Here is a 72,089-nt window from a genome sequence, read left to right on the forward strand (position 1 = left end):
CAGCAGACTATGAGGACGAAGTCTGACTCTAGCGGGGGAGAATTGTAACACCCGGGTCTTGAAGGTAGTTATTTATTGAATTATAGATTTTGGATGAGGGTCACGAAGTGAGGCATAGCGGTCACGTCGAGAGTAACAATTGACCAGTCGATCTGTGTTTTTGAGGCTCACGACTTGAGACTTTGAATGCTCACAACATGATAACGGGATGATGACCAAAATGCTAATATTTCGGGTATTTAATGGATTGAGAGGGTTAGGGTTGTGCATTGTTATCCTTGCTCACTCTTTTGCCTCCTGGAAACCCTAATCTCGACCCACTTGAAGTCCTTAGCCTTTTTTGTGATCTTTGAAGCATTCTTTGGTGGTTTTTGACCCTTTGAAGGGGAAGAAGACCTTATTGGAGCAACCTTCTGGCATCCCAGCTTCTACCTTACCTTCTTATTGAGCTTTTAGACCATTTTAAATCATAAAGCTCTAACCTTTTACCTCTTACATGCTAGATCTATGTTTTAAGCTCCTTTTTTCATGATTGTGATGGATTGCATGCATGGGATCCATAAAGTTTGCAACTTTATGGATCATTGAGTCATTCTCTGAGATATAGTCTTTGGATCTGATTTTTGGTATAGTTTGAGACACCAAGCATGAGTTTAGATCTTGTTGTTCCCTCTTTTGACCTAGTGAGTGTTTGAGTCATCCATTGGACATGCATGACTAAAAAGATATGATTTTTTATCATCCTTTGGGTGAAGTAAAACCCTCTACAAAGTCCCAAGTTATGGCTGTAAGGAATCAGAGCTCAATGCTTAAAGGTGGTCAATGCAGTGCTCACGACGTGAGATTGATCATGTCACGTCATGAGGATGCTTTCCGTCCCGAATGTTTTGTCCAGATTAGGTCACGACGTCTGGATGGGAAGTGGAGTCCTTTGAGATGGATACGTATAATGCAGGATTGCATGAATGGCTTGGCACTAAGGTTTCACAAATCTTACTGGAAGAGTTGACTGGTACCATTGGTCGGAGCACTAATAAAATGATTGCTAAGTTCGAGGAGCGAATCACAATCTTGTGTTCTACAAGAGAAGTGGGTGAGGCTGCTAGTGAAGGGAATCTGGATGTGGAGGCACGACACGGAAATAGAAGGCGGACACACGATTCCGGACGATTAGAGGGACATGGAGAGTTCGATACAGCTGACCCATGTACTGGAAGTCAAGAGAACAATGAGATATGTGGCAAGTGTGGGGGAACTCACGGGTTTGATTGTTACAAGTTTAGGTGTTTCAAGTATGGAGAAAGAGGTAAAGTGCATCGAGATTGTAAGAAGGATCATATATGTTTTCATCGTCACAGCCAGGTCATTTAAAGTCCAGTTGTCTTGCATGGGTAGCAGAGGGGGTGCAGGCCCCACACTCATCGTCCCTCAGAGGGTCAAGGTCGAGCTGCAAGAAATCACTGTTATGTATTTTGAGCCCCAATTCTATAATGATATTTATATCTCGAATAAGTATTTTCTTGGCCAATGTTGTATCACCGAATCAGAAATCTTATTTATGGTAGGATTGTAAGAACCATATTGGAATTTCTATAATTATAACGAATTAGGGTTCAATCCTCATGATGCTTCATATTTTAGAGGTGTGTAGATCGTTCTTGCTGGATTTGAAGTCGTGACGTTGGAAATCTTCCAATAACCCCATATAAGGTTCAGGTTCCTCTATTATTGACTAAGTCATTGTTCAAAAAAATCTCGCATGGCATTATGCATATCAAGAATCATGTTGAAAGGTAGTTGGATGAGCATCAAGAGGAGACAATTGGTGTTAGCGTGACCCCTGGGTGAGAATGAGATGAGTGCTTCTCTTGGAGGGTCAGCATCTGGATTGATTGTGTTGGTTTTAGCACCACAGGTCGAGAGGAGTTGCAAAGTAAGTTCATGAGATTATTGAAGCTCGAGCTGGTGAAGATTTGCCACGATTGATAGGTGTAAAGGATTATGCAGAACAGAGGTGCTAGAGGAGTAACTTCCAAATTCATGTCTTCAGGAATGCAAGTGTGATACTCGCATCAAGACATTTTAGGAAAGGATCTTGTGGAAGTTGGTTGTCCCCATTTAGGACAACAAAGTAAGAATTCAGGAAAGCTTGTATCACTTGTAAGGGAGTTCAGCATATTGTTGGCAGGCTTTGAAATGATTACTACTATTGCTAGGGCAAGAGCATAAGAGAACCATCACTCTAGAGTATCAGTGACAAGTTAATTGCATGAGTTGTCCTGATGATTGGATAGTTGAGAGGATTTAAATGGACTTGATAGAGATGTATAAAATGCATCAATTTTTGTGATAAGTGGGTAATGGGATTGGTGATCTGTCCGTTCTCGTCAAGGGATATAGTTCCTTGTCACAAGCTGGAGTGGCTTAAGGATTTAGAGTTGTATCAGGGGAAGTACTTGGTATTATTGAGTTCATTGGGATTTCGGGAAGTATTCATCTGGTTTTGGAATGTGTGGGATCACTAAGATTGGCTAGTAATGGAATGCTTGCTCTTGTAAGCTCAGATTGTCGACAGTTCAAAGTAAAAGATTATAAGATGGACTGCAAATCCATCAATTTTTATGGACTGGAAGAGCGTGGCTGAATCCAAGTGGGGAAGAATCATTTGGAAAAAGAGTTGCATGAGAATGGATATTCAGGTTTCATTGCATAGTGATGCATGGTGGGTATGTGATCAGAAATAGGTTCAGGGTTGTGTTAGAGCCTCTCTACCTATTCTTGTATGATTAAGGCTTTGGGGTTTGAAGCATGATCCGAATACTTGATTTAGGATACAGTCAAGGTGATGATCGTGTTCGATCGTGGGTTAATATGGTAGATGGAGAGCAAGTCCATGAGTCATCCCCATTGCTGTTATGGAAGTGTTGTAAGATTGCAGGGTAGCCGTAGCATATTCAAGGATGGTAAGCTATCAAACAATTGTTGTAAGTCTGCAATGTAATCGTAGAATTCATAAGAATGAGGTAGGCCATGGCAAGAATGGCCATGGAGCTGAGAAAGGATCAGCACATGCCTGGTCTAAGGCAGACAGTATTGTCGGAGGACTTCTCTTTGTTTGGGGTAAAAGGATCGATGGATCTGAGGCGAGTTAGGCTTGTATAGCACTTGATGAGATGAGACGTGTGGGTATGGCCCATCCGATTGTGCAAACTGGGTGACACACGTGGGCAAGGCACGTATGGTTGTGATGAGGGTGGGTGAGACCCAGTGGAAATTACTTAGAGCAAGGTATTGGGTCATGTATAGAATAGGATGACTCTATGTTCAGTGATTGGTATCAGTGTGATGTATAGGGTAGGGTATACTTTATCAGTTAGACTCTAAGTAGGAGCCTGGTAGTGGGACCAGGTGTGAGACTGTCAGCCCCAACGATGGATTCGGGAGTTGCATATTAGTACATTGGGATGTCAACATGGATATAGGAGATCTTAGATAGATAGAATTTGAGAAATTTTCTTTTGGTTATCAGGATGTGAGATTTTTTTTTAGATTGGTCTAGCACTTAGGGGTGAGACTTGTGTTGGAGTCACCCTTGATCTCAATTGATGGATTTAACAGTGATAACTGGTTGGTTATGTTATCCTTGGCTGGACTAGGAGGGTTGTTGGAGCCATTATGGCAAGCAAGCTTGGATAGATCTTGCTATATAGACCCTCGTCCAGGAGTCACGTAGTATGATTGTGTGAGGCTGTCAGCCTCAACAACTGTTTGGCGATTCAGTGTATCAGTTAATTGGTAGGTAAGTATGAGATTTGGGAGGTCTCATTTTCACTAGAATTATAGTCATGGTACGACAAGGTGAGCCTGAAATGGTACTAATGTTGGAAAATCGTGTTAGGAGCTGCCTTGTTATCAAGTGAAAAGTTTTTGGAAGAAATGAATGATCATGGATTCTATTTTCTACTGGAAACAACAATATAGCCAATTGTTTGAAGTGTTTATGCTCAATCGGATTACGAAGTGGAGCCGAATTGGAAGTGATTAAGAATGGTATGTATGTTTGTTCGTTTCTAGGGTACGAGAGCCCTACTAGGGTTGGGTTTGGTTATAGTTTTGAAAGGCCATTGTATGTATTAGTCAACTTCTCCATCTGTACCGAGGTTGTGAGAGTACCATCTAGATTTCCTAACGTATGTGGAAGGTAGTAAGAGGTGATTTCGAGGAAGAAATCTAATTTAAGTGGTGGAGAGTTGTAACACCCGTCTTCTAGGATGAATCGAATTAGGGTTTTGAGGAGTTAAAAGTTTGGATTTTGGAAGAATACAAACATCACACCATGATTTTGGAGGCTCTCGATGTGAGGTGGGTTAAGATGAATTGTTATGCGAGACATGTCTCATGATGTCAGACATAGAGTGTTCACGACGTGAGAACTACTGCAGCCCAAGCCCATGATCTTTTAGGGTTTCCTTCGTATTTCAGCATCTCTAAACTCATTTTAGTGTTTGTTATCAATCCCAAACCCTCTTTCCCTTTAGAAAGAATTTAGTCCTCATCCTTGCTTGATCTTTGATAATTTTGGAGCTTTTCTTGGTTTGGAAGAAAGATAAAAGAAGAAGAAGTACATGATCTTGAGTTGAGGCTTGAAAGGAATCTTCATCATCATCATCATCTTACATTTTTTATGGATCATTGTAATTATCAAAGATTCCCCCTTTATTGTTCTATGAGGCTAGATCTAGGTTTTGTCCCACTTTTCCCTCATGGTTGTTCAAGTTTGATGAATAAAAACCATAAAGTTGGCAACTTTATGTGTTCATTTGGTCTTAAGAGTAATATTGAGTTCAGATCTAGGGAATGGTTGAGTTTTGGAACCTTGCATGAAAGATGGATGTCTTTTCTTCATCTTTTGACCCAAATGAGATCAAGACATGTATTGGACATATATGTGTTAAAAGCATCAACTTTCCAAGGCATTATTGAGTTATAAGACCTTCTAGAAAGTTAGTGTTCAAGGCTTAATAGATTAAGGGCATAAAGGTTATACTTTTGGCTTTAGACTGCTCTTACAACGTGAGACATGGAGCTCACGATGTGAGGGTTGAATTACTACATTTTGATAGCTTCTTCTAGCTCATGACATGGGAGGATCCTCTCACGACATAAGGTTAGCTCCGGTGACTTTTCATGTCTGAGTTAACTGAGTTGCTTCAGGATGAGTTGGAATCGGATAGAGTGAGATCTCATGACCTGACCAAGGACTGGTCACGACATGAGGATGGATAGTTGACATGTTGGGCTTTTGGTTGGGCTTTATGGAATTGGGCCTGTATTAGACCTTGGGTGTCTTTTGGATTTGGGTCGGTTATTGGGTTTTTAGTGCCATTGAGTTTCGGCCTTAGTCTTTGGACCAGTTGAAGGGAAGGGTAAAATAGCCTTTTAACCTAGGAGTCGGGATAAGTGAATTAAGTCCCTATTATGGTTATAATCTGATTATTGATCATGATTGTATTTCATTGGTTAGCACGAGGATTCTCCAGTCCAGTGGCATGAGCATCAGTCGGATTGAAAGTGGAATGAGGTGAGTTTCCTTCATTATACCTGTGGGTGGAAGGCACTAATGTTGGACCACTAGATTATGTTTGTAGGATGATCATGACAATTACTTGTTATGGATGTATATGCTTCATGTCTCTATGACTCATACTGTTTTGATTGCATGCTAGTTGTAAGGAGTGAAATAGACCGGATACCAGTTTAAAGAGATCGAAAGGGTTGAAATATACCCAGTACCGGCTGAAAGAGACCGAAGGGATTGAAATATATCCAGTACTAGTTGAAAGAGACTGAAAGGGGTGAAATAGACCAAGTACTGGTTGAAAGAGACCAAAGGGCTTGAAAAATACCCAGTAACGGTTGAAAGAGAGCGAAATGGTTGAAATACACTCAGTACCGGTTGAAAGAGACTAAAGGGGTTGAAATATAATCATATATGTTTGACTATTATGTATGTATCGTATGAGGTATTTTGGGGGAACTTACTAAGCTTTATGCTTATAGTGCATGTTTATGGTTTCAGGTACTTCCGGTTTCAAAGGGAAGGGCTCAGCATGATCGCAACGCATCCACCCATGTTTCTGCAACTTTATGATTTTTGGATTGTACTATAATAACTATTTTTACTTTGATATACTCTTGAACTATTAAAAAAAGGATAAATGGAGTTTATGGTTGAATTAAAAATGACATCTTTACCTTATAATTTTTGGTTGTTAAATAAGGATTGAACCCTTTAACTGATTTGAGTAACTAAAGATACTATATGCATAAGTAAAACACAATATCTAATGTTTCGTACTTGACTCTATTATAACCATGTGTCCAATCCATTTATGAGTGTATAATAGCCTAGCCCAAGCTTTTTGAAGCGACATTAGTTCACACTCACATAGGTAGGCCTTCTATATCATGCACCTGTTAATGCACTTTTTCAAAAGAACTATTAAGAACCTAATCAACATACTTTAACTCTACAGTTTATAAGTACATACCTTGGGATGTAGTAATTTAAATGTGCTCCAATCTCCATAAGTAAGCTTTCCACATTGAATTCAACTTCTAACATTGTATTATAAGGGAATTATGTACCTTACCTATAGAGATATCAAGTAAGACTTAAACCCATCCCTATAACTGACTTCTTAACCAAGTCTCTAGTTAATACCTTAGTCAAGTGATCAACTAAATTTTGTTGAGACCGAACAAACACAACAAAAATGATACCATGAATAATGAGCTGACACACCATTTGGCAAGCAGAGAGCAGTTCAATTGTATTATAAGAACATTTCACAAGTAATTCTTCTAATCATCATTTGGCAGTATTTCCTGATTGAAGCCCTAGATACAAACACAGATTAATGTAATAGTATCAATCTTTTTAAAGTTCTTTTCCCTAGATTTTTCTTAATATAAAAAATTATAAATCGTCACTTTCAAGTTACGCCCTTAAACTTGTTTCTTCAATTGTTGACTTTTAATTAACATATAAGAAAGGGTACCATTTTCTTGAATTACTTACTTGTAATGTACATAAACATTTAGTTAATGTGTGTTAGATAACTGATCATATGATATCGTAGAAAAATAACATTACTCATCGTCTTTCAGGGATTAGGTTATAGATACTTTCATTTTCCAAAACATGTTTTCACTTGCTTAGTATTTTGTTGTATAAAATATCAGTTCCTTAATATGTAAATCTGTTAAATTTATGTTATTTGGTTTTGTAGACAATGGATGTTGGGTTGCAGATTCGTTTAGAATTGCATCATTGGGCTCGGTTAATAGTCCAATTATTTTGTACTCCGGTTTGGGCCTGTCCAACCGTGAGCCTGTTAGGTTTACTATATAATAATATGCTTGCATGCAAATTAGGTTAACGATCTAGAGTACGATTGATAGAAGAAGATAGCATTACAAAGTTCTTTCTTTATCGTTCCTGTAAACCTTCTAACTCTCTACAGTTGATGTTCTTTATCGAGCTCTTCTGAGGGTTGTTTTATAATCATTCGACTCGTTTGATTCATTCTTGAGTTGTTTACTGCTTTCGTATTCTTGCTGTTTGTTCTTTATATTACCTGTTTAAGATCTAATCGATCTTCAAGTTTGGTTTTAAACTTATCAATTGGTATCAGAGTAGGAGGTTGTGTAATCGATACACTTCTTTTCTGTGAAAAAGGTTTCAATTAGGGTTTTCCGCAATTGTTGATATTTATTGAGCCGTCATCTCATTATTGACGTATCTTGATATTTATTACTTTGCCCTAATCTGATTTATTACAAGTCTGATCATTAAACAGGTTATTAGATCATTATGGACGAGTCGCAATCGAATCCCATCAATATCTCTAACAGCATTGGATCTACCACGAAGATTCCCATCCTGTACACTCATGATTATGAAGTCTGGGCGCATCACTTTGAAGATTATGTTATAGGATCTGAGGATAATGGATACCTCATCTGGGAAGCAATTGTTAATGGACCGTTTTCTCACTGTGCAACTTCAAGGATTATTAAAACTCAAAAGGAGTATAATGATCTCCTGAAGGATGTTAAAGATATTGCGCAAGATGAAAAAGATAAATTTCAGTGCAATATCAAGGCGTTAAGATTGATCAGATTCGCCCTTCAGTCCGACACTTTTAGGCTGGTGAGTTCATGCACGACGGCAAAAGAGATTTGGGACAGGCTATGTGAATTGTACTCTACAGACGAGGATCTTGAACACTCCATCCAAACCTTGCTCTTGTCTGAGTTTGGAGAATTCAGGCAAGGAGCCGAAGAAACTGTGACCCAAACGTTCGACCGCTTCAATCATCTTCTTAGCAAGATGATCAAACATGACATTGAAAGGAAGCTTATTGACCAGAAGGTTACGTTCTTAAATGGTCTCAGATCAGAGTGGAGAGCAGTTGTGTCCACAGTAAAAGCCCACGAGCAATTTAAATCATATTCCTTGGCGAAACTGCTGGGCATTCTCAAATCTCAGGAGAAGATTGTGTTGCAGGAGAAGAATGTGGTCTCAAGCTTAGGTTCGTTGGCCCTCTTGTCAAAAAGTAAAGCTGTGATGGAGGACGAAGACCTCAACTTGGAGGAGTATGACCTCACGTCTGAGGATTATGCTATGATGGTGTCTAACCCCAAGAGGTTCATCAAGAAGAGATTCCCCAACAACAAAAACCGAAACTGGCAGGGGAGTTATAGTTCAGAAAAGGTTAAAGATGAACTGAAGGTTGAAGAGTCTAAGAAGGAACCAAAGGCAGAAGGTGATTCTGGAGTAAGTTGTTACTACTGTGGAGGGAAAAACCACTATGCAAAGGATTGTGTTCTCAAAAGGATGGCTGAAAAGGATGAGGATAAGGATGAAGAAGCTTTGTTGCAGAAAAAGCTTGATGAGATCAGGAAGAAGAAATCTACCGCTAACCCTTCTATGAATGCTCTAATTGTGCAGGGTTCGGTTGCTGATGACGAGTTCGGTGGCGTGGAGGTTTGGTCAACCGACTCTGAAGATGATGAAGTGAGGACGCCTTCTCGTGGAAAGGCTTGTGTGGCAAAAGAGGAAAGCAGTGGAGGAAGGTGCTTGATGGTGTCTGACGTATCTCAGCTGAGGGATACAACACTGATGGTGGGAGCAATGAACCGAAGGAGCAACAGGATATGTGCTTTACAGCCAAACCGCTCAGCGTACAGTTCAACGAGCTGGATGAACTGATCAAGAAGGTACAAACAGTTTTTGTCTCATTTAAAGTTCCACATTGCTCATATGAAAAAGAACTAAAAAGTGTTAATTCACGAATCTCTCATCTAGATAGTAGTTTAACTCAAACTCGAGTCACCAATTCTAACCTAACTAATCAATTAAGCATGGTGTCTTCGAAGAGTGAGGAACGGCGCATGTGGATCGAATTGAAGGAGTCAGAATTAGTCAAAATAAAAGTTGAAAACATTTATTTACAAAGAGACAATTTAAAGCTTTTAAAACAGCGAAATGTTTTTTGTTTGATTGCAAAACGTCTTTACACTAATATTACTCAGCTTCATTTGGATTGTGAAATAGGACAAAAGATTCATCGCATGATCTTGCCCTTCCTTGAGTTTAAGGAGGATGAAATTGATGCCGAAGCACATAATTGTGAAAGTGTGATATCATCTGAGGACGTTAATCCGACCTATATGTATGGACTGGACAAAATAGAATCTTTCATTAAATCCAAGGACCATAAGGGCATGCTCAAAAACCTTTTGGATGAAAATGATAGACTGAAACTGAGAACCGAAACCATACAAAATTTGACTCTTTAAACGCCAACTTAAGCTCAGAAAACAAAATTGATGTTGAAAATGCATCTGAGCTCAATGAGGATGACAATATGAGTGAAATTTCTGTAGAGGACACGGTTGACTGCTCAGAATTTGTGAAAAGCGAACCTGAAAACCACAAGAATCTAATTTCAGAAAATTCAGTGGAGTTCGCTCGGTTGTCCCAACAAAAGTCCCTGATCCTTGCAGAGAAGGCTGTTGTATATCAAAAGGTTAGGACCACTCCAAATCAAGTGTACAAGGTCACAGGAGTAACCGAACATCAGACTGCTGAACTCACAGCAATTGTAAACGAAGACAATGCTGATGGTTGCGACGAGTTCTTCTGGTCAGCTCCAATCGATAATGCAGATGAAATGGTAGGCTTATCTGAAAGGACCTCATGGAAAAGTAAAGGTAGATACGTGCCAGAACCCTTGAACAAGCCAGATAATTTTGATGTGCCAAGTACTAGTGGTACGAAAGACATTCCTCAAGAAAATGGAAGTTCGGCAAAAGAAGACATTCCCTCTAGTGAAACTTCCTCAGTTCAAAGTGAACCAGCCAAAGAAAAACCGAAACCAAAAGCCAACATCCATCATCAACCGAAGCAGATGAGAAATCAGAAACGTCAAAGGAATCAGAGATACAGGAAGAATCTCTCTGAAAGAAAACAATTCTGGCAATCCCAGAATGCTTATTTCTCACATCAAGACAAGAACCTAAAGTATGAGAAAAATTCTGTCGAAACGCATGAGAACCACAACAACCGAAAGCAGAGGTTCGGTTCAGAAAAGAATATCAACCGAAAGCAAACGTTCGGTTCTGAGAATGACTCCAACCGAAAACAAAGGTTCGGTTCTGAAATCAAAAGAGATCAAAACTCTAAGGTCAGTCCCACCAATGATCAAAAGCAAAAGGGTCACCTAGAGTCTCCAGCCAAGAAGTCATCTCAATCTAAACTCTCGTATTCTCACTCATCTAATTCTTCTAATTCTTCCAATTCATCTCCACCTCGCTCTAAATTCCATTCTGTTCCTTCTCAAAAATCTCAATTATCAGCTGAACAAAAAGGTAAACAGAAGGTTTCAGAATCCAAACTAGAGTCTAAACCGAACGCACCTAATCCTAATAAAATCAAAGTTTTTACCATCAAAAAGAAAGATGAACCAACACTACTAAAACGAACATACCTTGTTGACATCTCTCTTACGATTCCTGTACCTATGAAAGGCTCACGTGGACCCAAGAAACTCTGGGTTCCTAAATCTGCTTAAATTTTGCAGGTTATCAGTGACGAGCAGTTTGATGAAGAATGGTACATCGATAGTGGCTGCTCGCGTCACATGACAGGGAGGAAAGAAGAGCTAAGGGAATACAGGTCTCTTTCAAATGGTGGAAACGTCAAGTTTGGAAACAACTCCTTTGGCACCATAAAGGGATACGGAATGATTACTAACGGTGATTTCACGATAAGAAAGGTTGCATACGTGGAAGGACTACAACACAACCTCATCAGTGTATCTCAGGTTGTTGGAGGTACCGGTCTAAAAGTCTCATTCGACGATGAGGGTTCTGAAATTATTGAGAAGAAGACAAAGAAAGTTATTCTCAAATCGGAGCGTAAGGGTGAAATGTTTCCTCTAAACCTCAAACCCATCAAAGGAAACCCAGCTATATGCCTGTTATCAAAAGCACAATCTGACGAAAGCTGGTTGTGGCACCGAAGGCTCTCTCATCTCAACTTTAAAGACATCAACAAACTTGTCACTGGAGGTCACGTTCGAGGTCTTCCACTGCTCAAGTTCGACAGAGATCATTTGTGTGCTGCATGCGAAATGGGGAAGCAGAGTCGTCAAAGTCATCCATCTATAATAAACACTAAAGTTGTTGAACCACTTGAATTACTTCATATTGATTTATGTGGTCCATCATCTATCGAAAGCATTGGTGGTAGCAAGTATATTCTTGTTATTATTGATGACTTTTCGCAGTTTACATGGGTGTTCTTTCTAAAGCTTAAATCTGAAGCGACTCATAAGCTGAAAGTGTTCATCAAGCAGATTGAAGTACAGCTGAAGAAGGTCGTTCGCAACATCAGGAGCGACAATGGTCTGGAATTCAAAAATAGAGAATTCGAAGAATTCCTGGCAGAAAAGGGAATAAGTCACAACTTCTCAGCTCCCTACACACCTCAACAGAACGGAATTGTCGAAAGAAGAAACCGATCTTTGTGTGAAGCTGCCCGAACCATGCTAAGTTTCGCTTCCTTACCTCTTTACTTTTGGGCTGATGCTATTTCTGCTGCTTGTTTTACACAGAATAGGTCTTATCTCAACAAGCGATTCACGCTCACACCTTATAAGATTCTCAACAACAGGAAGCCCAATGTGAAATTTTTCCATGTGTTTGGCTCACGGTGTTTCATCTTTAACTCTAAAGAACACCGCAACAAGTTCGATGTCAAAGCCGACGAGGGAATCTTTCTGGGCTACTCTCTCACTTCTAAAGCGTACATAGTGTTAAACAAGCGTTCGAGGAAAATCGAAGAGACTTACTACGTGACTTTTGATGATAGCTATGTCAAAAAGCTAAAGGCCAATGAAGACACCACTGGGGAAATCTTTCCACAAACTGGCCAAGTCACGGTCTCGATCGCTAATCTATTCGAGAAGTTTATGGAACTATTTGACGAACCAGAGAAAGCCACTCTCTCAGAAGCAGGTGCAGCAGACAATAAGGTAGATCACATGAAACAAATTGTTGAAGATGCTGCAAGGAGAATGAATGAAGGAGGATCAAGTTCTGACGAACCTCCATCAAACAATGCTTCAGTCGAGGGGGAGGATCAACCGTCATCAACTCAGCCGACCTCACATGTCGAGGGGGAGCCAAGGTCTCCAACTGCTCCCGAAAGCACTTTACCAACCGAAAGTGCTTCACCATCCAAAGGTGCATCAACGCCTGAAAGCTCAGCACCACAAGAAACCTCTGAAGCTCAAGTTTCACAAAGTATTCCTGAAAGCTCATTTATCGAGGGGGAGCATGCTGATATGTCTTACGACTATGAAAGCCAGTCCGAACCAGAAGAAATGATAAATGCTAAACTGGATCCAACCTTTGATCCAAACTACCCTCCTCTCACCAAATGGACCAGAGATCATCCTGTCTCTCAAGTTGTTGGTGATGTCTCTGAAAAAGTTCTGACCCGATCACAACTCAAGGCAAAACAAACATCCTTATTTTCCAAAGTTGAATTCTGCATGTTTAACTCATTCGTATCAAAAGTTGAACCGAAGACAGTTAATACTGCTCTTGATCACTCCAATTGGGTTCAAGCCATGCAAGATGAACTGAACGAATTCGAGAGGAACAAAGTCTGGCGCCTCATTCCAACTCCTCCAGATGCCTCGGTTGTTGGTCTCAAATGGGTCTTTAGGAATAAAATGGACAAGGAAGGGAACGTTATAACGAACAAAGCTCGTTTGGTGGTGAAAGGATATTGTCAGGAGGAAGGGATTGATTATGAAGAGACTTTCGCTCCTGTAGCTAGGCTGGAATCTGTAAGAATATTTCTAGCTTATGATGCGCACAAAACTTTGAGGTTTTCCTAATGGACGTCAAGTGTGCATTTCTCAATGGAGAACTCGAAGAAACTGTGTATGTGGAGCAACCTCCTGGATTAGTGAACGAGAAGTATCCTAATCATTGCTACATTCTGGATAAAGCTGTGTATGGACTCAAACAAGCTCCGAGAGCCTGGTATGAAATGCTAACTAAATTCTTAAAGATGTCCAAATTCAAACAAGGTTCAGTTGACCCAACCTTCTTTCGTAAAAAGGAAGGTAACCACCTTATGATCGTTCAAATTTATGTCGATGATATCATCTTTGGCTCAACAAATCCTAGCCTAACAGCTGAATTCAGAAAACTGATGGAGACTAAATTTGAAATGAGCTCAATGGGTCCTATTAATTTTTTCCTTGGTTTAGATATTAGAAAGGGACCCGAAGGCATCTTTATTAATTAGGAAGCTTACACGAAGACTCTCCTAGCAAAATTTGGCATGATGGGGGATTCCAAAGTCAAAGTTCCAATGGCGTTCGGCACCAAGCTCACCCCATCCCTGGACAAACCGGCTGTTGATATTACGCTCTATCGTCAAATGATAGGCTCTCTGATGTATCTTACTGCTAGCAGGCCTGACATCATGTTTTCTGTGTGTTACTGTGCTAGATTTCAGGCAAATCCACGAGACCCTCACATGCTTGCAGTGAAGAATATTCTAAGATATCTCAAGCGAACCGCTTCCTTAGGTCTATGGTATCCCTCTAACTCAGGCTTCTTCGTTCAAGCCTATTCTGATGCAGACCTTGGAGGATGTGGACTCGACAGAAAAAGCACCACTGGTGGCTGCCAATTCCTTGACGGGAAGCTGGTTAGCTGGCAATCAAAGAAACAAACATGCGTGTCTTTGTCTACTGCCGAAGCTGAATACATAGCAGCTGCATCCTGCACCTCTCAAGTGATTTGGATCCAGAGTCAACTTCGAGACTATGGACTCAATATGAAGAAGATCCTTCTATATTGTGACTCTGAAAGTGCAATTAGGATCTGTCATAACCCAGTGCAACACTCCAAAACCAAACACATAGCGCTGAGGTATCACTTCATCAAAGATCATGTGGAAGATGGAAACGCCGAAGTACATTTTGTTAGAACCACTGATCAACTGGCCAACGTCTTTACCAAAGCTCTTCCTGAAGCGTCATTCAACAGAATTTTACAAGGGCTAGGTATGATGGAATCAGAGTCAGTACCACAAACTACCTCTCCACCTCAAACGTAAGAAGCGAAATTGACCGAACGTTCAGGTTCGGTTTAATCATCTGACTCGCTCATCACTTCAAAGGTAGTTTTCTTGGTTGTAAATTTCTTGTACAAAGTTGTTTATCTTATTGTCAAAAGTATTTTCTTATTGCAAGCCTAAATTTCTTGGTTCTCTTCAAAAATTTTCAAAACCGAAACCTACCGAAGGTTCGGGTTCGGTTTTTCAAAATTTTTCAAAACCGAAACCTACCGATGGTTCGGGTTCGGTTTTTCAAAATTTTTCAAAACCGAAACCTACCGAAGGTTCGGGTTCGGTTTTTCAAAATTTTCCAAAACCGAAACCAACCGAACGCTCGGGTTCGGTTTTCCAAAATTTTCCAAAACTGAAACCAACCGAACGCTCGGGTTCGGTTTTTCAAAATTTTTCAAAACCGAAACCAACCGAACGCTTGGGTTCGGTTTTTCAAAATTTTTCTCAACCAAAACCAACCGAACGTTCGGGTTCGGTTACAAAATTTTTCCAAAGTTTTTTTTTTCTAACTCTTATTTTTTTTCCAACTCTTATTTTTTTTTCCTTTCTTGCTTATTTTTTTAATTTTTTTTATCTTATTTTTTATATATCAAAAACTCCAAAAATATTTTTTTACTTTTATTTTATTTGTGTGTTCGTTCGTTTATGGGGATATAATTGTTGGATTAGTTAAGTTGCCCTAGAAGCATGATGTTGTATGTGTCCCAAGCCTCATAAGATTCTGAATAATAGCCTTAATGACTTGGTATAAACAAACCTTGTCTTCCCAATTAGGCTATCACATTTATTCTAATCGTGAGCTACCTCACTCTCTTCTCACGTGAGATAAGAGTTTTCTGCTTGGTCCTTCTTTTCGCAGCAGAGGTACTTTAATTTCTTACACCATCTCCATTACATTTCTCCATTACATTCGTCTCATCAACGTAACCCTTGAGACTCTCAGAAATTACCACTGAGGTTTATAGTTACACAACAACTGTGTTTATGATCTTAGTTTCGTGCCACTACGAGCTGAGTGAAACCCAAAATTCAACACCAAATCTGAATTGACGGTGAACAATTACATTGCTCAAGTTTTCACTACTAAATTGACGAACGTATCCTCATGAAATCTCAAGTTTTTATATTGTGTGATTCCTATGAAATTGTTAAACACCATAACATTTCTTCCCTTGGGATCCAGTTTTTAATTTTTTTTGTTGAGATTTTATATTTTCCAAGTCACTTTAAAATTAATTCCTACCTACTTGTTCAACAGACTACACCGGTCTCACAAGTACTTTGTTCACTTTCTATCTTATTTCAAGATTAGAATTGTTGAATCAAAGCGAAAACCACCCTTAAGTAGCCTAATTAAAAGAAGCCTTTCAACATTTATTAATAAGTGTTTGATCGTTATTCAACGGGAAACCACATTAACACTTTAAGGTCTCTCTTGACTTTGAAGGAAGAGATTCGTGCCCGGGATCATTTGTTTCGTGTCATTATTGGCATCACATTTATTCCTAAAAAGAGTTGCTTTATTTCTTTTCTTTTTACACTCTTAGCACGAAAATCTTTGATTTTCCAAAATTCTGGTACTAATAATTACAGGCTGTTTTATTGCATCGGTGGTTAATTATTAAGACGTGGTCAAAATTCATCCACGTGGGAGTATCCTTCAAAAGATGCCATTACAGGGATAAGATGAAGGGTTGCTGACTTAGGCGGGAGATAAATGGATTGAATTTCAAATGGCGGTAAAAAGGGACGCATGCGAATTTGAAACGCCCATTCCATAAATGACGTCGTGGACGTGTGTGCGAATATGAAGCGGTTCCTCTCTGACACAAAACAGGCGCGTGTGGCTTTGAAACGGTTTCTTCAGAAACGGCGCTTGTTGGGCGACGTGTTCCAAGGAATCTGACACTCTCTCTCATGCGTGATCATCGCATACCTTAACTGTCACGCATCGGTCAATCCGGGAAAACCTTTCGTATTTAGATAGAAGATTTGAACAGATTTTTCTCTCTCCTTACACCCACTATAAAAGGTAGTCTCCTCTCCCATTTACCTCTTTACCGCATCAAAATTCCCAAGAGAGCAAAAACTCCCTGAAAACCTAACTGTTCATCATCTTCTTCTTCACTTCAACAATGGCAGAATCATCATCTGTTCATGCTACTTCCCACATCCTTCCCATTCGCCCTCACCAATGTCTGGTGATTGATCTAACCCCTCAGGCGTACGATTCCTACATGTTCCCGATTATTGAGTGCCTAAAATATTCCCCTATCGCTCCTGCACTTTCATGGGTAGAAACAGTACCCATGGTGATTTTATCACAGATCTATGCGACTGCACATTATGATAAAGCAGTCGATAGAATCTTCTTCGAGGTTGCTGATCACAAAACCTCCATTTCCAGGCAACGATTTGCTTCCTTGCTAGGGTTTGCTGCTGACCCTTCTAGGGTTAATCCGGAGACGATTCCACTTGGGCACCTCTACAATATGTTTTACAATATGGAGTACACGGAGGCGCTCACCTCCGTCGCGAAGTTTAAAAAATCATGCTTTCCGCCACAGTGGAACGGTATGTTCACTGTCCTTTTCAAGGGTTTATCTGAACGGAGCTTAGGATCAGACGGCTCCAGTCGACTCTTCTTGTCGATCATGTACGGCGTCTACAACGGCGTCAACCTTGATTATGGGTTGGTTCTCTGGCAACAACTCATGCAAAGCCTCTCTTCTTCTTCACGACATTCTGAGGTGTCGTATGCAAGGTTCTGGACCATCGTTGCTAAATGGGCGATGGATAAGCAAGATGTCCCAACTCCTGATGGTGCATCGATGTCTTCGATTGGTACATTCCATACCACGAAGATTATCGTCTCAGATACATCAAAGTTCTCTTTCATTGGCTCTATTCCGGAGACCATGTACGGCGATGTTCCATCTGACAGCAGGATCATCCGGACTATTAAGGAGTTCAAGCAATCTGGACCGAGGGAACTCACACACGAGATGCTCAAGTCCATCCATGATGCTGATAAGCCTGTTCATAGAGGCAAAAAGGCCGATAAAGGGAAGCAAGTGACCAAAGGGGCTAAAGGTCCTTCTCCCAGGAAGAGGAAACCAACCAAAGCTGCACAGTCCCCGCAGCCGAAGAGGCGAAAGACTCAACCGAAGCGAAAGCTAATAATCGCTTCCTCTTCGAGTGAATCAGAAGGTGAGAGTTCGGATTCGGACGGCTCTCAAAGAGGCAAAACCCCTCCAAGAGGCAACACCCCACCCCGATCACCTACACCAGACATGGAAATCCATATCTCACCAATTCCCTCTCCCACTCAAACAATCCCTACTTCCATTCCCACCATAAACCCCTCTACCACCATTCCTAAAACCTCTTTCCCTATACCACCACCCATTTTCACCGATACAACAACAACAACCACTGCAAAGGTTACAACCAACGTATCTGATACGGGGGTTCATACAGATGCAACCAAACCACGACCTGAAACCGAACCCCAACATACAACCGAAACCCAACCACCACCCGAATCTACCCCCACTCACACTCAACCTGAACCCACTCATACCACAACACCCCCAACTTCTCCACCCCCAACATCTCCAGGTCATGCCTCTGATGGAGATAACCCTTTCCTTGGAGGGGAAAATATGACCTTCGATTCGGTCTACTTTAGTCCGTTTCAGATCCAAAGCGACGACGATGAGGAGGCTCCAGTTACAAAGAAGCACCTAAAGGAGCTGCATGAGAAGGTTGATCTGCTTATTGCCTCATCCTCCAACTCTCAATCCTCTCTCTCTCTGAGGCCGCTCTTCAGAAAATTATTGATGCCTTCTCCAGGGCTCAGCATGATTCCGTCGCTTCTGCTTCTGCAGCAATTGATGCCTCGACAAAAGCTTGTGAGGCAGCGACCGAAAAAGTCGATAAACTATTTTCCGATGCCTCTTCCCTGTTAAAATCCTTACAGGAGAGTGCCGCTGCAACCAAGACAATGCTGGAACCGATTGTTCAACAATTGGCCACGTTCGTCTCAACAGAGTCGAAGTCGTTCGCTACCCTTCGCCAATCAATCAGTGATGACAACTCTGCCCTTCGTACATCTATCGACGAGCGCCTCTCCAAACTCCAGGAGGATCTTGCTTATGATTACTCGTTGATGGATGCTCTCGCAAGGAAGACCACTGCCCTCAAGGTCAAGAGTGCTCAACTTTCAAATTCTCAACAACAACTTGATGCTCTTCGATTCGAACAGGAAGTGATACGGACGTGTGTTTCGGATGTACACTCCGCAATATCTAACATCCTAGAAGCGCACGATCCCATTCTGAGTCACATTGTGAGGCGAACCCTTGCAGAAAAACTCGCCCCTGCCCTGGATCTTCTCAGCAAAATTGAAGGGCTGCCTAGTTTCGTGTACACTCCGAAACAAGGGGGAGAAAAGGAGTTCGGATCTCAACCACCTCCTTCCTCAAAAGCTGCTCACACAACCGAACCTCCTCCTACAGGTCAAGCTTCGGGTTCGGATGTGAAGGATAAAGGAAAGAAGATAGCTGAGGAAGAAGATGAAGATGATAAAGAAACCATTGCTGACTTGCTGAAACGCAAAAATAGTCGCAATGTTGATAATGACAACATTCGTGTGGTGCGAGAAGCTGAAGAAGCCGAACGCAAGAAGAAAGAAGCCCACGATCTCCTCGAGAGCAGGAAGACTCTTTTCCCTGCTTGGACTCGAAAGACAATGATAAAGGAGGCTATAGATACTCCAAGCATCCTATGGCTCGAACCGGTGATCTCCTTCGACTGCTACAATTCTGTCGACTCGCAGTTCGACATGCCCTTAACCCAAAAGGCGTTTATCTTCCACGCCTTCTCCAACATTTTTGAAGTCCCTCATCCTCATCCTGAGGTTGATCGGGAGTTAATCGAGTTCTATTTGAAGGCCGCTCAACCACAGTATCAAACTTGGAGTGCTCAGAAGATTGTTAATGTTCGGGTTTTGAAGCCATATACCGAAGGTAGATTCATCAACATTCGGTTCAGGGTGATCAGAGGGTCTGCAAGAACCGAACATCTCATATCCTTAGCAGATCTACCGAACCTCAACCCCCATGATTGGATCGTTCTGCACAACATCCTCTTGACGAATGAAGCTGAATATGGTCCGATTATAGACCATCTCAAAAGGATGTTAGTTTGTTATATCATGGAGGTCGCCTTGATGGATCAGGAGATTGCCACAGTCTTCAAGAAGAAACCGAAGATCTCTCCTATTGGCTCGGCCAATGATCTCAATCAGATGAAGATGGGAAAGATTGACCCAAGGCGAAACTCGGTCATGTTCACTAGGGCTGAAGGACAGAAATGTCTCTTTGCCTTAGCGGATAAACATCTTTATACCACTGTAAAGAAGAAGGTTCCTGCTGCTGCTGGCCCAAGCAAGAAGTAAAGATCTCACTGCAATTGACGCAAAGGGGGAGATTGTTGGGTTGCAGATTCGTTTAGAATTGCGTCATTGGGCTCGGTTAATAGTCCAATTATTTTGTACTCCGGTTTGGGCCTGTCCAACCGTGAGCCTGTTAGGTTTACTATATAATAATATGCTTGCATGCAAATTAGGTTAACGATCTAGAGTACGATTGATAGAAGAAGATAGCATTACAAAGTTCTTTCTTTATCGTTCCTGTAAACCTTCTAACTCTCTACAGTTGATGTTCTTTATCGAGCTCTTCTGAGGGTTGTTTTATAATCATTCGACTCGTTTGATTCATTCTTGAGTTGTTTACTACTTTCGTATTCTTGCTGTTTGTTCTTTATATTACCTGTTTAAGATCTAATCGATCTTCAAGTTTGGTTTTAAACTTATCAATGGATTAAGGACAAAAAAATAAAAAATAAAAAGTGAGAAAATGATAAAGAGAGACCCTAAAAACAAAGTGGATTTGGAAATTCAATTTGATGAGCTAGGCCAAAATATCGGAGCGTCCCAATCTCAGTTTAGCAATTATTGTGAAGTCATGGTAAGGACAAGGATTTCTATCCACATATTGCGTTGGGATGAAGTTCTCAAGACTGAAATTAATGAGTTATTGTTAAACATTAAGGTATTAATGTAAGGCTATTAATTGTACTTTCATTTAGTTCATATACTTTCATATATATTACTAATAGTTATTGTACTTTATTGTAAAAAATAGAAACATTAGAATATAGAAGATGATTTGCACAAAAAACCGGTACCAAAATTTTGTTAACGTTACTAGATTGCATTGGATGGTGCTAGTAATCTTCCCTAACCAACGCACAAGGTATATCTTGGATTCCCTAAAAAATCCCAATGAGAAGCCGATGGGGAGCTACAGAATCATGAAATATGTTGAAGCGTAAGAAATATTATAATTCATTATTCACAACTATTATTTCTTTGTATGGGGTTTTTAATTTTTTCAAATATTCATTTTAGGGTTGTTACGAGGTTTAAGGAAGATACCGAAAGAATACATCATAGGACTTTTTCAAGGTAAAAGTTCTTCATATGTACCCTGAACCTGTTTTGGTGATAAAAAAAACATATTCCAACAACATATTAAAAGCTTAGGTTCAAAATAAAAATACATTTAATCCTTTAATGTTCATATTAGAACCTTAGGCTCAAAATAAAAGTACCTTTAATCCTTTAATGTTCATATTTGTAGTGCAACCGACAACCTTTAGGTTGGAAGTATGGTTTTTACGTCATGAGATGGATGTTTGAGTTTGTGTTGAATTGACAAAATGAATTCCCAAACAAAGTAAGTATCTTAAATCCTTTTTCAATTTGTCTAATATGTTAAACTTTCTTTTGTTAAATTATAATTTATATATAAAACATCTGGAACGATACAAAACCGTTTCCGGATTTGGTGTTAGATGAAATTTTCGTTGTATGGAGTTCAATGTTTGAGAGTAAGTATTTCAGTCAAATTACCATTTGAAAGGTTAGTTATTCTTACCTAATTGTTTATTATAACGTTGTACTTCAATGTATTTGACTATTATACCATTGCACTTACATTTTTTTCTATACATTGTAGCTAAAAAAATCAAGACTTTTTACTTTGAAAAATGAACCCATTGTAGCATTGTACTTTAAAACCTTTTTTTTATTAGAACTTTGAACTACGTAAAATATAATCATAAAAAATAATGAGTTTGGAGGATCTTGCCATAATGGGATAGATTTCTCAATATATAACCGTAGGAATAAATGGGAGTATGATGTCTTAATAAAAAAACAAATGAAAATATGTTGCTATTTTCTACAATTATCACTTTTTTTTTTGAAGAGTTATATATTTCATTTTTTCTGGTAGTTGAAACTTTTAAGTTCTTTGTTTGTCTTATGTGGTGACATGTGGCTGAAATTATTGAGTTTGACATCTATAATATGGATCTATTTGTCTTTTAATATATTCATTTTTTTGTTGATTAGGATGGACAAATTGAATATATTGCATATTATGTTTAAATCGGCTATTGTTAATTTTAGAAATTAATGATTAGTCATGCTCTTGTTTTGATTTGTATATACATTCGGTTTTTTCATCAAATGTTTGTGTGTACAAATTACTTATAAGCAAGTTTTCATTTACATGTTTTGCATCAGTACTGTATTATCTAAAAAACCGTACTTTATAATGATTCTAAAAAAATCGTATTTTATGATGATTATAGACTAAAGGTTTTGCATTATTACTGTATTATCTAAAAAACTATACTTTATGATGATTCCAAAGTACGGTTTTGTAATCGTACTGTATTATCTAAAAAACCGAACTATATGATTATTATAGCGTATGATTTTGCAATTGTATTGTATTAGTTAAATAGGAAACCCCGCTTATAGAGTACGGCTAGAAAACCGTATTCTATGTTTCATTTTAACAATATTCTATATGTCATTTTGTAAAAGTTTTGGTATATGCATTTTTAGTGCAGTTATACTTAAACCGCATTAAAAAAAACATGTTCTAATTGTATGATTTATAAACCTTCGGACAAAATAACAATGTTTAATTGTGCGATGTTGAATATGTGCACTGATAAACACATTTTAATGCGGTTATATAGAAACCGCACCAACAAAGTCTTTAAATGGTATGATTCATTGGTTTAGTAAAAATAGTTCTCATAATTGTTTAATAATGTTGTTTAAGGCTACAACAGCACTAATATTTAAAAAAAATCCATCACACTATTAAATATGTTTTGTAGTAGTGTTAATTATAATCTCAAGAAAACCTAAGTATCTTCCATAAACTCAATAAAACTAAATCAAATTACATACGAGATAACACACCATACAAAGCTCAATCCCATCTCTCTACTTGTTACCCATCAACAACACAATACAAACGACAACAATACCAGATTATTATTATGTATACACATATGATTCATCATAAAGATACCATATGATCTAATGATGTCCAGGAAGCTTCTCTTTGATCTTCTCCATCACCCATTTCTTCTCGTGGGTTTCCCGTCCTTCCATATAACCACCACCACCAACGCCAGTTGATGTTGTTGTGGACACACTTTGATGCCTATCCGTGTTGTGACCACCTGGAAGCTTTTCTTTGATCTTCTCCATCACCCATTTCTTCTCGTGGGTTTCCCCTCCTTCCACATAACCGCCACCAATGGCATTGTGGCCTCCTGTTGTTGTGGATACCCTTTGATCCTCGTTCGTGTTGTGAACACCGGGAAGCTTTTCTTTTATATTTTCCATCACCCCTTTCTTGGTGTGGGTTTCCCTACCTTCTCCATAACCACCACCACCAACACCGCCTGTTGTTGTTGTGGAGACCCTTTGATGCCCATCCGTGTTGTGACCACCGGGAAGCTTTTCTTTGACCTTCTCCATAACCCCTTTCTTCTCGTTGGTTTCCCTTCCTTCCACATAACTGCCACCAACGCCATTGTGGCCTCATGTCGTTGTTGTGGACACCCTTTGATGCTCGTTCGTGTTGTGAACATCGGGAAGCTTTTCTTTTATATTTTCGATTACCCCTTTCTTGGCATGGGTTTCCCTACCTTCTCCATAATCACCACCACCAACACCGCTTGTTGTTGTTGGGGGGACGCTTTGATGCTAGTCCGTGTTGTGACCACCAGGAAGCTTTTCTTTGAGCTTCTCGATTACCCCTTTCTTCTCGTGGGTTTCTCGTCATTCCACATAACCCCCACTTACTCCATGGTGGCCTCCAGCCGTTGTTGTGGACACCCTTTGATGCTCGTTCGTATTATGACCACTAGGAAGTTTTTCTTTGATCTTCTCCATCACCCCTTTCTTCTCCTGGGCTTCCCCTCCTTCCACATAACTGCCACCAACACCGCCTGTCGTTGTTTTGGACACCCTTTGATGCTCGACCGTGTTGTGACCACCGGGAAGCTTTTCTTTGATCTTCTCCATCACCCCTTTCTTCTCGTGGGTTTCCCCTCCTTCCCCATAACCACCAGCAAATCCACCTGCCTTTGTTGTTGACACCCTTTGATGCTCGACCGTGTTGTGACCACCGGGAATCTTTTCTTTGATCTTCTCCATCACCCCTTTCTTCGCGTGGCCTTCTTGATCGTAGCCTGTCCCAGTTCCGATGCCAATGCCTGCTCCCGTATTGGTAAAAGGGATGCTAGAGTGAAGTGGGTTTCCGTACTCATCAGTAAAAGGGATGCTTGAAAAATACCCAGTAACCGGTTGAAAGAGACTAAAGGGGTTGAAATATAATCATATATGTTTGACTATAATGTATGTATGGTATGAGTTATTTTGGGGGAACTTACTAAGTTTTATGCTTATAGTGCATGTTTATGGTTTCAGGTACTTCCGGTTTCAAAGGGAAGGGCTTAGCATGATCGCAACGCATCCACCCATGTTTCTGCAACTTTATGATTTTTGGATTTTACTATAATAACTATTTTTACTTTGATATACTCTTGAATTATTAAAAAAAAGGATAAATGGAGTTTATGGTTGAATTAAAAATGACATCTTTACCTTATAATTTTTGGTTGTTAAATAAGGATTGAACCCTTTAACTGATTTGAGTAACTAAAGATTCTATATGCATAAGTAAAACACAATATCTAATGTTTCATACTTGACTCTATTATAACCATGTGTCCAATCCATTTATGAGTGTATAATAGCCTAGCCCAAGCTTTTTGAAGCGACATTAGTTCACACTCACATAGGTAGGCCTTCTATATCATGCACCTGTTAATGCACTTTTTCAAAAGAACTATTAAGAACCTAATCAACATACTTTAACTCTACAGTTTATAAGTACATACCTTGGGATGTAGTAATTTAAATGTGCTCCAATCTCCATAAGTAAGCTTTCCACATTGAATTCAACTTCCAACATTGTATTATAAGGGAATTATGTACCTTACCTATAGAGATATCAAGTAAGACTTAAACCCATCCCTATAACTGACTTCTTTACCAAGTCTCTAGTTAATACCTTAGTCAAGTGATCAACTAAATTTTGTTGAGACTGAACAAACTCAACAAAAATGATACCATGAATAATGAGCTGACACACCATTTGGCAAGCAGAGAGCAATTCAATTGTATTATAAGAACATTTCACAAGTAATTCTTCTAATCATCATTTGGCAGTATTTCCTGATTGAAGCCCTAGATACAAACACAGATTAGTGTAATAGTATCAATCTTTTTAAAGTTCTTTTCTTCCCTAGATTTTTGTTAATATAAAAAATTATAAATCGTCACTTTCAAGTTAGGCCCTTAAACTTGTTTCTTCAATTGTTGACTTTTAATTAACATATAAGAAAGGGTACCATTTTCTTGAATTACTTACTTGTAATGTACATACACATTTAGTTAATGTGTGTTAGATAACTGATCATATGATATTGTAGAAAAATAACATTACTCATCGTCTTTCAGGGATTAGGTTACAGATACTTTCATTTTCCAAAACATGTTTTCACTTGCTTAGTATTTTGTTGTATAAAATATCAGTTCCTTAATATGTAAATATGTTAAATTTATGTTATTTGGTTTTGTAGACAATGGATTAAGGACAAAAAAATAAAAAATAAAAAGTGCGAAAATGATAAGTAGAGACCCTAAAAACAAAGTGGATTTGGAAATTCAATTTGATGAGCTAGGCCAAAATATCGGAGCGTCCCAATCTCTCCCAATCTCAGTTTAGCAATTATTGTGAAGTCATGGTAAGGACAAGGATTTCTATCCACATATTGTGTTGGGATGAAGTTCTCAAGACTGAAATTAATGAGTTATTGTCAAACATTAAGGTATTAATGTAAGGCTTTTAATTGTACTTTCATTTAGTTCATATACTTTGATATATATATATATATTACTAATAGTTATTGTACTTTATTGTAAAAAATAGAAACATTAGAATATAGAAGATGATATGCACAAAAAACCGGTACCAAATTTTTTTTAACGTTACTAGATTGCATTGGATGGTGCTAGTAATCTTCCCTAACCAACGCACAAGGTATATATTGGATTCCCTAAAAAAATCCCGATGAGAAGCCGATGGGGAGCTACAGAATCATGAAATATGTTGAAGCGTAAGAAATATTATAATTCATTATTCACAACTATTATTTCTTTGTATGGGGTTTTTAATTTTTTCAAATATTCATTTTAGGGCTGTTGCGAGGTTTAAGGAAGATACCGAAACAACACATCCTAGGACATATTTCAAGTTAAAAGTTTTTCATATGTACCCTGAACCTGCTTGTTGTCTAAAATTATTTAAATAAAAACTCATACATGAACCTGTTTTGGTAATAAAGAAAAAACATATTCCAACAACAGATTAAAAGCTTAGGTTCAAAATAAAAATACATTTAATCCTTTAATGTTCAAATTAAAACCTTAGGCTCAAAATAAAAGTACCTTTAATCCTTTAATGTTCATATTTGTAGCGCAACCGACAACCTTTAGGTTGGAAGTATGGTTTTTACGTCATGAGATGGATGTTTGAGTTTGTGTTGAATTGACAAAATGAATTCCCAAACAAAGTAAGTATCTTAAATCCTTTTTCAATTTGTCTAATATGTTAAACTTTCTTTTGTTAAATTATAATTTATATATAAAACATTTGGAACGATACAAAACCGTTTCCGGATTGGATGTTAGATGAAATTTTCGTTGTATGGAGTTCAAGGTTCGAGAGTAAGTATTTCAGTCAAATTACCATTTGAAAGGTTAGTTATTCTTACCTAATTGTTTATTATAACGTTGTACTTCAATGTATTTGACTATTATACCATTGCACTTACATTTTTTCTATACATTGTAGCTAAAACAATCAAGACTTTTTACTTTGAAAAATGAACCCATTGTAGCATTGTACTTTAAAAACTTTTTTTTATTAGAACTTTGAACTACGTAAAATATAATCATAAAAAATAATGAGTTTGGAGGATCTTGCCATAATGGGATAGATTTCTCAATGTATAACCGTAGGAATAAATGAGAGTAGGATGTCTTAATAAAAAAAAACAAAGGAAAATATGTTGCTATTTTCTACAATTAACACTTTTTTGAAGAGTTATATATTCCATTTTTCCCGGTAGTTGAAACTTTTAAGTTCTTTGTTTGTCTTATGTGGTGACATGTGGCTGAAATTATTGAGTTTGACATCTATAATATGGATCTATTTGTCTTTTAATATATTCATTTTTTTGTTGATTAGGATGGACAAATCGGATGTATTGCATATTATGTTTAAATCGACTATTCTTAATTTTAGAAATTAATGATTAGTCATGCTCTTGTTTTGATTTGTATATACATTCGGTTTTTTCATGAAATGTTTGTGTGTACAAATTACTTATAGGCAAGTTTTCATTTACATGTTTTGCATCAGCACTGTATTATCTAAAAAATCGTACTTTATAATGATTCTAAAAAAATCGTATTTTATGATGATTATAGACTAAAGGTTTTGCATTAGTACTGTATTATCTAAAAAACTATACTTTATGATGATTCCAAAGTACGGTTTTGTAACCGCACTATATTATCTAAAAAACCGAACCATATGATTATTATAGCGTATGATTTTGCAATTGTATTGTATTAGTTAAATAGGAAACCCCGCTTATAGAGTACGGCTGGAAAACCGTATTCTATGTTTCATTTTAACAATATTCTATATGTCATTTTGTAAAAGTGTTGGTATATACATTTTTAGTGCAGTTATACTTAAACCGCATTAAAAAAAAAAAAAAAAAAAAAAAAAAAAAAAAAAAAAAACATGTTCTAATTGTATGATTTATAAACCTTCGGACAAAATAACAATGTTTAATGGGGCGATGTTGAGTACGTGCACCGATAAACACATTTTAATGCGGTTATATAGAAACCGCGCCAACAAAGTCTTTAAATGGTATGATTCATTGGTTTAGCAAAAATAGTTCTCATAATTGTTTAATAATGTTGTTTAAGGCTACAACCGCACTCATATTTAAAAAAAATCCATCACACTATTAAATATGTTTTGTAGTAGTGTTAAATATAATCTCAAGAAAACCTAAGTATCTTCCATAAACTCAATAAAACTAAATCAAATTACATACGAGATAACACACCATTCAAAGCTCAATCCCATCTCTCTACTTGTTACCCATCAACAACACAATACAAACGACAACAATACCAAATTATTATTATGTATACACATATGATTCATCATAAAGATACCATAGGATCTAATGATGTCCAGGAAGCTTCTCTTTGATCTTCTCTATCACCCCTTTCTTCTCGTGGGTTTCCCGTCCTTCCATATAACCACCACCACCAACGCCACTTGATGTTGTTGTGGACACACTTTGATGCCCATCCGTGTTGTGACCACCTGGAAGTTTTTCTTTGATCTTCTCCATCACCCCTTTCTTCTCGGTGGTTTCCCTTCCTTCCACATAACCGCCACCAATGGCATTATGGCCTCCTGTTGTTGTGGATACCCTTTGATCCTCGTCCGTGTTGTGAACACCGGGAAGCTTTTCTTTTATATTTTCCATCACCCCTTTCTTGGCGTGGGTTTCCCTACCTTCTCCATAACCACCACCACCAACACCGCCTGTTGTTGTTGTGGAGACCCTTTGATGCCCATCCGTGTTGTGACTACCGGGAAACTTTTCTTTGATCTTCTCCATAACCCCTTTCTTCTCGTGGGTTTCCCTTCCTTCCACATAACCGCCACCAACGCCATTATGGCCTCCTGCCGTTGTTGTGGACACCCTTTGATGCTCGTTCGTGCTGTGAACACCGGGAAGCTTTTCTTTTATATTTTCGATCACCCCTTTCTTGGCATGGATTTCCCTACCTTCTCCATAATCACCACCACCAACACCGCTTGTTGTTGTTGGGGGGACGCTTTGATGCTCGTCCGTGTTGTGACCACCGGGAAGCTTTTCTTTGAGCTTCTCGATTACCCCTTTCTTCTCGTGGGTTTCTCGTCCTTCCACATAACCGCCACTAACTCCATGGTGGCCTCCAGCCATTGTTGTGGATACCCTTTGATGCTCGTTCGTATTATGACCACCAGGAAGTTTTTCTTTGATCTTCTCCATCACCCCTTTCTTCTCCTGGGCTTCCCCTCCTTCCACATAACTGCCACCAACACTGCCTGCCGTTGTTGTGGACACCCTTTGATGTTCAACCGTGTTGTGACCACCGGGAAGCTTTTCTTTGATCTTCTCCATCACCCCTTTCTTCTCGTGGGTTTCCCCTCCTTCCCCATAACCACCGGCAAAGCCACCTGCCTTTGTTGTAGACACCCTTTGATGCTCGACCGTGTTGTGACCACCGGGAAGCTTTTCTTTGATCTTCTCCATCACCCCTTTCTTCTCGTGGCCTTCTTGATCATAGCCTGTCCCAGTTCCGGTGCCAATGCCTGCTCCCGTACTGGTAAAAGGGATGCTAGAGTGAAGTGGGTTTCCGTACTCATCAGTTTTCCGAACAGGGTTACCATACTCATCTGTATGCTGACCTTCTCTTCCGTATTTTTGATCTCCTGCATATTGTGCCATTTTTCTTTTTACTCGATAAGGTATAGAAGAAGCTAGAAAACGTAGAATTGAACACTTGGTTAGTTTGTGATTTTCTTGTGTTTTATTTTATGAGATTTGGGGGGGCTTTATATAGAGAAAAGTGAGATGATGAAAAGCTGGTATACGCGGTGTAATGAAGATGCGCATCTGAGAGAACCACACTTTGTAATCATTATATTATGGACTCGTCTTTTTTAATACATTCAGAAAACGAATGGATTCTAAACCTAGATATATTATATTATAGATGAGTCATAAGAGTCAATTTGTGAAGTCACGCCGTGTCGACAAGATTGTTGGTTCGTCGACATATTTCATGTCGGTAAGTTTTGTTTACAATATTGGTTGATTATTTCCCCACCACACATAAAAGAAAATATTGTAATATCAGCCTCAAATCATACCACCTTCTCACGAATAAAAACAGTCCATCATTCCACCGTTCCTATTTTTGTATTTAATAAAACTAATATTAATTTTTTGAACGTTTTAGTGGTAAGTAGTTAAATTCACAAATTTAGTTAATCGGCTTATTTCCAGATTTGAACCTGAACCTACAATCTAAGATCCATCTCTATCAAGTGGGTTAAATTCACATCGACAACCAATATTAATTGAAAAAATATACATCATTGAATAATAAATTAAAAAGTTACATTAATTTAAAAATATAAATTACTAGGTGTGAGACCCGTCTAACACATCGTTTAATTAAGAAAAAAATTAAATATCAAATTGTAATCGGTTTGGTTGCAACATACATCTTGCTCAACCCTAATTATAATAGTTACATACTATTACATAAAAACTTTATCATAAACAATATTCATTGCATATAACAGTTTTTTAAATGCGTAATTAAAAATATTTAATTTTATTTATATTATTTTCTTATTTAATATAATAACAAAATAAAAAAAAGATAAAATTACTCAAAGCCTTAGGTTTCTTCTATATTACATTCAACTAGTTTATAACCCGTGAGAACCACAGTTATAAAATTAATTAAACTTTTATAGTAAAAATTCAAAATTATTAATCAGTTATTTTATATAAATTATTAATTTAAGAGATTTTTTATTAGTTATGTGAAATTATAATCGTTGATTCAAATAAATATGTAAAATTAATTTTTTAATATATTAAATATTTTTTATTTGTGAATTAATGAAAACAATAATAAAAAATTTAAAATTTAAAATAGAGAATAAATACATTGACAAATAGCATCATATTAATGAGGAGGTCTATTAAATTTAAAATGGAAAACTAATAAATTGACAAGTGGCAACACATTAATTAAGATGTCTAATATGGTGACAAATGGCAAAAAAACTACTCTTTTATTAGTATAGGGATATATATATATATATATATATATATATATATATATATATATATATATATATATATATATATATATATATATATATATATATATATATATATATATATATACTAGTTTATAACCCGTGGAAACCACGGTTACAAAATTAATTAAATATTCATAGTAAAAAAATTCAAAATTATTAATAAATTATTTTATATAAAATTTTAAATACATTATTAATTAAGAGATTTTTTTATTAGTTATGTAAAATTATAATTATTGATTCAAATAAATATGTGGAATTAATTTATCATATATATTAGACTCTTTTTATTTGTGGACTAATGAAAACAATCATATAAAATTTAAAATTTAAAATAAAGAATAAATAGATTGACAAATAACATCACATTAATTAGAAGGTTTAATGAATTTAAAATAGAGAATTAATAGAATGACAAGTGGCATCATATTAATTAGGAGTTCTAATATTATGACACTTGGCAAAAAGACTACTCTTTTATTAGTATATATATATATATATATATATATATATATATATATATATATATATATATATACTAGGTGTGAGTCCCGTGTATTACACGAGTTGATTAAAAAAGTTAAATATAAAATGTAGACATTAAGTATTTTCTAAAGTAAAATTTTGAAATAAATATAAACTAAATGATGAATAAGTAAGTAAATCAATTTATACTAATAAAAAATTATTATCATGTTTTAATTAATGGTGTTGAATATGAAGGTGTAAAAATTAAGTATTTTTTAAAGTAACTTTCAAATAAATACAATAAATACAATAAACCACAAGGACCATTTATGTAATTCGTCTTAATTATTCTATAATAATAAAACTAATTAATATAAATTCACAAATGGAATTTATTAATATATTAATTGAAATAAGAATTCATAAATGGAAGGTTTACTATATACATTAATTGACATTAATTACTATAAGGTGGCATTTAATATGTGAAATTGAATAAAAAATGAAAAAAAATATAAAAATGACAAGTGGAAAAAAAATAATTTTAAAATTATAAGAAAATGACATGTGTCAAATTAAATAAGAAATTGACATTTGGCAAAATTATCTTTATTTATTAGGGTATATATATATATATATATATATATATATATATATATATATATATATATATATATATATATATATATACTAGTTTATAACCCGTGGGAACCACGGTTACAAAATTAATTAAACTATTATAGTGAGAACTCAAAATTATCAATCAATAATTTCAAATAAATTATTAATTAAGAGATATTTTTTAGTTATATAAAATTATAATCATTAATTTAAATAAATATGTGAAATTATATCAATTTATAATTTGTTTTAATTTTAATTTAATTTTTATTCTAATATAATTAAATTAATGTAATTAGAGTAAGAAATTTAAAATTTAAAATTGAGATTTAATAGGTTGATAAATGGTATGCATTAATGATGAAGCCTAATAGGGTGACACATGACAAAAGAAGAATAAAATATATATTAATTTAGAGGTTTAAAAAGATAACACATGTCAAAAGGAGATTAAAACTATTCTTTTATTAGAATAGGGATATTCAGTTTTGATGGTAAGTTTTTTACAAAAATGAATAATATAGTAATATAGTACTATAGTAGATTTATATATATATATATATATATATATATATATATATATATATATATATATATATATATATATATATTATGGAAATTGTTTCTTATAAATAGTGAACTTCCATAGTTTTTGTCTATTTTAGTCTCTGGACTTTATTTTGTTTTTTTTTTTTGGCATAATTGGTCCCTGTACTTTGGCAACTTTGGTCCTCATTTTTTAGCCATTTTAACACTTTTGGTCCTTGTAATCGATATTTTTATATTTTTTTAAGAACCTTTTAATATTTAAAGTTTGGCCACAAAACTTTAACGGTTTGACAACTTTGATCCCTTTTTCTATTTAGGAACCTTTTAATATTTAAAGTTTAGCCACAAAACTTTAACGGTTCGAGAACTTTGATCCCTTTTCTAAAAACTTGTTAATTCCTACCGCTTTAATTGTTTAGTCATTTTCACACTTCTGGTCCTTGCAGTCAAAACTTTTACATTTTTTCATAAAAACATGAACAAAACAGTCCGGGGCAAAGCCTGAGCTTGTCATCCTTGCACTTTCTACGTTTGTCATATTTATCGATTCGGAAACAACATTGAAAGCTTCTGACCCCTGCGTAGCGGGGGTAACCTTTCTAGTTATTATAAAAAATCATCATTGAGAGAAGAAATAAGAATATAAAAAGGAAGATGCGGGGACTATATTTACCAAAAAAAATCCATTAATTTTGTTCCTAATTTATCGATACTAAAATTCAATTAGGAATTTTAAATTTAGAAAGTGAATTATTAATATTAATATCTATGTATTACCATATGGAATTTAATATAAATATAAAAAATCATAAAATGACATATGGGTATAATTTAATCTAAAATTATCACAAAATGTCATGTGACAAAATGAATGAGAAAATGACAAGTGTCAAACATGATTTTCATTTATTAGAGTAGATTAGGTGTGAAACCTGTGTATTACACGAGTTGATTTAAAAAAGATTAAACATTAAATTAAAATGTAAACAGAAAATAATTTTTTTAATCTACAACTTTAAAATAAGAAATGAAGAAACTCATTTATTGCAATTTAATATCATATATATGATATTTAATACTTTACATATATAAGTATCACTTTAATTTTAAAATTGAAAGAAATAAAAAATTGACAAGTGGATAATATTTATTTCAAAAATACCTCAAAATGACAAGTGTCAAAACTCATGAGAGATTGATATATGGCAAAAAAAAAACCTTCATTTATTATAGAGGATATGAAGTATAATTTTTTAGGGTAAATTACGTCATTCATCCCTCGTCCATGTGTCAAAATGTATATTTACTCAATATTTTTAAAAATTAACTAGGATCGTCGAACAGTTAGTTTTTCTTGTACACTTAGTCCCTCCACACACAAACAAAATACCATTTCGCCTTATTAATTTGTTTTGATTTGTTTATTAATTATTAATTAGTAATCTTTTAAAAATTTGTTTAATTAACTATAAACACCACCACCACCATTATTATATATTTTCTCATCTTCTTTCTCAACTCCGGCAACCACCACTTATCACCACCAGAAACCACCACATATTACCACCGTTAATCACCACTAAAAACCACCACCCATCACTCCTATTTCTCTCCCACTACCAGCCACCATCCACCTCTAGTACTTCCACCAATCGACTACCATCGGAAATGACCATCTACCACCACTTAACCAAACCTGAAATCCTAGGTGGCTTTCAAAACCCTACGTGATGGTGTTAAAGAACCTTAGATCGGAACCCATAGATAGTGCAGGTGGCGATGTTCCAACCCTGATACGAAGGTTCGAACAAACTCAACTATGAGACGAAAAAAGTACACATCGTCCTCTAGATCTGTGAGCTTTGACAAGATACCACCTTCATCTCCCAATTTGCGAGTCCATCGAACCACCACTTCGTGATATGCAAGCTCCAGCAAACATGTGGTGATGAAGATGAAGGTTTTCATGTGCATATGTAGTGATGAAGAATATGTAGATCTGAGACAGAGAAAGTTTTCAGGAAAAGTGACACTCACGAAGATGAAGGTGATGGTGATACAGACGGTGATGGTGTAGATCTGATGAAAAGGTCACCTTCTCCAGCAAGGTGGCAATCACGTCAATGTGACAATTCCAAAGAAGGTGTGGCGTTTATGAAGACTAAAGCTTTTTATGGTGGTGGAGATAGAGATTCAGGTGATTTTTTTAGGGTTTTAGATAAAGATGTGAGATAGTAGTAGGTGATGGCGGCACACCAAAGATGGAGATTCCGATGGTGGTTCACATATACGATGGTGGTGGTGAATATTTCTGGTGATGGTATATATATATATATATATATATATATATATATATATATATATATATATATATATAGAGAGAGAGAGAGAGAGAGAAAGAAGAGAGAAAGAAATATTAAATTAATAGTTTTTAAAAGGTGGGGTAGGTAGGGCCATATTTCTTTTTTATAAATAATAATAATAATAATAATAATAATAATAATAATAATAATAAGAACAACAACAACAACATTAAATTAATTGGAAAATAAATAGACAGAGGGCATTATGGTCATTTTAAATCTGTCATGGACTACATTCCCAACAAAACACATATCAAAGACGAATAATGCAAGCTTTAAGCAAATGAGTGACACTCCGAGTTAATTTTTGAAAATAAAGACTAAACGTATATTTTAGCCAATGTACATAACGATTTATGTAATTTACCCATTTGTTTATTAATTTACTACATCCCCTGACATTCTTCCAAATGATTCCTTCTTGTTTCCTAGAATTATTTTGTAAAAATTAATGTATTATCACTAGTAGAAAATGAAAAATATACTACCATTTTATTTGCATATATAATATGGATGAACCTTCTGTATTATATCATGTTAGAAATTTATGGGTAAAAGCATTTGGAAATTCTAAGAACTGTGTAAATAGTTTCAAAGAGAAGTATTTGGTTGGTACTCCCAAATTCTTAGTAGGTTAAGCCTCAGAAGTTTTTGAGAACGCGAAAAGAGAATGAAAGGGTCTATTTTCGTTAGTACCAGATTTTTGACCAAAATATGGTTAAGTATCTCTCTTGTGTGAAAATCGTCATAAGATAGTTTTCAGCTCGACTGCAGCCAGAGGCTATCGCCCCTTAGATCTCGCTCCTATGAGCACTGCCCCCATACCACTGTTAGTTCAGGGGCTAAGCCCCTAAATGACAATCTACTTTGAATCTTAAATAAATTTAAACAAGTGTGCACTCTACATCTTCATTACTTGTTTAATATTCATCAAGATTTATTTTGGTTAACAAGTCGATCCATTATACTTAAATACAATTGTGAAACAATTAACCACCATATTAGGGGTGTATTAGATCAGAGTTTTGTACTCTAACCATTTATAGTCTCATATTTTATATTAAAACTAACAATATTTTACCTCAACAGTACTCTATAACAATATATTAACATCAAACACCAAACTTATCACAATATGAAAAACAAAAATATATAGAATCACATAAACAAATTTGGTATACTAAATAAAAAAATTGAGTACTTATTCTAGTAAAAGAGTACACTTCATTAATTCTTCAATGAGACCGTTTTAGTATTCTCCCATTGTTGCACTTCTTTGAGCATGTAGGGAAAGCACACTAGCCTTAAATAATTAAATAACATACTCTAATATTAATGTATGAATAATAATAATAATAATAAAGAAAGATAATAGCAATTTGTCTAGTTACCTTCTAGTCGTGGTGGGTACGAAGAATCATCACATGTTAAAAACTAGTACCCATCTAAGATATGTTAAAAAAGAATTGTGAGAATTTACAAGTAATGTTAACATTATAGAGGCAATTGATCCAAATAAATGGAAAAATAAAGAAATCAAAGGAAAAACATGTACACCAAATAAACCGATTAATACACATGGCGTTGGGGAATTTCCTTGAATGCTTGGTGCTCTTCTAAAAAGCAAAGATAATAGTGAATGTACTACCATTTAATCACAACTATGGAAACCATAATTTCATCATAAAATCTATTAACAAAAAAAGTTGAGATACATACATCAAACCACACGATGAATTAAGACAAGTTGAGATCTAAAGTCTCTTAAAACCTAGTTTACTTTAGGGACAAAACATCTCAATTCATGGAAAAATAGATAGATGACAGACAAATCGAAAAACATAATTTCTAGAGCGATGAGATTGTAATATGGAGAGCGAAAGACTTACAAGTGTTGGACGCTCTGGAATGCTTTATTATAAAATTGGTAAGAAAATTGTGAAGAACGAGAACTTATTCATCAGCAAACATAAACGGTAATGTATAGGATTGGTGTCCATTGAAGCTCGTCAATGGAATTTCAAGATCAAAGAAGAAATTCATTAGAATTTTCAAAGCCATTGCAGAATCTTAATTAGATTTGGTTTCTAAAGTAAGTACACCGTAGTCGATGCAGCCATTTTTCGAGGAACCTGTGAAGGGTTGTGCTAGTGGCATGAAAAATGATTGTGAACCTTGTGGTGGTGATGGTAGTGCAGATTGCGAAAGCATACGTATGGAACTAATGTAATTTTAGGGCTCAATATTTTGTGGGTGGTGTTTGGCTAAGCTTATTTAAAAATGTTTTTAACATTTTAACTTATACCTTATTAACTTATAGCGGTGTCAAAGCTTAGTTTTTAAAAAAGTGTTTCTGTTAACTTATCCGATATCAAAAACGTTATAAGTTGATAAGTTATTTTTAGTGTTTGGAAAAATGATCAAAAAGACTTCCTAGAGATGTTGAACTATAAGTAATAAGTAGTTTTGATAAGTTAGGGGTTAATAACTTATCAAAAATGACTTCTCTCTGGTTCTACCACTATAAGTTATTTTTAAAACACAGTCTATCCAAACACTCATATTAACTGGAACCAGTAATAAGTTAAAAACTCCTTTTATAAGCTTAACCAAATACCCTCTAAATATATTTAGGAATAAAAAGAAATAAACATTGTGCACATTAAAACCTTATGAACTACGACGTCTCGTTTAAGCCAATAATTAAATACGGTTTTTCATTTCATATGACTATACTCTAAGTCTTTATTTATCCGTATTGTATTTGTCCTCTTTTTCCTTTTCTAATTATACGGACGATGCTAACAACCGTATTCTATTTATATTTTTCTAGTAGTGTATACAAGCTTTTCCTCTGTTATCTATTGATGTTTTTTCATGAAAATGGTAGAAGACAGTGTCGAACTAAATTAGAAATGTTTTTTTTTTCATAACTTTATAGTATACGAGGAAACACTTTTACCAAGCATATCAATGTCCAACTACATGAGTTTAATTACCCTTTACGTGTAATTTTTACAATCAACCAGTTTATCATACCTTAGATTTCATTTACAAGACATGTATGAATTATATTTCATTTACCAAAATATAAAATTGATGGGTTTGTCAGGCCCAATTATGGGCGATCCGGACAAGAGGGGAGGCTAAAAATGAGCCATAAATCCTTTAAATATGGTACAAACCCCTGAAAATTAGGGTTTCTCTCTAAAGAGCCTACTCGTAGAGTCGGGGCCTTCTGACTCGTCAAGTAGGGTTTAAATCACGCGTCTCCTAATAGTCTTTACTCGATGAGTCGGAGCTCTCCAACTCGCCGAGTGCATGCACAAAACCCTAAAAATTAATTAATTTAAATAATACCTGAAACAGGGATTATAACTCAAAACTATGAAATTAGGGTTTTAACACTACGTCGGTACGCCCAGCTTACCAAAAGTTACGCCAGCATAACACCCTAAAAACATGTCCCCTCAGCCTAGTAGGCCCAGCGTGCTACCTAGTGTACGTTCAGCATACTGCCAGACTTCCTTTTCTAGGTTAACATCAAACAGTCATTACTTCTTCATTTCAACTCCGTTTTCGACACTCTTATATGCATGGAAAGGTATTGAAGAGCCCCACAATCCTGTCTAATTACTTTTGACTCAACACATGCAAACTAAAACTCTTAATTCACAAAAGAAGTCTGAAACATCGTTTTTTCCCATTTTACCCTTTGACTCCAAAACACAAACTAAGAGCTTGGATCACATAACCAATATTATCCACATCCAATGGGGTCTAAACCATATTCCTTGAAGCTTAAGGCCTTCACTTGATTCATTTATTCTCCAAAATCCAGAAATAAGAACTTCTCGAATCGAAACAGGATGTTACACATTTATATTGTGGTTTTGGATTAGGTATCTGTTTAAACTTGTGTTGTAAAGTATACTTTTAGATTTATATTTATTGTATTTGTAAAATGAATTTGATTATTTTTATTATATTTTTTCTGCATTTTGGATAGAAAAAATACATATAATTTCATGCTTTTATCGGTTTTTACTACTAACATTTTGTCAGGAATCCCTAGGCAAATGTAACCAAAAGTGTCACACAAAGACTATTGTAGTAGAACGGTTCATCGAGATTGAAGGTCTTAAGAAAAGTGTTGCCTCGGAAAATTATTTACACAAAATTTCCTTGTAAATATATTTCATTGGAAATTCCTTGGGAACTTTCCAGCAAAAGAGTGTATCGGAAAAACATCATACTTCCTAATAACATAATTTCTCAGAAATTTCTCGACAAATATGTAGTCAATCCGTTAATATGATTTTCCTAAGAGGGGTTTCTGAGGATATACCATCCTTTGGAAATTGCTAAGAAAAAACTATTTTTGAAGAATTTTCAGAAACCATGTGTTTTTCTAGTAGTGTATTAGCCAAAATGATATCAAAATTGATGAAATAAAATAAGGATATACGATAGAACATAGCCGATATATATAATAAAAAAAGGAAAATAAGATATAAGGGTAATATATATAGCTCTCGTTTTTTACATGTTTGTAAACGCTTACTCCTTATTGTTTTGTTTAGTAAAGTAAGTTCTTTAATTTATTGTTTTTGTATACATTCAGTCCTTATATAACCCACTACTCTAGGTTAAATTCTCAGTTTGTACATATTTAATCCTTAATGTTTTTTTTTATTATTTTTATAAATAAGTCATTGTTGTTTTTGTACATCTTCAATCCTTATGATGAGTTTCTTCAAGTTTTGCTCATATGGCATCCTACATGTGACAATAATTAATGAGGTGTTCGTATACATGTCCCGCCTGAACACTGGGATCATGTGTTACTTGTCCCAGTTTTGATAATACCATTGTATTATTGATTTTAGTAACTATGATAGTACAATAACAACTATATTTAATACCCATACAAATTTCATTCAATAGTAATACCAACTACATTATATCAAGTGAAGAAAATACATTAGGCATAATGATTTCAATTGCTGGAAATAATTTCCACATTCATAACAGTTCGTTATACTATTATTAACTAGTTTATAACCCGTGAGAACCACGGTTAGAAAATTAATTAAACTTTCTAAGTAAAAACTCAAAACTATTAATTACTAATATTAAATAACTTATTAATTAAAAGATATTTTTTTAGTTATATATAAAATTATAATCGTTGATTCAAATAAATACGTAAAATATAGCATCTTATAATTTGTATAAATTTTTTATTTTACTATAATATGTATAAATTTTATTTTAGTTTTATTCTAATGTTATTAATTTAATGTAATTAAAATGTGATTTAAATTTTGAAATTTGAAATTTAAAATGGATAATTAATAGATTGATAAGTGTCATGATATTAATGACAAGTGTCAATAGATTGACAAGTGTCATGATATTTATTACAATGTCTAACATGGTGACACATGGCAAAAAAACTACTCTTTTATTAGTATAGGGAGATAATAGCAGAGTCATTTTGGGTTACACATAAGGACAAGAAACCTCTTCTTTAACTGCTACAACCCTCTTTAAAATTCAGGGTTAATTTGAAAAGAATACAAAAAAAACTCATTTGCAGAAAAATGATCAAAATCATCATATCAATGAATGAAGGAAGACTTAACTTTTTTTTTCATGATGTTATTTTGTCTTGGAAGTCTCAATTCAAGTTGGGAGAAAGCAATCATAAAGAATATCATTGTGTCTTGTTGAGATAGATGAAACTGAATCCAAATACATTTTTTTCTTAAAGAAAAACTAGGGCACCACCATTTTTTGACCGATTCGTGAATTGGGACTGATATAAGTGAATGAATAACTTTGTATAAGAACACCTCATTAACTATTATCCTACGTAGGAGTCAATGTGAACAAAACCTAAAAAAAATCAGTCATGTGTACAAAAACGACTTATTTTGTAACAAAAAACATTAATGATTAAATGTGTTCCAACTGAGATTTTAATCTGAAGTAGCCGGTCATAACATAGAGTAACCGATAATAAAGATTAAATGTGTTAAAAACAAGTTAAAAGGCTTATTTAAAAAAATTAATAATTAAATAATTAATTAAACGTGTATAAAACAAAATTTATATTACCCTTAAGGTCATTTTCCCAAAAAAATAAATAAATAAATAAAATCTACAGCTATTTTTAAACATAATACAATTTTTAAAATATTAAAGTTCGCTAATCAATAAAAATATGAAACAACCGTTCGATCTCTCATATAATTTGTTGTTGGGGAACCAAAAGTTGTAGAACATATATTCATGATGATTTTAAATTATAGGAAAACAAAAATCCTTACTAAAAATCACTAGATCCCGAACACCGAGCCCTTTTAACCAAGTGTACGTTATTATGTAAAGGTTGTACACTCCCAAATAAAGTTGATTACATACCGGCTCTATGCAAGAACACATATTAAGTGCATCAATGTAACTGTATTTGTCGGTTGTTTTCACAAATTGAGGGCAAAATCTAACAAATTTAAACATTAATCATACAGAAACGACAAAACGGAAATCTAAATAATGAACGGATTCAGATATCTTCTACTATTTTTAAATATCAACAAAATCATACCATATATTCCATCTTCCCAAGGCTTATAAGCGTCGTTACAGAATACATACGGCATATACATTGATAATCAACCTCCAATGACGACGAACAACACCTGGGATTGTATTGAAAGAAATAAAAGCGATGATGAGAAAGAAATAAACTGCAAGAGAAGGATTGGAGGCTTCCTGCGATTCATTGGATACCAATGTTCTACTGATCCCACTACTCTCCGGGAAGAGGCTGTAAGCAAGCTCAAGGAAATCGAGAAAAGAAAACATACGCATGAAGATTCATTAAATACCGATGTTCTTCAGACGATTGATGATAGTGATATAATGACTACTTCGATCAATCATAACATTGGTGACGATAAGGAATAGTTATATCGGTATGATCAACCCAGACCTCACAATCACCTACAAGTACTGAAAACTTATCAAATAATGTTTATATTTGAATTTAGCATTTATATGTATCGAGAACGACATTGTTTTACACGCAAAGATAAAGAAACTTCAAGAACAACAAAAAGGAAAGACAACGTGCATGAGTTTTAAGAAGTCAACAAGTTCATAGCGTAACAATTTGTTTGATAAATAACGATTAACTGTTTATGGTATTGAAGTCTCGTCACTTTATAAATAATGTTAATACTTAATATTGGTGAATTTTATATACTTAAATACAAAATTCATGGTTTTTTAGTTATTGTAAGTTCATGTAAATTATTTTGAAGGCTTAATCTCATTACTTAATATAATAATAATAATCATTTAGTATCTTTATATTTCTATTCATATCACTAATACATCTTTTATTTTAAAAAAATTATATTATATTATTTAGAGCCATAAAAAGAATCGAAAGAACACGAACGAGAGTTGTTCATGTTCGTTCGTTTAACTTAGCCAAACAAACGACGAACACAAACGGATCAACTAACGAATTTTCTTATTCATGTTCGTTCGTTTAACAAATTAAATTGTTATGTCTATTCGCTTATGTTCATGAACATGCTAAACGAACATAAATTAACAAAAATAAACAAACAAAGATAAACAAACATGACTGAACATATATGAACATAAACAAATAGAACATAATCAAACACAATTGAATATATACGAACATAAAAAGAACTTAAACGAACGAACATTAACACAACAAGAAAACAGAGCATTATGGGCGACCCTTTTAGCGACAACGTCACCTTAAGCAACAACATCAGATAAGACACACCTAGTGTCGCCGCTAAAAGTCATCGTTGTCGCTACTAGGATCTCCGCTAAAGGTATCCACCGGAGATCCGTCGAGTACACGCTACTTTCAATCCTAGCCCTACGTTTGCAACACGATCCAACGGATAAGGTTTAGTCCCATAGAAGGCAATTGTAACGACTCCGTTTGCAGCGACAGTGTCGCCGCTATTACCATCAATCTATGTGACCCACATAACGAGCAATCTTGACCCTGCTATGTTCACATGATCCAACGATCAATAATCACAAGAAAATGGTGCATTCGTTTCCCTTCAACTAGTCGCTTGTCGCCACAAAACGCGTTGTCGCTAAAGGGTACAACCCTTTTGTTCGACCTTCGTCCCAGATGAGCTACTTTGTGCACTGATTCCCTCTCGTAAAAATTTCGACAACGGCACGAGGCAAAATTTCTTTGATTTTCCTACGTAATCCACCCACATCAACCACCATTGACCACTGACTGCATCTAGACCCTCGATTTTCTGGCGATTCGGACATAAGCTTTCCTTTGACCGCCTACTGCCACCTCCGATCACCACCTTCCACCTCGTGCAAAGTGTGTTCTCTCTTCCCCTTCTATTTCTCCTTTTTTTACCAACATTTCACCCTAATTACATTTTTTGGTGTTTTTAAGGGAACCTGCCACAACCCCCTACTGTCTCCGGTGATTGCCACCACCACAGCACCACCGTCCGTTCACCTCCTGTTTTCCGGCAAGTACAGTTTTTTTACACTTCTAAATATGATAAATTTGGATATGTTAATGTGTAATGTATGTATGTATTATTGAATGTATCCATGAAATTTATGTATATGTGCTTATATTTATGTAAAAATGTATGTATATGTGTATATGTATGTTAAAATGTATGTGAAAATGTATGTATATGTGTATTTGTATATGAAATGTATGTATATGTGTGTATATATGAAATGTATGTATATGTGTATTTGTATATGAAATGTATGAAAATGTATGTATATGTGACATCTATGTATATGTATGTGAAAATGTATGAAAAAATTTATGTGTAAAGTAGGACGCTATATGTGAAAAAATCTAAGTGAAATGTAGAATATGTGTATTTATTGTATGTGTATGTGTGTATAATATAGGTTATCATTGTTATGACTTAGTTGCTATAATTTACCGTGGTACTATAATTTAATAACTTAATTAAATTATAATTGAAAAGTAGGATGTTATAATTTACAATGTCTTTTAAACTAATATAAAAAAAAAACAAGTTTTATTAAATTATGTGTATTTGATGTTTTATGTAATGCAAATTTCTAGATTATGATTGTAACGCTCGTAGATCCGGGCTAGTCAATTTACAGATAATAGGGGTCGAAAACGACTTTTTGACAAAAGATTATTTAGAATAAATAATCTTAATCAAGTTGTAGAATATGTAAAGAACGCTGAAATCCGAGTTATAACGAAAAAGTTATAGCCCATCGAATTTTTTTCGGCAAAACCGGCACGGCACCGGGAAACGTAAATAGTCAATTTACGATAGAAGACTTTTTATCCTTAGTGATATAAACAAAATTTGTAGTATACGTTAAACCGAGAACATACAAAAAAAAAAATAACGCCCAAATCTGACTCCGTATGAGGAAATTATAAATTTTCTATGATTTGGCTTAGCAGTGCACAGCCCGAAACTCGAATTTTAGTTCGAGCGGTTTTTGGCTTATGCGAACTAAATAAGATTTGAATATCTCATTAATAAGAACTCAACGGTAAAAAGACAGACGAAAACGGAGTCCGTATGAAGGAGTTACAAATTTTTCGCGGTCATTTTACAGTCTAATCTCCTCCTACTGTTAAATTTAAGATCGGTCAAAAATTAGCCAAAGTAGTCAAAATGAAAGTTGTAGATCTTGTTCTTACCTATGTGTGGATATAAAGAACGTTGAAAACGGAGCTCGTATGCAAAAGTTTCGAGGTTTAGAAGTTGGCAAGGTATTGCTGCAACGTGCCACAATGTAGGCCACACACGTTTTGCCACCAGAAAGCTGACAAGTGGCACCAACTCGGCGAGTCCATCAGGATTTCACCCTATAAATAGAAGTTTCGGGTCATTTCATTTCCTCACACCTTCAGACCCTACTTTCTCTCTCTCTAGAACCTCTCTCTAAGCCTCCCTACCCCCCCCCCCCCCAAAGCCTACAGTAACTCCCTAGCAAGAGGCGGAAGCCCGAAGCGCCTGACGGCTCCAAAAAAAAGAGCCCTCGGCTTAGAACGCTGCTCCAAGCGAAGTCCAGTTTTCTATAATACCCGCTGTAAGTGAGCTACGTCTACGCTATTTTTAATATAGCTTTTATTTAATTATAGTAACGTTATTAGGACCTTATAACAAGTACTTGGGCTATTATTATGGGTTACATAAGTATTGTTCAACGCTTATATAATAGTAATAATAGTTAGACTATTAATTAGTCTCGTTGAATGATAGACTAAACCCTAGTGGTAATGATACTAGGTTTTGACGAAGGAAATTGTTTCAAGAGTAACGAAGCGCTGTCAAAGTTCGGAATCACCACATTAACATGTGAGTGCATGGTCCCTTTTATCTTACACATAGATATGAAGTATTTTATATAACCTACATGTTATTTATGCATATTATCTGTATACTTGCTATCCATGCTGGATGACCGATTTTATACAAGTTTTATATAATTTAAACTGTATATATGTATTTATATCTACATAATATGTTGGGTAAAAATGGGTAGATGAAATATGAGTTGGATGATGAGTTGAGAGGTGATATAGACCATGAGATAAGGGTGAGAGGTGGACGATGTGAGAAGCCTTGTTCCCAAATGTTGGCCCCTTCATCTAGAGAGTATGGATGAGAATCACGAACTATTTTAGACTGTCCAGTGGAACACTAGCAGGCTCGCAACCTGTAGGTGTTGTGAACAATGTGTTCACCCGATGTACTCTAAACCTTGGCGATCATGCAGACTTGATGCCTAAACCCTGGTGACTATGCAGACTTAGTGCCTAAACCTTAGCGATCATATAGACTTGATGCCTAAACCCTGGTGATTATGCAGACTTAGTGCCTAAACCTTGGCGATCATGCAGACTTGATGCCTAAACCCTGGCGACCATGCAGACTTGGTGCCTAAACCCTTGCGACTATGCAGACTTAGTGCCTATTGTGTAAATTGTGGCAATGATGGACTTCATGATGATTCCTTAGGATGATCCTTAGGAATGAATGAACGAGGAATAGCTGATTCTTAGGGTAGATCTTTAAGAGTAAAGAAGATAATTGGGATGGGTAATTGGGTTGATTGTTTGATGTTTAAACATAATAATTATATTATTGTGGGTTGTAAACCCTATGTACTCACCAAGTTTCCCAACCTGACCCACTCAGTTTATTTATATCACAGGTTTTGATATGAAGTCGCATTACACTGAGAGATTAAGGAGATATAAATGACTAGTGATAATGAATATAAATTATGTTTATGCTTATGTTTCTTTATTGACGATGACATCGCAATGTTTTAAATGAATAAAAATACATTTCTTCGGAAATGCTTTGATAATGTATTTATCATGTTTTACTGGGTACAAATTCCACAACATTTTTAGTAAAAGAAGTACTCTGATTTTTATAAAGCATAAACAAAATCGGTCTTTTCTGGCTGTGAAAATGGGGATGTCACAGTTGGTATCAGACCATTAGTTTAAGAGAACTAGGAATAAGGATTTATTTCTAAACTTAAACTTAGAATGTTAAGCGATGATTGTGAGGAGTGTGTCTAATAAATTTAGGTAATACACCTGAATAGACACAAGCACTAGCATATCTAGGAAAAATTCCTAATATGCTTTTATGTGCTAAATGATTTATCATATGCATTATATGATCGAATCTATGGTTTATTGCCGATCGGATCTGGAAACTTTATGTGTTCAGATTTCTAAATGTATAATTACGGTATTAGAACTGGCATGTAACTTTTCGGAGTGATAGGGAAATTTACACGTCAATCGTAAATAAAATCTTTCCTATCTTAATTCTCATCATTACACACCGAACGTCTGAATTGGTGTATAGATCGAAATTGCAAGAACCCGAAGTGGTGTCGGGAACGCAAATGGAAATAGGAATCAACAGCCCCTAGTGATTGAGCAAATACATGCTGTAGTAGAAGTTGCACCAGAACCAATCACCATGGCTGGAGTACAAGCCATGATTCGGGTTATGTTAGTTGAACAAAGGGAAGAAATGAGGAGGATGTTGCATGAAAATAGGGACGAACCTACCATGCCCAATGAGCAGTCTGAGCTGATTCCCGAGCAATCGGAGGAAGGGAACTATAGCCGCCCTGTGAGTTAAGTTGGGACTCAAGGAGAACAAAGGAATGGCCCGGAGAGGGGAAACGACAAGGATGGACGAATGTATAAGAACTTATTGGGTGCCAAGCCACCAAGACTTTCTGGAAGCCCGAAGCCGGTTGAGATTATGGACTGGATCTCCGAAATGGAGATGGTGTTTGAGAGTTGTGACTGTAGTGACAGGCAAAAGACCGTCTTTGCAGTCAGACAACTAAAGACTGGAGTGCTCAGTTGGTGGAAGTTGTTGGCAGATATAATGCCACGAGGAGAAGGAATGTGAATGTCTTGGAAAGCATACGTGGAGCAGTTGAAAATGTAGTACAGCTCAGAGATAGATCTGATAGACCTAAACAACGAATTTCAGAACCTGAAAGAAAGAAAAGATGAGTGTGGATGAGTATGCCACCACATTCACCGAGAGAATGAAGCTATTCCCCTACTTGGTGCCTACTGAACTCTCCAAGATCGATAGGTTTGCTAACGGACTGCCCACAGACTTTGGCCCAACAGTCAAATGGCAACTACCTTGAAAACAGTCGTTAGAGCAGCCAGGAATGTTGAGACCCATATTAGGGGAAAGGGTCTGGAGAGAGTTGAAGTTGTCGAGAAAAGGAAGTATGAAGGACCTTCAAAATCCAGAAAAGAAAGGAAATTCTCAAAGACTGAATGAGGAGGAGGAGGAGGAGGTGAAGCTAAGTGGTAGAGAAGTGTAAAAAGAAACACTTCGAGAAATGTAGCGAGGAGGTGACTTGCTACAAATGTGGAAAGACAGGGCATTACACTATCAAGTGTACATCCAACAAGAGGGTGTGCTACAGATGTAACAAAGAAGGGCATGTTTCTAAATACTGCCCGAAGAAAAACGAGGCGACAAGGCCAGATACACCACCAAGGCCAAGCGCATTCCACATGATCCTTGACGAAGCAGAAAACAACGCAAGGAATCGAGGATGAGGAATTCATACCCAAAGATCAAGTTATGAAGTAGCCAAGGGGATAGAATCATATGATGTAGCCTATTAGAGGCATAGTCTAGGTTGAACTTGAACACCTATGTAATAGTTTCAATAAATAATAAAACCTTTGTTTTGTTATCTGGATTGTTAAACTGTTATGTGATTTTCTTGTATAGTGACTTGGAAAACTGCGAGACAATACTTGGGACGAGTATGAGTAGGTGTGAATGGTAGTAGAGGCCTATACTACCGGAAGCACATGACTCATGCTTGGATCAGGGGAAGTCACAAGGTTACCAAGAAGCTAGTAATTGATACCATTTTATTCAAGTATGTTGTTACCATTGTTTCGGTAATTACTAAGAAGATTGTTGTTATTCTGACGCTAGTGGTCATACCAAATTGAGTCCAACTACGACGAGTATGTTACATGGTTCCGAGAACCAAGTTTGATGTAGCATCTGACTTAAGCCGGAACAATTAATCAAAGCGATTAGTAGAGGTATCATGACAGTTGCTTGTAGCTAGAAATGCTACCTTTTAAGATGAGATTAGAACATGGAGGAAAGTATAGTCTGTTCTGGAAGACTCTAAGAGACCTGAGTCTAAGCGTAGCAACATACGATGATAGGTCATTAGAATATGACACATCATTCCATTCTAGTAATAAAAGAACTTATCTTAAGTTTGTATCCAATGAGGATCAAGATTGTGACTTGAAGGTCATAATTTGGAGTCTAACGTGAGATAGGAAGCAAGTGCAAGATCGAGCACCGTCTGCAGTCAAGGAGTCCAAGAGTTAGATACAAATTCGAAGGAACAAGCAGGTTAGGATTATTATCTAGGATGAAGAGATAACGTATGGAGTCATTATACTGCCCTGTTTCGTTGATGATTCTGGGACGTAATCACCCTAAGGGGGAGATAATTGTAACGCCCGTAGATCCAGGCTAGTCAATTTAGAGGTAATAAGGGTCGAAAACGACTTCTCAACAAAATATTATTTATAATAAATAATCTTAACCAAGTTTTAGAATATGTCCCAAGGGTTCCGTACATATAAAGAACGCCGAAATCCGAGTTATAACGAAGAAGTTATGGCTCGTTGAAGTTTTTCGGCAAAACCAACATGGCACCGGGAGACGTAAATAGTCAACTTACGATAGAAGACTTTTTAGCCTTAGTGATATAAACAAAAGTTGTAGTATGTGTTAAACCGAGAGCATACAAAAAAAAAAAAAAGAACGCCCAAATCTGACTTCGTATGAGGAAGTTATGAATTTTCTAAGATTTGGCTTAGCAGTGCACCACCCGAAACTCGAATTTTAGTTCGAGGGGTTTTTGGCTTACGACCTAAATGAGAGTTGAAGATCTCATTAATAGGAAATCAATGGTAAAAACACAGGCGAAAACGGAGTCCGTATGAAGGAGTTCCAAATTTTTCGCGGTCATTTAACAGTCTAATCTCCTCCTACTGTTAAATTTAATATTGGCCAAGAATTAGTCGAAGTAGTCAAAATGAAAGTTGTAGATCTTGTTTTTACCTACATGTGGACATAAAGAACGTCGAAAACGGAACTTGTATGTGAAAGTTACGGGGTTTAGAAGTCGGCAAGGTGCTGCTGCAAAAAGGGTGACGTGGCACAATGTAGGCCACACACGTTTTGCCACCGGAAAGCTGACAAGTGGCACCGAATCAGCAAGTCAGTGAACTGACTTGGTGAGTCCATTAGGATTTCAGCCTATAAATAGAAGTGTCGGTTCATGCCATTTCTTCACACCTTCAAACCCTTCTTTCTCTCTCTAAAACCTCTCTCTAAGCCTCCCTAACCCCCCAAAGCCTAGGGTAACTCCCTAGCACGAGGCGAAAGCCCGGAGCGCCTGGCGGCTCTAAAAAGAAGATCCCTCGGCTCAGAAACGCTGCCCCAAGCGAAGCCCGGTTTTCTATAAAACCCGTTGTAAGTGAGCTACGTGTACGCTATTTTTAATATAGCTTTTATTTAATTATAGTAAAGTTATTAGGAGCTTATAATAAGTACCTAGGCTATTATTATGGGTTATATAAGTATTGTTTAACGGGCTTATATAATAGTAATAATAGCTAGACTATTAATTAGTCTCGGTGAATGATAGACTAAACCCAAGTGGTAATGATACTAGGTTTTGACGAAGGAAATTGTTTCAAGAGTAACGAAGCGCTGTATAAGTTCGGAATCACCATCTTAACATGTGAGTGCATGGTCCCTATCATCTTACACATAGTTATGAAGTATTTTATATAAACTACATGCTATTTGTGCATATTATCTGTATACTTGCTATCCATGCTGGATGAACGATTTTATACAAGTTTTATATGATTTAAACTGTATATGTATTTATATCTACATAATATGTTGGGTAAAACATGGGTAGATGAAATATGAGTTGGATGATGAGTTGAGAGTTGATATAGACCATGAGATAAGGGTGAGAGGTGGACGATGTGAGAAGCCTTGTTCCCAAATGTTGGCCCCGTCATCTAGAAAGTATGGATGACAATCACAGACTATTCTAGACAGTCCAGTGGAACACTAGCAGGCTCGCAACCTGTAGGTGTTGTGAACAATGTGTTCACCCGGTGTACTCTAAACCTTGGCGATCATGCAGACTTGATGCCTAATCCCTGATGACTATGCAGACTTAGTGCCTAAACCTTGGCGATCATGCAGACTTGATGCCTAAACCCTGGTGACTATGCAGTCTTAGTGCCTAAACCTTGGCGATCATGTAGACTTGATGCCTAAACCCTGGCGACCATGCAGACTTGGTACCTAAACCTTGGCGACTATGCAGACTTAGTGCCTGTTGTGTAAACCGTGACAACGATGTACATCGTGTCGATTCCTTAGGATGATCCTTAGGAATGAATGAACGATGAATAGCTGATTCTTAGGGTAGATCTTTAAGAGTAAAGTTAGGGTAGATCTTTAAGAGTAAAGAAGATAATGGGGATGGGTAATTGGGTTGATTGTTTGATGTTTAAACATAATAATTATATTATTGTGGGTTGTAAACCCTATGTACTCACCAAGTTTCCCAACCTGACCCACTCATTTTATTTATATCACAGGTTTTGATATGAAGTCGCATTACACTGAGAGATTAAGGAGATATAAATGACTAGTGATAATGAATATAAGTTATGTTTATGCTTATGTTTCTTTATTGACGATGACATCGCAATGTTTTAAATGAATAAAAATACATTTTTTCGGAAATGCTTTGATAATGTATTTATCATGTTTTACTGGGTACAAATTCCGCAACATTTTTAGTAAAAGAAGTACTCTGATTTTTATAAAGCATAAACAAAATCGGTCTTTTCTGGCTATGAAAACGGGGATGTCACAATGATATTTGTATTTTTATAAATTATGCATTTTTACAATATAAACTAATATAAAATATAAATTTTATTAATAAAAAAGCATTAGCGGCGTCAACTTTTGCGACGACATTAACCAATTGCGACGACCGACGCCTCCGAGAAGCTTTGCCGGAAAAAACTCTGACCGATGGCCGAAACGTTAATAGTGTCAACCTCTTTTGCGACTACATTGGCTTTTAGCAACGACGGATATTAGAGACGACGCTCATAGCGACGTTTCTTGAGTATTAGCTACGAGGTAATAGCGCGACCAATTTGCGACGATTTTTTGTCGCTAATACCTTTAGCGATGATTTTGGGCATCAATTGCGATGATTTTTGTTGTCGCTAATAGTGACTTTTTTTGTTGTGAAACGAATGTTCATAAACATATTTGAACGAACAAAAACATTGTTAATGTTCATTCATTTAATAAATAAACGAACTTCTTACCAAATGGTTCACAAAAACTTTGTTGAATGTTCGGTTCATTTACGGTCATAATAAATATTATGTACTCTTTTAGTATCTTAAATTTATCTTTATGTAATAAAAACTATATATTAATTTATAAAAAAGATATTAACTAAATTCACGACATTTTAATTTAACATGAAAATAAACTAAAAATAGCTTTTTTGAAAATTTACCAAGTTTTCAGAAGATCATTTTGGACCAATTTATGTCAGCAACAAAACTATTGTTTCTATAAAAAGGTGAAATTCATACCAAAATTCAAAAGATTCCAAACATTTTTTATTTAACGCATGTGAATGACATAGTTAATTACATGTGATTAATAGCCTACATGCAGCATAGTTAATTACATGTGATTAATAGTTTAATCACATGTGATTAATATGCATATAATAAAAAAAAATTAAATTGTATTTTTATAATATATCTATATATATATATATATATATATATATATATATATATAGAGAGAGAGAGAGAGATAGAGATAGAGAGAGAGTTAGGTTCAAGTATTCTAACTAATTATTATGCGGATATCGTATGTTATGAGATTGTTAAAGAAAATATGTTGTGTGATAATATAAATATATTCATTCTTACATAACTATTTTCATTAACATACATTTTCACTAATTAAATCGTCTATAAGGTTATTATACACTTATTATTATTATTCTCATTTCTGTCAGAATGTTTTATTAGGTCGTATTCTCTTAAAATGAATATGAGTGAAAAACGATGTGTTAGAACAAACATAAATAATAATTAGCGAGAATGCATGAAAATAACGATATTTTTGTAAGGTTGAACGTATTCGCATTACTAACCAACTTATTCTCTTAGTAATTCTCATAGCATACGATATTTGCACAATAATTAGTTAGAATAGAATAACTGATGAGTTTTGGAATCGAGTTTGAATGTAATTCGAGTATGAATTGAGTAAATGATTTCAAAAGAAGAACAGAGAAGTAAATAGAATATTTGATCAGCTCGTATTATGCTTTTCAGTTTACAGAATACAATGACTAAACTGTAAATCTCCGTTCTAGACTCTGTTGAATACTATTATAGACCCCTATTTATAGGAGAACAAAAGCATAACAATACTAAGGACTAAGAGTTAAGACTTGACTTTATAATGCCTTAGTAAAATAACAATACATCCGAAGACCTATATATACGAAGACAACAGATACTTCGTAACAATCAAACTGACCCTTCGACTATTACAACATTCTAGCCCTTACAATCTCCCCCTTTGGAATCAAGGTCGAAGTCTTCAAGACGTCAGTGATTGAACAGCAAACATCAGCACTCTTCGGATTTCCATATACCATGAGATAACTTTCTTTATCTCTTTCTTGTCTCCTTCATTGTTTTTCTTGCAGTGATTCATACGAACAATTAAATTCGTATATTGTGAATTTGAGTATCTCTCCACTTCACAAGTTTGAAATAAAAATATTTTAGCTCCTCCAGCTTTATCTTTTCCTGCAAAAGCAATCCCCAATGGCTTTAAACAAATTTCACCATCTTCATACTTGTTCAGCTCAGTCTGTTTCTTCATTGGTGCCATTGGTGCAGTTATGTCGAAGCCTTTGACAGTAGCACGTTCGACATCTGTTTGAGCCAAACACTCAAAGTAATTCTCCAAAAATATTTTGATGTGCTTGCACCCAAGATTAAAAACATCTGGCTCAGTGTCTTGAAGAAAAGAAAATGATTTGTCTTTGAGCATCAAGGCGATATTGATTAGATCATACGTATTCATCAAAGGAAAGTCTGCCACTGTAAATTCTTGTATCTTTCCACTTGCTCTAGCCACAGTATACTTGAGATTTTCAAACTTCCCTTCGAATACAACATCCCTTTTTATGGATATCACCTTTTTAATCTTCTCTAAAAACCACACTTCTTCCTGAGCTTTAGCCAACACTGCATGAAATCTCATTTTCATCTTCTTTCCCTCTTCGGTTTCCAATGATTTCATTTCAGCTTTGAATTGTGGCATAACAAACATCATTTCATTGACAGGAAAATTAAGTTGACCAAAATCTGTGTTTGTAACCACATAACTCTTTTTAGGGACCTTCTCAAAAGAATACATGTGATCAAACATCACCCTGGATTCTATTGTTTTGTAGTTGTAAACTTTCGAAGGATCACCCTTGTCAACTTTCGAATTATCCAAAGCTCTTTGTCTCATTATACTTTGAACATGTCTCATTCTTTCAACCTCAGCTGCCACCTCAGCTTTCTTCTCTTTATTTGACTTCTCAATTATAATTCCTTTTCCCTTGTCTTTAATGTTTGACGAAGCCATATTCTTTGAAGAAGAGACATCAATTTGTTTCTCAATTACAATACCTTTTGATATAGGTTTTGAAATTGGAACTGTTGTAATCACAGTCGAAATGACTGGATCAGCTGAAACAATAGTTGGCTTTACTACCACTTTCGAAGGGTATACTTTTCCGACTACCTTCGTATCTTCGGTTGTCTTTATTTGTTCCCCAGCCTTTGTATGATCAATCTTTTCTCCCCCTTGCACCCCTGTGAAAGAAGGTGGGGCATCCGATACGTTTCGTAAAAGGCTTGAAATGCGAAGTAGTGGAGCCAAATTCTTGTGTATGATGGCTTCGAATTGAGAAATTTTTTGAGACAGAAATTCTTGAGAAATAATCAAAGAGACATTCTTCGAAGACAAGTCTTGTAATTCTTTCAGTAACCTGACCAATTCTCCAAAACTCTGTTCTTCTTTGGCAGAAATAGTTGTCAGTTGTGGATTTATCTGCTCAAACATTTTGACACATTTGACAACAGCATCACAAATAATGTCAATTTTCTTATTTGCTAAAGCGTAATCCTACTGAGCAGTCTGAACTTCCTTCTGCATGTCTTCGCGAAGTTCTCTGATCTGTACGTTGACATCCTCTCGTACTTTCTTGACTTCCTGTACGAAGAGCACATGACGCTCCTTCGTAACCATTTTAAGATCTTCCAACTCTTGTACAAAATCAGATCTCTGAGAATTAATACGATTCTCATTCGAAACATCATGCTGATCAACTTTTTCAAGAACACGACTCTCTGAATCCCGAATGAGCCCAGATGCCTTCGAAATCACACGGCCTTCCATCATCTTGATTAAGGAATCAACTTCCAAACTTGTAACCCCACTACTACCCACATCAGCTTGTGATTGCAAGATGGAATTCAATTTTGAATTCAAGATCTTGAATTGCTTCATTGTCATCAACATGTGGTCTGGAAAATCTTCTTCGGCATGATCAAAATGAAGAGCTTCGAATGTACCTCCAAAGCCTTCAGTATCAGTTTCATCATCAGCAGCCATAGTTTCATCAATTGGGGATGATGGGTTTGGTGGATCAGTTGATTGTGTTGAAAATATGGTAGTGAATGGTTGATCCATGATAGATTGAAAAGTAGGAGAATCAGTAGTCGATGTAACCTGAGGTAATGAAACAACAGGACTTTGTTCAATAGGCTTCGAAAGACCAACAGACACACTGGACTTTGCTTCTTCATGAATTCGAATCTCTGGTGTTTCAGGAACTTGCTCTACATCTTCTATTCTTTGATTCTTCTTTAGAAATTTTGCAAGATCTTCAGCCCTTCGCTTTTTGGATGATGGAGACACCGGAGCTGGAATTTCCCTAACAGTTACACCTTGATGTGTAACTTGTGTTTTCTTAACAAGCTGAGACGAAGACTTTCACTTTATTTTTACTCGACGAAAAACTCCTGTCTTCGATGGAATAGTTTCTTTCGAAGGGGATGCTTCAATAACAGGTGTATCAGCAACTGTTGTTAAAATGAGAGAAACATCTTCACTTGTAGCAGATTTGGTTAGTGGAGATTTCTTCTTCTTCTCATCCTTCACCACTTTTTCCGAAGACCCAACATCTGTCTTCTTCGATTTCTTGGATTTCCTCATCTCTTCTTCATACAGCATTCCTGTCACAACTGTTGTGTCAATTGATTGCAAATATGACACCAAAACTTCATTTGTTGGATCCACCTTCTTGAGCATCACATCCAGAATACGAGTTATGGATGTAAAAACCTCAGGATCATCAGCAACTTCCTTCGGACTGCCATACATGTGAAACACTGCTTTTTCTTCAAAATCAGGAACTTCGATCTTCTCCTTGTTGTAAACATATTGAATAATCAAACTCCAATATCGAGCACATGAGATTCCCTATTTGGCACTTGTCTTGGAAATACTTGTTAAAAACTCTGTCCACAACTGTTCAGAGTAATCAACATTCAGATCATAATAAATCCCTGCCACCATTGCATAAACTTCCATTCGTCCTTTGTCGAGACCTACGGTTCTTCCAGTAAGACATCGAAGAAAAATGCCGAACAAGAAATTCCATACCGTAGGTAATCCAGACTTCTTAAAGTCACTGATCATACGCGTCAATGGAGGTTGATGTCCCATTTCGTTGAACATGAACACTACTTGGGAAGATGAAATTTCGTCATACGTACCAGTATTCGGAATCCCCAAAATTTTGCAAAATAACCGCTTAGATACCCTAATATGAGTATCATTCACCATTGTAAATTCCACGCAACCAGTCTCCTTTTTGTACGATGCAGTGGAAGCAGCCTTTGATAACCACGACATAGGAACAGCAAAGAAATCAAACATAGCTTTGGATAGAACCGAATTCTGTAAAGCAACCACCAACATTTTGAGTTCATCCAGATATTTGGATAAATCCGACTCCACTTGGTAATTTGAACCTTGGATCTTCAAGATTAGAACACTAACGACTTCTTCAGTTGTTGGTGATGATGTAACACTGTCTTGTTTGTGAGTCGCCATTGATGAGTATGATCAAGATGATTGAAGAAGATAAGTGTTTGAGAGATGAATTGTAAAGAGAACTTGTATGACTGAGAATGTTTGATCGCGTAAAGTGTTATAGACCTCTGAGCTCCCTTTTTATATGTAACCCTAGAATTTTGAATTTGAAGCGGGATTCATTAAATGTTTGCTGACATGGCGCCTTGAAAGACGGGTCGTACTCATCAAAAAGTAACAATCGTAACTGTCAGCACACCTAAAACTCGTATCGTATGCCGTACGTCACCAAGAGACAAGACTATTTGATATTCCCCAAAAGAAGTGTAACCGTCAGATTCCTTCGAATAGAGGTAAGGCTCTTTCGCTTTTGGGTTGAAAAAATGAAGTCATATGACAGAGATTTGAAATCATCAGATTGAGTTGGTAATACTCAAACCTCAAGGATTTCGTGTGTTCTGTGTTCCAAAAAAATTAGAGAAGAAACAAATAAAAAAATTTTGAAACCTGTGATGTCAAAATTTTAATTTGACACAAAACAATTGAATCCCGGGAAAAGATTTCTTCGAAAATTATCAAGAGAGATAATTAACAGCTTGCTTGGTTTCCCGTGAATTACAATCGATAACTTGTAGAGAAGTTTCGAAGGGTTTCTTTTATAAGGCAAAAGGGTGGCTTCGAAAATTTCGTTACATATCAACCTTAACATAAGATGATAAATTGTAACCGAAATTATTTGTGTGACCAATGTAGTCAGTGACAAATTGGTTTCGAATGATATTCAAAGTAACTAGGATTTTCGAAATATACTCACACAGAAATCATATTCATACAAAAAAAATTTATGCTGGATCTTGTTGGGAACAAACATCGTAGGTTTCGAATGTTTGATTAAGATCACTCAAAAAAAATGAATATGATTTTGAGTATAAAAGGTACTGAAACAAATGTTTCGTAAGTTCTGGAACATAGTTCCCCGTCAATTCCTTAAGGTTTATGATATTTGGGTTTCACCTCCATCACGGACTCATGATGTTAGATCATAAACACAGACTTGTGATTTGTCTAAGTTTTGATTGGTTTGATCAAAGACCTCAACGCCAAATCTTTTCAAAAATTTGGATTAAAAGAATTGTTTGGTATAAAAAGATTGGATAAGAATCGAAATGTACCTCTGTTATAATGGACAAAACAGAAAACTCTTAACTCGTGTGAGAAGAGTAAGGTAGCTCTTGTTGACTTATGCGAATACAAGCCTTGTTGGGAAGAAATTTTCATGAGATAATTTCATCAAGGCTTTCAATTCCCACACATAGAGTCATATGAGGCTTGAGGCAACATGCAGCAACATGCTTCTAGGGACGTCCTAACTAGTACACAATTTATCGAAATCATACCTTCCCATAGAAGACACAAATATGAGCTCTTCGCATTTTAGCCCTGTATTAAATTCTCAGCACACAAAGATTAAAGAACAAAGAAAACAAAAATATTTTTGTGATTTTTTTTTTCAAAATTAAAAACATAACAAAATAAAATCTTTTTGGATTTTTGATTTTTTTTTAAAAAAATAAATCAAAAGAAAATATTTATGATTTTTCAGGTTTTTCGAAAGCGAAGAAAATAATAAAAAAAAAAACGAGAATTCTAACCTTAGTTAAGATATGTATTATCTTCTAAACATACGAACACGAAGCATCCAAACCGTTGACTTGGAACAGTAGTCTCTGAATATGAACTGCAACATTGAATAAATCATACGAATGCGAACCATTCGAAGCGTTGACCATAAACAGTAACCTCTTAACACTTAATCACCCTGTCCGTCAGTTCACCAAATCATTCAGACCCATCACTCTTCGCTTTTATCACATGTAAGTGAATTTCCATCAATCATACCCAATCCTTCTAAGATACGAAGAAATGATTTTTCATCCAATGCCTTTGTAAAAATACCTGCCAACTGTTCCGTTGTTTTCACAAAATGAACTTCAATATTCCCTTCTTCCACATGATCTTTTATGAAATGATATCTGATATCAATATGCTTAGTCTTCGAATGCTGCACAGGATTATGACAAATTCTTATTGCACTTTGTGAATCACAATATAAAGGAATCTTTTTCATATTTATAGCATAATCACGTAATTGACTTTGAATCCAAATAATTTGTGATGTACACGCAGCTGCAGCAACATATTCAGCCTCGGCCGTAGATATCGAAACACATGTTTGCTTCTTCGATTGCCAACTGACCAATTTTCCATCTAGTAATTGACATCCACCAGTTGTGCTTTTTCGATCAAGACTGCATCCTCCAAGATACGCATCTGAATAAGCTTGTACAAAGAACCTTGTTTTCGAAGGATACCACAAACCTAATGAAGTAGTGCCTTTCAAATATCAAAAAATATTCTTAACTGTTGTTAGATGTGGTTCACGTGGATTCGATTGATACCTTGCACAATTACAAACAGAAAACATAATATCAGGTCGACTTGCAGTTAAGTACAATAAAGACCCTATCATGCTTCGATACAGAGTGATATCAACAGCAGATTTATCTAACGAAGAAGTTAGCTTTATGCCCGTTGCCATTGGTATTTGTAATATTCGTCATTCCAAACTTTTCTAACACATTCTTCGTATATTTCTCCTGATTAATGAATATGCCTTCTCGTTTTGACGTATATTCAAACCCAAAAAATTATTGATTTTGCCCATCATACTCATTTTGAATTTGCTTTTCATCAAGTCTTCAAATTCTTTAGATAAAGCAGGGTCAGTAGAGCCAAAAATTATATCATCAACATGAATTTGAACAAGCATCAGATGAATCCCAACTTTCTTTCGAAATAAAGTGGGATCAACTGATCCTTGTTTAAATTTAGATTGTTTCAAAAATGATGTTAATGTTGCATACCATGCTCGTGGTGCTTGTTTCAACCCATACACAGCTTTATCTAAAATATAAACATGATCAGGATGTTCGTTATTTATAAAACCTGGTGGTTGTTCAACATAAACCGTTTCTTCGAGTTCACCGTTTAACAATGCACATTTGACATCCATTTGATAAACGTCGAAATCCTTATGAGCTGCATAAGTTAGAAAAATACGAATAGCCTCGAGTCTCGCGACAGGGGCAAATGTTTCTTCATAATCAATTCCTTCTTGTTGAGAATATCCTTTAACAACAAGTCTGGCCTTATTTCGAATAATGTTTCCATCTTTGTCAGTTTTGTTTTTAAAAATCCATTTAAGTCCAACAATTGAAACATCAATAGGTTTAGGAATTAATCTCCAAACTTTGTTTCTTTCAAATTCAGACAATTCAGCTCGCATTGCAACAACCCAATCAAAGTGTTCCATTGCAACCTTAACTGTCTTTGGTTCGATTTTGGAAATAAAAACATTAAACATGCACAACTCTTGGTGAGTATTTAATACCTCATTTCTTGCATGAAGTTGAGCCCTTGTCAATACCCCGCTTGTGGATCTCCAAGAATTTCTTGTCCATTTATCTAATGGTGGATAATCAGGATCAAAATCCAAAGGTGCATCTTCAAACATAGCATCATTTTCTGATCCATTTATTAAACATGCATCCTCCGCATCATCAAAATGTTCTTCTTCAAGAATTGGATCCTTCTCAAGTATGGGCTCCCCCTCGATGATTGACTCCCCCTCAATTATTGGCTCCGCTTCGATGTTTGGCTCCGCTTCGATGATTGGCTCCCCCTCAACATTAACATTGGTTGACATTACTTCTGCTTCGTAAGAATGTTCCACTTCAACAAAACTGTTCGAATCCAAGTGCTCCCCCTCCAATGGACCATCATATTTTGCATTTGTGTTTTGATTCGAACACGAAATTGAGTCATTATCAAGCTTCAAGTTTTCTGATTGTATATTATCTTTCGCATTTCTCTCTGCATCAATTGCTTGATCTGAAGTACCAAAAATCGATTCATAATTAGCATCATCCATTTCAATTGGATCATTTTCATTCAAAGAATTTTGCAAAATAGGATAATTTGCAAATTGATGATTAGTCTTTTTAATGTAATTATCATCAAATGTCAAATTAAATGTTTCTTCCACTTTGCGAGTTCGCTTATTTAACACTCTATAAGCAATAGAATTATGTGAATATCCCAAGAAAATTCCTTCATCAGCTTTTGTTTGAAACTTCGAAAGATTATCCTTAAGATTCATTATGAAACACCTGCATCCAAAAACATGAAAAAATTTGACATTAGGTTTTCGATTATTGATGATTTCATAAGGAGTAGCATTAAACCGTCTATGAATGAATGATCTATTCTGAGTAAAACAAGCAGTTGAAACAGCTTCGGCCCAAAGATATTAAGGTAAATTTGAATATGCCAACATTGTTCTTGCAGCTTCGCATAATGATCGATTTCTTCGTTCAACTACACCATTTTGTTGTGGCGTATATGGAGATGAAAAATTATGCGAAATACCTTTTTCCACCAAAAATGAATCTAAAACCCAATTTTTGAATTCAGTTCCATGATCCCTTTTAATTTTTCGAACTGGCTTCTTCAATGGAATTTCCATTTTCTTGATAAAATCAATCATCATTTATGAAACTTCGGATTTTAACCTGAGAAAATAAACTCACGTAAATCTTGAAAAATCATCTACAATTACTAGAATGTACCTTTTCTTGTTAAGAGTAGCAATTGTTGAAGGACCACATAAATCAATATGCAAAAGTTCGAGGGGTTCAACAATCTTCGAATCTATTGTGATTGGATGACCTTGTTTGTGTTGTTTTCCTACTTCACAGGCTGCACACAAACTGTCATTATCATATTTAAGAATGGGTAAACCTCTTACCAGATCTTGTACGACAAGTTTGTTGATGTTTCGAAAATTGAGATGTAATAACCTCCTGTGCCATAACCAGCTAACATCGGCAGCAGCCTTCGAAAGTAAACACACAGCAGGTTTGCCAACAATGGGAACTATATCCAATGTAAACATATCACCTTTTCGTTTTGACATGAGTAAAACTTCATTTGTCTCAACATTCGAAATAACACTGCCTTCTTCATTAAAAAGAACTTGATTTCCAGTGCCCACAACAAGTTGTGAAACACTTATCAAATTATGTTGTAAGCCTTCAACAAATGCAACTCGATTGACAGTGAATGTTCCATTCGTTATCTTTCCATAAGCTTTGACTTTGCACTTGTGATTATTGCCAAACTTAACCACTCCACCATTCTCTAGACTTCGAAAATCTCTTAAGTTTTCCTTCTTCCCAGTCATGTGACGTGAGCAACCACTATCAATATACCACTTGTTATCATATTGCTCGTCACAAAGTACCTGCAATTATTGAAAAATTTTAGGTACCCAAAACTTGTTGGGTCCATTCATATTAGATGTCTTTTTCAATTGTAAAGTACAACCATTAACCCAATCACAAACTCTTGTTTTGAAACTGTCAACAAATTTAACAGTTTCATTCAAAGGGTCAGATATATGAGTTTTTATTGTTTTCAAATTTTCACTGATATACCCCTTCGCATATTGAGTTTGTGATATTTCGTTTTTCGCTTTTGTGACTGGTTTCCAGGCTTTAACTATAATGTTGGATTCCTTGGATGATGAATTGCCATTCATTGAAGGATTTGCATACTTGTCATACGCCTCATGTATCTGTTCTTTTGAAAACTTACTTGATTGATACATTTTTCCCTTTCCTTCCAACCAATGATCAATATTTCTTTTAGTTGTTATACCCTTCGCATATGATACTTTGTCATCTTGTTTCTTCGAAGGATTATAACATTTTGCTGAACTTGGAACATAATCCACTTTTGGTTTTAAAAGATATGATTCATGATAAGACGTATTGAATTGTGATTTTGAAATCTATTTTTCAACCTTTTCCTGAAAACTTTTTCTTGGAAGTATTGATTTTTTTTCTTTAGAAAAGTTTGTTTGAATATTTGAAAATGAAGTATTTTTCTTTTCAAAATTTCGAGTCTTTGATTTTCCTCTAAAAACTTTTCCTCCTTTTGAAAAATTTAATAATTTCTTATTTAATGACTCAATAGTTTGCCAAAAAATTGTTGTTCTTGCTTGACGTTTAGAAATATTATTTTATTTTGAGAATTTTTCAACTTGTGCTTTAAACTCTTTTGAATTTAATTTTATAGCTTTGTTGACTTCTTTAATTTCTGGTTTAGCATTGTCGTGCTTTGTGAACACATTTTCAGTTGTGTTAACTATCTTCTTTTTAAGTTTCGACTTTTCAACCCATATTCGTTTTGGTTTTTGACGTTGAAAAATATATGAATTCTTTGTTAGATTGTTTTCAACTGTGCTTTCATTCGAAAAGAAACCCTCATCAGAAGTTTTCTTATTGTCTTCCTCTACCAAATTTTTGAATTCAGGCTTAATATTTTCAACATTACCTGTTGTTACGAAGATTTGGTTTGGGAATACAATATCATCAGTGCATTTGAAGATTGGATAAACCACAGTATTCGTTTCAAGATAATGAGCACCTTTTTCATTAAGAATTTGCTCAAACTCTTGTGAATCCATATAAACTTGATCAACAACCACTCGAGGAATTTCAACTTCTTTCGAACTTTTATTTGTCTTCGAATTTGTACTTTCTTCCTCATTATCACTATCATCTGTTTGACTATCATGTATTTCCACAAATTCCATATCACAAACTTTCGAAGTTGAAGGTTGATCAGTGTCAATTTTTACCAATAAATCTTTACATTTATCTTTCCCTTTAAAAGAATTTGCTACATTTATTACAGACAATTGAGAACAATCTACATCCTCTAAATCACTAATTTCACTAATATTATCAGAATTATCTTCAATATCAACGAAATTAGATTCTGAATTAGATGTAGAATTCTCAGTCTTTTTCAAAATTCGAATCTGTTCAGATTTAGTTAAGGTTTCATTCACAATGTTTACTAAATCATTAGCATCAAGACAATCTTTGACTTTAGCAATTCCATATCTAAACCTATCATCTGGAACTTTGTTAAAATCAGAAATTTCTTTTTCACAATCATATGAAATACTATCTACCTTAGCTCTGTCATAAGCTAAAATTGGTAGCAATTTTCTATGTTGTTCCTTACTTATCTCACTTGAATGATGTAATTCAGTTAATTTTCCATATAGTCTTTTTGCAGAATTACAAAAAATATTTCTTTGAGCTAACAACAAATTTATTTTTTTTTGACAAATTCTCCCTATCTGCCATAATATTCGATACTTGCAATTCTAAGTAATCAATCCTAGTGACTTTTGAATCTAACTTATTTCTTGTCTCTAGTAATTGATCACTTAACTTTTTTGCTTCATTGCTAGCAGACACAACAATTGAATCAAAGTAAGTAACAGTTTCATCAAAGATATTAATTTAGAATTATATGCAGAAACAGGAATATTAAAGGATTCAAGAATATTACGTACCTTTGTTGTCATCGGTGACTTGTCAGTAGACTTCGATACGAAGCATTGCCCACGCACTTCGTAAGTCTGTTCTTCGTCTGAATCCTCTTCCATCTTTGCAAACATGGCTCCATGTGATGGATTTTTCATCTCTTCATCATCAGAACCTGAAGACCATATTTGATATGTACCATCTGATTCAGTTTCTCCATGAGCTACCAGAGATAAATTCTTTGCCTTTAACTTCACTTCCTCCAGCTTCTCTGTATAATAAGCTTCATCCTTTGTTTTATTTTTCTTTTCTTCCTTCTTTCTTAACAAGCAATCTATTTCCAAGTGATTAGCACCATTGCAATAATGGCAATTAATCCCCGTATCACCTTTTAACATCTTTTCCATTTTCTCCATTTCGCTCTTCGAATCCTTCTTTACTTCTTTTAGCTTTTCATCCACTTTGTTTTTGTTTTCAAAATTACCCTTCGAATCCGATGACTTGTTCTTTGTATTAAAAGGTTTCTTAAAAAATTTCTTTACTCGATTGTTTCAGTAAAATGCAACAGCCTCATCTTCAGAATTCATCAGAAAACCTTCTTCTTCATCAGACTTTAATTTTTCACTCTCTCTTTCTGAACCCTTCAAAATGAGTGCCAATGGTCCACCAAGACTTGCCATTGTTTCCTCAGCTATTTCATTAACCTCATTTTCATGAGATTTCAACTGATTGTACAAGTCATTTAATGTCGAAGTGTCAAAACTCTGTTGATTTTTCACCATCATACTTACACTTCTCCATTCCTTTCGAAGTCCCATTACAAAAATCAAGTTGAACTCCATTGATGACCTTATGATACCATAACGATTACAACGATAGATTAACTCATTGAATCGATCATAGTAAACTTAAATGGATTCAGATTCCTTTTGTTTGAAATACTTGAGTTCCACTAGACATTGTTTCACAGATGTGATCTTTGTCTTTTCACTGCCTTGAAATTTGTCTTTGAGATTGTTCCAGATTTCTTTAGCTGTTGTACATGTCTTGACATAATTGTACACAACAGGAGGCCAAGCACCTCTTAATTCCCTCATGCATTTCTTATCCAGTTGTTTTAAACGATTAGATTGATTTTCAACCTCTGAACTGCTTGAAGATGCACCGATTGACTGAACTGTTGCAGGTGGATTTATTTCACCTGAAATGCAATTCCATAAATCCTCATCCAGTCCGTTCAAGTAGTCTTGCATACGATCTGCCCACTGATCGTAATATTCTGGAATTAGCATCGGAATCTTTGTGGATGATCCAAGTAAATGAGAAAATGATGTCATTGAGTTAAGATTGAATGACGCCATTGTTGTACGGAATAAAACTTCAACAATAATATGAAAACTTTGAGAATTTGAAATCAAATTGTATATTTCAGATTAGAATCACACTACTAACAACTGATTCACAAAAATATTCGCAGAATCAGATCCTAGACCTAGATCAAGAAGAATTTTCACATATAAAAAGAACGGAAACTTTTTGAATCAAACAATAGATTCAAAAATCTTTTTGAACGTATGAAAATCAGATCACAGAAAGGATTCCTGCTCTGATATCAATTAATGAGTTTTGGAATCGAGTTTGAATGTAATTCGAGTATGAATTGAGTAAATGATTTCAAAAGAAGAACAGAGAAGTAAATAGAATATTTGATCAGCTCGTATTATGCTTTTCAGTTTACAGAATACAATGACTAAACTGTAAATCTCCGTTCTAGACTCTGTTGAATACTATTACAGACCCCTATTTATAGGAGAACAAAAGCATAACAATACTAAGGACTAAGAGTTAAGACTTGACTTTATAATGCCTTAGTAAAATAACAATACATCCGAAGACCTATATATACGCAGACAACAGATACTTCGTAACAATCAAACTGACCCTTCGACTATTACAACATTCTAGCCCTTACAATAACGTAAGTATACATATATATATATATATATATATATATATATATATATATATATATATATATACACACACACACTAGTGGTGTACCCGCGCAAAGCGACGGAGGTGAATAGTCTTTTTCAGTGATATTGTTTTTTACAAAAACGTTATGTTCCAAAAAAAAAAAATACATGTCTATGACAAAAGAATCCAACTTTGACGTTATTTGTAACATGATACATCAAATAAACGGTTCAAGACGGCACAAAATATAAAATGTGTAAGTCGTTCAAACAAAAATAATAGAATTATACAAGAATAGACGAAATATGAAAATATGTAATAACACATGACTGATTATACTTTATTAATCGTGCAATACTTTTTTATACACCACGTTGCAACTCTATCACCTTTTATAGAAAAAATTTATGACAATATGGTGTCTGATAAGTTAAGTTGGTATAATTTTAATGGCATGAGACAGTGGTTTGTCTTCTATAATTATTACAATCAGGAAATGCATATGATTATAGGTTAGCTTTTAGTAAATCTAAAAAGTATATATCGTTAATTGGTTATTTTTATTATATGAATTCATTTATAAGTAAAAAGTATAAATCATCATTTTTATTTTATATGGATTCATTTATAAGCAATCTTCTACATGACTTGTAGACAACATTCTCCATGATGTGTGACGAAGAACTTAACTTTGATAAAATTAGCTTTAAAACATTTTTAGTTTAGTATTTTTCACGTTAGGCGGATGATACGTCCAAGATATTAAAAATAAGGAGGCATGTAAAACTTCACCTTTTATGGTAAACTAAAGAATAAGGCATTCATGAAAATTGTTATTACGAAATGATTAGTACCAATAAAAAAAATGTTGGCCAAATTGGTTATTTGGATTTCTTCCATACAATTGATAGGTGCGTTGAAGATTGAACACCTAATAAATCACAATCTGGTCACTACTCACTAAATTAAGTTGTAGTTTTCCGTCGTTGATCCATAGGTGTTTTCTGGTCACTACTACCTCCCCATAAGCTCAGTTCTGTATAGCTAAAGAATAACTTTTTACAATTCACTTATTATTTTTACAACTTTTTTTATTTTGGCATTTTAAACTTTTTATTTTTAAAACAATTAAAAAAAACTACAGTATATTATAGTATATTATAGGTTGGTCCTTGTTTCTATTTTGCTTTTGTTTTTTTTTTCTTTACTCAGTCAGCGTCTCCTTGTGAATTTGAAAAACTTAACATCCAGCTTGTACTTTTTTGATAACTCTACAATATATGTTGTAAAAAAAACCATCGTAATGTAATTGAATAGATTTTTCAAATTACAATGCTACATACGAATAAAAGAAAATAAAATGTTATAATAAACGATAAAATGAAAGTGCAATCCTACCTTTTGTTGTAAACCCAAAACTTATATGAAAAGTGAATTGCTACTTCTTGCATTTAACCCTTCAAGAATATGTAGGTTGTGCAAAGAAATAAAAATAAAAAGTAGAAATCAGAACTGGATGTAAACAACCAAGTCATGCAAATTAAAGACTATAAAATAAATAATAATGCTATAAAAAAGTAAAGTGGTATGACCTTCAAAATGAGTTCTAACATAAGCAATTTTTGTTAAACATAACACAACATCTTCAAGTAAACTATAAATATCGTTCTTATTGAAATACATGTTTACTTTCACACAATCTTTTTACATTCCCTTATTTTCCGCAGATTAAATTGGTCTACCCGTAAACTCTGTATATTATCTCTTATCTCAGTCAATTAATTGGCATTTCTTGTGGAAGAACCTTTCTCCATGTCTTCTCTCCTTGAACTCTCTGATAAGAAACCTAATCCATATCCCTCCTTTTCCATTTATGCTTTTTGTATCCACATTTGCCTCCTCCACCGATATGTCTTACAATCCTTACCATGAACTGGTGTTCCCTTCTCCTCTCCACCCCACCACCACCAAACCATCGCCATTCTGAAAACCCTTGAGACCATCGTCTCCTCTAACATCTCCCACCGCCGTCTCCTCTAAACAGGCATGTTTGTGATTAAAGGTTCGATTTTCTGTTTTTTTTTTTTTTTCCTATTTTTACATCAAATTTGAAATGGGCATTCTATTTTTGTTTCTGTTATTCATTAGAATGTTGATGGTAGTGTAGCAATCGTATCAAACAATGGCAATTGAAGAGGCGTCAATGGACTAAAACATTGGATCTGTTAAAGCCCTACAGGTTCAGTCAATTTGATTTCTCTTCTTCCTTACCTCCTTACTGTTAGCCACCTCATCGCCGCCTACAAACCCACCACTCTTTGTAGCCAATGATCTGATTCAGGCCTTTAGTTCAGATCAAGTTTATAAATGTAAAAAATCATACAGATAAGTATGTTCCCGTTGTCTCTTTTTGAATCTGAGAAATATAAAAAGTTCCCATTATTGAATGTTGGATTTTTATCTTATTTAATTTACTAACCGATCTTGATGTTACACTTTGTTATTCTTTACAGATCTAAGACTCAAAATAAATTTTTTTTTTATCTTTTAACTGCTTTGGATTTTACACATCTAAACTTCAGTGAATAGGGGTTATCATACTCCTGAACTTTGTTCTTATATTGTAGGTTCAAATGATGATGTCTTTTGGAATAATTTCTATCAGGAGCTACTATTGTGTATTAAGTTCATGCAATTTCTTTTTTTTCTCTATGACCATGGCTAATTAGTACCAAATTCACTAATAATTGTTTATGAAATCATGATTGTCATTATTATTTATTAATTTGTTTAGGCTTCAAAGTTGATGAAGAGAAAGCTACTTGAATTGGCTATAAACTTTGTGGAGAGAATGAATCATGTAGATATATAGGTTTTAATGGAATTGAAGGAAAGTATATACCAAGTTTCTGTATATTATGGTCATTTTACTTTGTTGTTTTTAGTCTCTATTTATTTTTTTAATTCAATAATTCTTTGGGACAAGAAGATTGTCAACTGTACCATTTGATTTCATCCCAGAACAAGAAGGTTTCTTACTTTTTTATATTTATGACTTATGTTTCGTTCCATATTATTCTAATTCGATGATGGAATATTTGTCATCAAGGTACCATAATTCCTTTATTTAAATTATTACCATGTTTTGTTCCATATTCTACTTGTTTTTGGTTTGAGATTTTTTTCTTGGAATTCTTTGGGTATTAAGCTTCAAAACTTGCTGAATAGTAAAAATATCTAGAATGTAATAGAAAAAAATTACATTGTTGCGTTCAGGCTATTACATTTGGAGAGAAAGAAATAAAATATTTTTAAAGAAAGAGAATAATTATGTGGAAAAAGTGGTTGGATTCAACACTGATGAAATTAGATGTAAATTGTTGGGTTTTAAAAAAGATTATATGAGTGTTAATAAGAACGTATGTGCGAATTAGAGAATTTCTTACCATAATGATCATTTTTGTGAATTGAAAAAAGAAAAAAAAAATAGAAGCTCAATGGACGCACCTAATAGTTTTAGTTTCACTATCAAAAACAGTTAAAGAGGGAAGGGTATATTTGGTATTTTACAAATACAAGATTTGGAGGAAATGAATACTTCAACTTTTTTTTCAAAGAGTTGAACGCTTTGAGAGTCAATTTTTGATTTTTAATCTCAAAAATGGCAATATGATGTGTCTGGATTAGTTTACTAAGGAAGGGCTTTTTGGTCTTTTTTTGAAAGTGTTGAATTCACAGTCATAGTATTGATGGAATTGGTCTATTTTGCTGCCAATTTAATTCAAAGAATGAAGGGTATAATTGATATTTTATAAACATTAGAGTTGGTGCGACCTCTTTTATGATGTAGAAGTGAAGGATGTTGGGAGTAATTTTTTTTTATTCTCAACAATGTCGATTATAGCATTACATATATTTTGAAATACGACCTGCTTTTGAAACAAACTAATGGCTGAAAGATAATTATCCAAACTTTTATTTTTTATTGGTGCTGATTTCATATTTGTTATGATGACTCATACTGATAATTGTTTAGATGTATTAAACTATTTGCACAAAAGAATTAATCGCCTCTAGGAACAAATTTCCGGAAAAACTATTTGCACCCGTCGCTTGTCGCGGGTAAACGGGCTAGTCTCTCTCTCTCTCTCTCTCTCTCTCTCTCTCTCTCTCTATATATATATATATATATATATATATATATATATATATATATATATATATATATATATATATATATATATATATATATATATATATATATACAGAGAGAGAGAGAGAGTTAGGTTCAAATATTTCCCACATCTATTGTGTGCTAGAATGCACCGATATGAATTTAGTATTAATTATATGTATATTAAATGCTCTCCATACTTATAACTCATTTTTATGGAAACTAATTAAATTCGTTATTATTGTCAACAATAATATTCTTTCAGAATGAATTCATATCCAGAAGAATGAAAGTGTATTCTAGCAGAATGAGAGTTTATTCAAGTAGAATACACTTTCGTTCTTCATATTCCATGCAACTTTATTGTATTTTAACTGAGTGGTCCTGAAACAAAATATGAATTCATATATAAAAACCTAGATGCGAATTCATTCTGAAAAAATGTTATTGCTGACATTAATTCGGAGTTTCCATAAAAAGATAATTATAACTATGGATATTATTTAATATACTTATAATTATGGAAATAATTTAATATCTATATATATTTAATTAAATAATTATTTAATTTACTAAATTCATATTGGTGCATTCTAGCACACACAATATATATATATATATATATATATATATATATATATATATATATATATATATATATATATATATATATATATATATATATATCTACCCTAATAAATGAAAATGACTTTGCCACATGTCCTCTTCTTATTCATTTGGACACATGGCATTTTCTAGAAATTTTAAAATTTTCTATTTCCACTTGTCATTTTATTGTATTTTTGATTTTATTAAATTAAAATTCACATTTAATATATAAGGTAATATATATGTAAGGTATTTATTAGAAAATGGTTTATATATGTAATGTATCTAATGCATTAAAGTCTCATTAATTTTAATAATTCAAAAAATTTCTTATTTTTCTTATAAATTTAAAGTTTTCAAATTGTTAAAATTTTATATTTAATCTTTTTTTAAATAAACCCATGTAATACATGGGTCTCACACCTAGTATATATATATATATATATATATATATATATATATATATATATATATATATATATATATATATATATATATATATATATATATCGTAAAAATCCAAGAAACTTTTATTTAGTAACCAAACAAGTTTCAGAATCTACAAAACAATTATATATATATATATATATATATATATATATATATATATATATATATATATATATATATATATATATATATATATATATATATATATATATCGTAAAAATCCAAGAAACTTTTATTTAGTAACCAAACAAGTTTCAGAATCTACAAAACAATTATATATATA

At 34.9% G+C, this 72,089-nt stretch overlaps 2 protein-coding genes and 1 long non-coding RNA gene across 4 annotated transcripts; 1 reads left to right on the forward strand and 2 right to left on the reverse strand.

The window, feature by feature from the left end:
- Positions 1-23,050: 23,050 nt before the first annotated feature.
- Positions 23,051-25,143, reverse strand: LOC111889180 (cold-shock protein CS120). The gene is made up of 4 exons (XM_023885322.2): positions 25,070-25,143; positions 23,955-24,483; positions 23,813-23,870; positions 23,051-23,704 (listed from the first exon to the last, which is right to left on the reverse strand). The coding sequence occupies exons 1-4, from the start codon at positions 25,141-25,143 to the stop codon at positions 23,196-23,198; spliced, it is 1,170 nt and encodes a 389-aa protein (XP_023741090.2). The 3' UTR covers positions 23,051-23,195.
- A 3,170-nt stretch (positions 25,144-28,313) lies between these two features.
- On the reverse strand, positions 28,314-30,009 carry LOC111889189 (cold-shock protein CS120). The gene has a single exon (XM_023885330.3). The coding sequence runs from the start codon at positions 29,822-29,824 to the stop codon at positions 28,502-28,504; it is 1,323 nt and encodes a 440-aa protein (XP_023741098.1). The 5' UTR covers positions 29,825-30,009; the 3' UTR covers positions 28,314-28,501.
- Positions 30,010-68,182: 38,173 nt separating this feature from the next.
- On the forward strand, positions 68,183-69,020 carry LOC111889184 (uncharacterized). 2 transcript variants are annotated; one of them, XR_008230917.1, is made up of 2 exons: positions 68,183-68,635; positions 68,722-69,020. It is a non-coding gene; the product is annotated as an uncharacterized LOC111889184 (long non-coding RNA). The 2 variants fall into 2 exon arrangements; XR_002849446.3 differs by having other exon boundaries at positions 68,741-69,020.
- The last annotated feature ends 3,069 nt before the right edge of the window (positions 69,021-72,089 follow it).

The sequence above is a fragment of the Lactuca sativa genome, chromosome 3, assembly GCF_002870075.4.
Source record: "Lactuca sativa cultivar Salinas chromosome 3, Lsat_Salinas_v11, whole genome shotgun sequence".
Classification (NCBI taxonomy): Eukaryota; Viridiplantae; Streptophyta; class Magnoliopsida; order Asterales; family Asteraceae; genus Lactuca; species Lactuca sativa.

Bases quoted from the DNA above. Each gene is read 5' to 3' on its own strand.
- LOC111889189 (XM_023885330.3), bottom strand. From the start codon at position 29,824: ATGGCACAATATGCAGGAGATCAAAAATACGGAAGAGAAGGTCAGCAT.
- LOC111889180 (XM_023885322.2), bottom strand. From the start codon at position 25,143: ATGTTGGAAGTTGAATTCAATGTGGAAAGCTTACTTATGGAGATTGGA. The intron at 24,484-25,069 runs GTATGTACTTAT...CAACCCCTTTAG, and splicing joins TTAAATTACTACATCCCAAG to TCTCTTTCAACCGGTTACTG. The intron at 23,871-23,954 runs GTGGAATGACGA...AACACGGACTAG, and splicing joins ATGGAGTAAGTGGGGGTTAT to CATCAAAGCGTCCCCCCAAC.